The 72089-nt window shown below is 41.6% G+C and overlaps 5 protein-coding genes across 11 annotated transcripts; 1 reads left to right on the plus strand and 4 right to left on the minus strand.

The window, feature by feature from the left end:
- Positions 1 to 6857: 6857 nt before the first annotated feature.
- On the minus strand, positions 6858 to 20593 carry LOC124137192 (monocarboxylate transporter 14-like). The gene is made up of 6 exons (XM_046503392.2): positions 20518 to 20593; positions 17902 to 18038; positions 14658 to 14801; positions 9670 to 9816; positions 8107 to 9270; positions 6858 to 7411 (listed from the first exon to the last, which is right to left on the minus strand). Exons 2-6 carry the CDS (start codon positions 17957 to 17959, stop codon positions 7296 to 7298), a joined length of 1629 nt encoding a protein of 542 aa, XP_046359348.2. The 5' UTR covers positions 17960 to 18038; positions 20518 to 20593; the 3' UTR covers positions 6858 to 7295.
- Positions 20594 to 25877: 5284 nt separating this feature from the next.
- Positions 25878 to 35126, minus strand: LOC124137154. 5 transcript variants are annotated; one of them, XM_048384381.1, is made up of 7 exons: positions 33517 to 35126; positions 31517 to 32363; positions 30842 to 30886; positions 29338 to 29673; positions 28370 to 28420; positions 27690 to 27780; positions 25878 to 26533 (listed from the first exon to the last, which is right to left on the minus strand). In XM_048384381.1, the coding sequence occupies exons 2-7, from the start codon at positions 31656 to 31658 to the stop codon at positions 26125 to 26127; spliced, it is 1074 nt and encodes a 357-aa protein (XP_048240338.1). In that variant the 5' UTR covers positions 31659 to 32363; positions 33517 to 35126; the 3' UTR covers positions 25878 to 26124. The 5 variants fall into 5 exon arrangements, with proteins under 5 accessions (XP_048240338.1, XP_048240337.1, XP_046359305.2 ...); XM_048384380.1 differs by lacking the exons at positions 31517 to 32363; positions 33517 to 35126 and adding an exon at positions 33036 to 33120; XM_046503349.2 differs by lacking the exon at positions 33517 to 35126 and having other exon boundaries at positions 29470 to 29673; positions 31517 to 32653.
- Positions 35127 to 42010: 6884 nt separating this feature from the next.
- On the minus strand, positions 42011 to 48912 carry LOC124137153. Its single transcript, XM_046503345.2, has 6 exons — positions 48780 to 48912; positions 47763 to 47807; positions 46632 to 46985; positions 45406 to 45480; positions 44701 to 44782; positions 42011 to 43312 (listed from the first exon to the last, which is right to left on the minus strand). The coding sequence occupies exons 1-6, from the start codon at positions 48814 to 48816 to the stop codon at positions 43072 to 43074; spliced, it is 834 nt and encodes a 277-aa protein (XP_046359301.2). The 5' UTR covers positions 48817 to 48912; the 3' UTR covers positions 42011 to 43071.
- Positions 48913 to 50981: 2069 nt separating this feature from the next.
- LOC124137152 lies at positions 50982 to 57519 on the plus strand. 2 transcript variants are annotated; one of them, XM_046503344.2, is made up of 6 exons: positions 50982 to 51188; positions 51932 to 51979; positions 52953 to 53306; positions 55092 to 55157; positions 55451 to 55535; positions 55769 to 57519. In XM_046503344.2, exons 1-6 carry the CDS (start codon positions 51071 to 51073, stop codon positions 56025 to 56027), a joined length of 930 nt encoding a protein of 309 aa, XP_046359300.2. In that variant the 5' UTR covers positions 50982 to 51070; the 3' UTR covers positions 56028 to 57519. The 2 variants fall into 2 exon arrangements, with proteins under 2 accessions (XP_046359300.2, XP_046359299.2); XM_046503343.2 differs by having other exon boundaries at positions 50983 to 51188; positions 55766 to 57519.
- Positions 57520 to 65010: 7491 nt separating this feature from the next.
- Positions 65011 to 70915, minus strand: LOC124137151. 2 transcript variants are annotated; one of them, XM_046503340.2, is made up of 2 exons: positions 70729 to 70915; positions 65011 to 67642 (listed from the first exon to the last, which is right to left on the minus strand). In XM_046503340.2, the coding sequence occupies exon 2, from the start codon at positions 67424 to 67426 to the stop codon at positions 65141 to 65143; it is 2286 nt and encodes a 761-aa protein (XP_046359296.2). In that variant the 5' UTR covers positions 67427 to 67642; positions 70729 to 70915; the 3' UTR covers positions 65011 to 65140. The 2 variants fall into 2 exon arrangements, with proteins under 2 accessions (XP_046359296.2, XP_046359297.2); XM_046503341.2 differs by having other exon boundaries at positions 70599 to 70729.
- Positions 70916 to 72089: the final 1174 nt, after the last annotated feature.

The following is a 72089-nucleotide window of genomic DNA, read 5'->3' on the forward strand; positions in this document are numbered from 1 at the left end:
CAACAAATACGGTTTCATTGCAATGGAAAAGTATTCATAAAAGTGACATTAATTTGATCACGCTTTGTAAACTCGGGACGCAAGTTGAATACAATAACAACATATATGCAGCACATGTTGTATGAAGTAGTTACGGCAACTCTCCATGCCCTGGCTCGGCCCAACTAGCTTGTACATGCAATATATCCGATCAACATGGTTTCCCAAACAAACCCTATGGTAGAATCGGTCTCAAGTTCCCCAGCCTTGTCGTAAGGGGAGACTGAAATTCATTGGTTGGGCAGGTTATGGACTTGTTTGATCATATTAATTACTGGTTTGTGTGATCAGTACTATATTAGTAGAGCTAACGTCCTCTGGTCATTCAAATGGAGTCGTTCGTTCGTTCGTTCGTTCGTTACGCCGCTTTTAGCAATATTCCAATATTACGTCGGGGAACACCAGGAATGGGCTTCACACATTGTACCCATGTCGGGAATCGAACCCGGGTCTTCGGCGTGACGAGCGAACGCTTTAACTACTAGACTACCCGACCGCCCCGGATACGTCAGTATTCGATAGCACAATGCACTATATATACCTTGTCGCTACACCCACACATCGGCACAGACACATCTACACAATATGTGTGAATCTCAAAGTTTGACACAATTTACTTGATTTTCTCTTGTCTTGAGCAGCGTCTGCTCGGTGATCGGTGGGTCTGTGGTTCGATACCCTGGTCGCGTCGTACCAACATACGGTAAAAGATGGTACTTGTTGTTACCCTGCCTGGTGACTGGAATTAAGGGGATGGTGTTAATATAGTTCGAAGTGCCCATGCGGCTACATCCCCAATATGTGTCGGAATCCTATGACCTGGGTTCCTAAAGTCAGATCGCTATATGGCTGAAATACTGCCGACGCGATGTAAAATTTAACTCACTCACTCTAAAGTCAGATTCACCCTGATCACGTTTTTTGGTTTATCAGCACCATAACCATCAAAAAGAAAACGTCCTACATCACTTTAGGGTTTCCGTAATATCAAGCTGACATGATGTGATATAATTGGCATACTGTTACTAGCCATGTTAACCCAAATCGGCCAACTCACTCACGGTGACCCAGTCGTCTAAGAAGCCGCATGGCGCTGTGCAGAGTTGCGTCCCTTGTGCACACCAGAAAGCCAGGATCGTCGGTTAGAATCCATGTTCGACCCGATTATGTTTCTAGGTTTGTCAGCACAATACCCGTGCTCGTGGGTTTCACCAAAGCGGTGAATGTCTGAGACCTGCTTCGGGCTTTCTCTCACATGAGGCTGACACACCGTGGCATCCGGTGGTCAGATTTGGTGCAGGTAATCGTCTCCCAATTGCGTAGATCGATGCTCATATGGTCAATCACAGGATTATCTGGGTCAGACTCGGTAATTTACAGACAGCCGTCCTTTAGCTAGAATATTGCTGAGTGCGACGTTAAACAACAAAAAACAACACGAGTGTTCGCAGATATCATTACAACTTACAACGACTTGTTTGAAAACGTATCTTTTGAACAACGAGTTGTAAGACAGGTGGTATATAACGGGCTGACCCCCCCCCCCCCAAAAAAAATAATTTTTTTTTTAAAAATCGTATCATTTTTGCATCGAATTGAAGCACATTTTGTCTATCCTCATGATCGCAGCGGCGCATTAATACATAACACAAAGGTCACGGGTCGTCATTCGGCTTACTGCTCACTACTTTGATCCTAATGTACACAAAAATGATTAGGTCATATCTCTGGCGATGACAATAACGATAAGGATCAAGGCGATGACGATAATGCAATCTAGATAAGATCACAGAACCTTTATCAAACACTCTAAAACGATTAAATCTCGACATACATGTTGCTCAGGGGAATCTAGTTCTTGTCAGTGAAACATTTAACGCTGGATTGAAGAAGGGGGAACGTGTTTATGAATTACAATCAGCACAGTAGTCCGTTAAAAGTTTCCCTAAGGTCTACGTCATGGACCGTGGACCTGGTATTCGATCATACCAGTTATCTCAAGGTGTTTCACGGGTGTGTAGGAAACATCAAAGCTTCTCCAGGAGAGTCTTGCACTTCTCCCAACAAGGTATAGCATGATGGGAACGTAACAGACCTTGACATCAACAAAGCTTCACGTTGGGGAGTTTATACAACTACACCATACTCTTTGTGACATTGCAATAGTATCTGTTAATATTTCAGTGGTCAATATACCTGCAACACCCGCTAAATTGAATTTGGAACCGAACGTGTGATGTGCGGTTTCAAATGATAAATTTAGCGCAGTTGAACTACAGGTAACCTTGCCCTACATTGAAAACACAGTATGCTTATCTCAATGCGAACTTTTTGGCGTTAGCACATACATTGAGTGAAGGGGCATGGCGCTGCATATGATCAAGCAGTCTTTACACACCGTAATACGTAACTCGAACAAAGGCGATCAAAGCATGTTGCGCATAGTCAGCAACTTCGCAAGCTTGCAAGGTTTCGTTCTGTAACGCACGTCACTATTATCACGTAACGTCGCTCACTGTAACGCAAAAGACCGAAAACTTGAAATATATTCTCTTTGTAGATGTCAAGATGCTTTCTGCACAAAATGTATTACCACACACCCTTTAAATATTGTAGTAACCGCAACTTTGCATTTTGTAAGATATAATTGTACATATATTTATTCTTCCTCGCCCTGAAGGCGGGGAAGTATACGGGAAAGGTTAATTTTATAGCATGTATGTCGACATGGTGCATCTGGCCGTTTCTGGTCATTAGCTGACATTATTAAACCATTCATTTGTAATCCAATGTCCTTTTTTTCCTCAAGTACTAATTTTCTGATTTGCACGGTATATACAAAAGAAGAACTGTACTCCGGACATCGTAAATAACAGCATAATATAAAGTATGTTCTGAATATGCTTATTCATGAACAACGACGACATCTCAAATTATGTGTAATACAGCTGAATTCCACATTCTACACTAAACACGTTTGATTGTTTGGATGCTCAAGTTCACTGGAAATGTTTGGAATTGTTATATTCCGTATTTTGAATTAACCCAGTCCCCGTGTCTTTTAATCAGTGCATGGCACATAGCCACATGTGAAACGTGTGGTAGCAAAGTCAAAGCGAAATGGTCAGTAGTGTGTCGGCGAACTTGCATGAAGGCTGTAGTATTTTTCAACCGTTTAATGGAATTTATTGTACAGCCGTTGCTCTGGTCGCTATCATATATTTTGTGTCCCAGGGCTCAAATCTAGTTGCGTCTGTACCTCGATAATCTGTTGCATGAAGGCACAACTCTCTACAGTCACATAGTTAACACCGAAGGTTATGAGAAGTATTTAGGTCATAATCAGCTCCCAAGCGATATTGATATCCCAGTCAATTTTGGTAACTTTTAATGATGTCTTAATTGAATTTTACGGATTATGATTCGTATGCATTATTTGACTCGCATCAGCAGAATGGTTTGGGTCAGACTGATCCGAATGGACAAGCAGTTTAACTTCTGTTTAGTAGTATGGATGAATTGTTATGTTACATCTTAACAGTATATCAATCATCATCATATGAACTTACACCAGTCGCTGTTAAAAGGAAACCACATTCCGCAACAGTTACTGACACTGGACAAAAAGCAGTACATAGAAAAAGACCAAGTAACTCAACTCATCATGATCATAATTACTATTCTTTGAAGGAAAGACATACAATAATGAAACCGACCAAAACACGTAAAACAAGAGACGAGGAATCTCCGTTATGGATTAGTTCTGGTATTGAAATGTTCTCCACTTCAAATGGCATACTTTCACGAGGAACAAGTTATGTCATAAGTTTGTCAGAAAATATATTGGAACCTGATGATATTCCTATTGCGAGTGTTTGTGAGGTGAATACTGAAGAAAACATGTCATCAAGAGATTTTTTGTATATTATCTTCACATTGTGCAGATTATGAACGGTCTTTTCGACAAAACCTTCTTCATGTGAATCTTGTGAGCGCTTCTTATATTGGGATCAGACAACACATTTAACAAAGGAAAATACACAATCTCAAAACCTTGGATTGATTGAAGGATCTAGCTTGTGTCGTACTTGTTAACATTATCTTGCAAAAAATGAGATGCCAAATATTGCACATCAAGCCAATAACCTGGCAGTTCCAGAAACACCTCCCACACTAAAAGTGTTAACACAAATTGAAAAGAAACTAATTTGTATGATGTTAAACGTTATACAACATACCAACCAACCAACCATCACCAATTCAAAGAATATCAAAACAGATACCACATCCTTTGGAAGATTCCAATTTGGTTGCCGCCCATTTTCTACACAAAAGTCCACAAATTTCAGAGTCTCTTCAAGTTCCATCAAACAGATTATATGAGGCCATTCACTAGCTGAAGTACAATAACCATTTGTACAAAGACACTGACATTGGCAAATCTGAAGAAATAATAGATCATTTACGTGATGCTAATGTTGGCAATACTGTCAGTATTAAAGAGGTTGAGTCATTGGACAGTGCAAGAGTAACCACGTTATATTCCGCTGTAAACCAGCATCTGCTGCTAAAATCAACCTTTCAGCAAATGTAAAGTGAACATTCACAAGTAAATGAGAGGAACCGTCCTGAATCAGAATCTGCCAACAGAATCATTAATGTACCATCCATCACTGAAAGACCTGTTGATATTTATGTAATTCAATATGGCGAAGAAATGGCATTTCCTTGGCTATTCCCGAATGGAAACAATGCTTTCAAACAACAACGGTTAAAATAAATCCAGCCGTCAATGTATTTCAAATGTCGTTTATATGACAAAAACCCAAAGTTTTGACATATTTACAACATACGGCCGTCACATATGATAAAATGATGCTTGGTAAGCAAATAAGCATCCATCTGAAAATGAAACATCAACATGGTCTTCATTCTGCAGGCACCTCCTCCATGGTTACAGCTGGTGATGTTCGCACGGTATCACAACATCCTCAGATTTTGGAAAATTCATATTCATATATGTTCATGAAAAAGATAAAAGGAACTGTCGCATACTTCAAAAAATGTTTTGTATGACTTATTAACTCGGTTCCGAAATTAAGGCCCACCAACAATTTTTATGACTTTGTCATGCCTTTCAGTAACATCATAATTATGCTTTTGTGAAGCATCACATATTGCGGGGAACTTTGACGCTCTGCATCAATGTTCTCTTGTTTTAAATAGCTTACCGACAATGACTGAAAAAGAAGTACTTTTCTTTAAATATTAGCTTCCGCGGTGATACGACGGTCAAATCGGCTGTTTCAATCAGGGGGGTTTATTGTGGATTGATAACCTCTGATTAACGAATCGGAATCGCGTAATGTTCAAATTCATGGTAGAATATATGGATTCATCACAACTCCCCCTCAACATGATCTTGACAGGGTGTTGTTTAGTTTGTTTATGAATTCTGGTGTTGTCCCCACCTTACGGCATGCTGCATACTTTACCCAAATATCTCGGCAGAATTCTCGTGATTCTTGCTATGTTCGGTATAGCAGGAATTAGATACTGAAACGATGTATTTAATCTACCGAATACTCTCTGAACTTTCAGTAGATTCGTCACCACTTTTACCACTGTCTTTACCATCTCATAACACAGTCAATTTACACACTGTTCTATGGGTCATTGTTATATTCTACTTGACATACTTCTTGAAGGGCCATAAAGTCGACCCAGTGTTGTTCATCTAGCAAGATGTGATAATATATATCAGTAATGCGACTTCGATCTCTTACTGGCTTGTAATCATACCAACTTAACCATTGAACTCCCATCAACATTCTTTGGTTTTTGAGGGAAGTTTCACTTTCGTGAAATATAGATGTTCATCACCTTTCACCACAACGTTTTGTCCAAAGATGGCTTTTGGAAAACTGCCTCGCTTTTTCTTTTTAACTGATTGTGCTCTTCTGTGAGATATAAAATGCATTTCCTGGAAACACGTAAGGACAGTACCATACTTCAGTGTAGAATTCTGGGGTTGCTGAGGTATTTCTTCACTTCCAACCAATGCCTTGTTATTATTGTTACATGTTGCACTATCATTTGGCGACTTATTGAGACTTACAACCCCAAGAGATTCTTCGCAATGATTGACATCTTTTGAAGGATGATGTATGTCTGTCAATAGACTCGACGTGTGATGATTCTGGGTTCAGATAGAGTGTACATCCTTCCACACATCATCATGCACTTCAATTAAATATTCTTGTTGTTGCAGAGTTTTCACATCCCTTATCAACTGGTCTTATTAAAACTGTTGTCAGACTATGTTTGGGAAAGACCTCTATAAAAGAATAAAAAAACAGATTCCATAGAGAAACGTAAATGGGCTATATGTGCATGTACAATTATTGTTAAGATTGATTAACCAAGCTTCATGTCTAACATAGTACTATTGCATTAGGAAACTCAAAAACTAAGACGCCAGCTGTGAGCCGTCGTAGTGTCACTATGTTAAAGGACTCTGATGACATCTTTCAAGTCAATTCAACATCTTTTGTTCCTCGGAAAGAAGAATAAAGCATCTCCCAGTTTTGTAGTATTGTTCACATTTTCAATGATGACAATATGTTAGGACACTGCAATTCCTGTTTGGCAAAGCCTCTTAAGACTTTCATTACCTTGGGAAGAATGAACCTGTCTTAAGGTGCAGGTGATGAATTCCATTATCCACTCAGAGGAACACCACGCCATCCATTTCATGAGTTAGAGTTAACAAACAAAGCAAAACAAAACAGAACATATTTTATTGGTTTTGTGGGTGAAGTGCACGTGGCCAATGTACGCAATTCAGTTTCATGAAGAGGTTTGTGGTAATTTACATAGGACAAAATACACTGCCATTTAGCTTCAATAGTAAATCCGCTTTGCACAGGGTATACGTACTATTTTGTACCAACACATTCATATGTAGTATATAGACAAACTATTTAACACAGTCATAGTATCCATATGTCAGATGAGCAACTGAGGTTTGGACTTTTAATTCAATAATACTCACAAGCATTAGATGTTATTCTAGCTCAAATAGAATAAACGTTTAGAACAAAACGAATGTAACCTTCCATTCATGCAATTATGCCTGACAATTTACATGTTACTCCACACCACCATCCACAGAATAACGAATGGTCGGTCCCTTTGCGTGGGATTACACATTTCAACGTGGTCTTATACATTCTGGTAGATCCCCTTGTTTGGGCTCAACCTGCCCTTCGTGAGAGTGGTTCCACCAGTAGGAACACGGCTCCAATGAACTGAGTCGCCCCAAGGACATAGAACGCCGTGGTATATGTTCCCGTGACGTCACGTAGAAAACCTGCAAAAATGATAAAAGATAAATATGATAAATACTGAAAGCAAAATGATAAAAACATTAGCATTCATAATATTTACACAGAAGTGTATTATACTAACAAAGGTGATACAATCATAAAAACAAACAACTGTAATAACTAAAGTATCCATAGATAAAACAGCGTCATGTTGGGAACCCTAGAGCTCTTTGTATGCTAATTGAGGATTAAGTACAAAGATCTGCTATTGTCAAGGTGAAGCTATGAATTTCAACTCTAAAGTTCCATGTGACTAACCAGCTTATAAACAAGTTTAATACTTCCAGTTTCAGAAGCATTTGGTTTCTGAAGTCGAAAGGGATACTTCGTTTGATACATGCATATTTCATCAATCATTGGATTATCTGATCATAAGTCAAACATGTTTTGTCACTCAGTTATTCGTTATGCTAATATGTACATATACTTACCAATGTTCATCTTAGGATAAACGTGTATTATGATGATAAGACACCTTTATATAAACTGCCGGGCAATAGAAAGTATCACGTATAAATTGGATTTGACAAAAAAATACCCATATCCAATACATCACCATCGAATTAGCATTTCTTCTTTGATTAACGCTAAGTCACTATTAAACATGGGTGTGTACTTTCTGTTGATCGGTAGTTTATCAGTTGCGGAGGATACATCTTTGTGACCATGTTGAACTCACCAAGCAGTGGAAATGAAGTAGACATAGCAGCCCCGTGGAACACTTGAACAAATCCAAACACTTTTGAGAAATAGTCGTATCCGAGGAAATCTATGATGAGCGGCGGATGTAGAGTAGCATATACTCCATTGATAAGTCCAAACAACACAACAAACAAAAGCATGAGTCTGAAGTTGGAATAGAAAGAAGTAAATTGATAGATGATCCCAAGAACGATGAACATAGAGATCAGCATATAACGCCTATTGACCCAGGGCAGTTCTGCCACAATGCCTGAACACACGCGGCTAATGAAGTCTAATCCAGCAAATAAACTTACAAATAAAGCAACTTCCATTTCACTCAGGCCTTTTTCGGTGGCTAACGGCGGCAGAAGTACTGGGAACATGTTGGTTCCTATGATTCCAAAGAAGGTAAATCCAAATATTATCCAAAACTTTGGATTTGAAAACAGAGCCGTATCGCAATTCCTGTGATAGCATTTTGATTCCCTGTTCAATGAACTTTCGCTTAGTGCTGTAGCCTTGCCGTGCAAACTAAATGTAGACAAACATATTGAGTCTGAATGACTGGAAAACTTGACGGTGCTACAACGGCATGGTATATTTGAAGCTAAATATCGATTAAAATTGGCATCAACGCCGTTACCAATAGATTCAAAATTATCATCGATCTTCCTATCTCCGCCGACGGATTTATAAGTGCGAGTATGGGTATTTTGTCTCTGACAATCGCAGGGTGCATCATCTTCTGAAATATCACCGGATTCTAGTTCGTGCAGGAGGCAATCATTTAATCCTTGACTCTGATGTTTAAGTACATATTCACTGTTTGTCGTGTCTTCCGAATTTCCAGTATGCTGTTCTTCATCGTTTATGCGTCTTTCATCGAGACGACACGTGGTACCATCATGGCTTTCCCTTTCGACAGGAGCTGTTCTGTAGAAGGTCGCAAATACAACCATTTCCAGCATTAATCCTCCAAGTATAAGAAGAGCACCTCTTAGGTTATAATTGTCGAGGAGGTACCTCAGTAGCAGTGGCATAAGCATGGCACCAACACTAATCCCAGACGTGGCTGTAGCTGTGGCTATGGTTCGCCTCTGGTCAAAGTGTTCTCCTATCAACACGATACCAGGACCATACAACAACCCTTGCGAAGAACCTACAAAAGCGAAATGTTGCTCAAGAATTAAACCATAAATTCATGACAGTAGGAAGGTTATGTTGCCCCTTTCTTAATGATCAATGATCTTAGAATTATAGGTCTTCTTTTTGGCCGTAAAAGGTGACTATGCTTGTCGTAAGAGGCGACTAACGGAGTCTGTTATCAGGCTCGCTGACTTGGTTGATGCATGTCATCGTATTCTGGTTGGGTTGATCGATGCTCATGAGGTCTGATCGTCTGATCCAGACTCAATTATTTACAGACTGCCGTCATATAACTGGAACATTATTGCTGAGTACGGCGTTTAACAACAATCAATCAATCATAATGATCTTTGACGCATTTCCACGTGTTACATACATGCATATATGATACAAGGCATGCAATGACCCTTACCTACGAGTACACTTTGGGAAAACAGGAGGAATTCGATGCTAGCAGATACAGAAGTGAGGACGACTCCAAGGGAGGCAAGGATGGCCCCAGCCAGTGCCAGTTTTCTGATGCTCAGTCGGCCCATGAGGATGTTTAGAACCACAAGAGCTTGTAATGAAACAGAACAGGAATACCATCAAATTGCAAAGAGGATTTCCACATCATATATACCATTGTGATCGTAATACAATTTTTCTTTGCTGAAATTATGAAATTTTAGAGTTATTGAATTTATTTGAACAAGTTGTACCAAGATCACTAAAACGCCCGTGATGCGCCCATCTGAATTAGAAATATAAGCGACCAGCGACACCGACTCATCTGTTTTATATTTAGATATACAGTAAACTACGGTTATAACGAACTCAAAGGGACTACTATTTTTAGTTCGTTATAACCGTAGTTCGTTATAAGCATATACACAGCATAACCACAGCAAATAGTCGGGACTAAAAAGTAAGTTCGTTATATCCGTCAGTTCGTTATAAGCGTGTTCGTTATAACCGTAGTTTACTGTATGTATAAAGATTCAAAGGGATAAATGAATGACAAGAGGGGTGACAACAATTATCCAACAGTTTCCAACAATATTCCAACAACTCATTTGATGTCTACATTCTTCCAATTTTGAGGTACAATGGAGCAAACACTTCCTTCGGAGAATACAAAAGCGCCATACGTACCTTGCTCATAAGTTGATGACACTCGATGACGTAAGAAACAATAACGTTTTGAAATAGACATGTGGAGGACATTGCCATGTTTCACGAATCAGTGACCAAAATGATATCCAATGCAATTCCCTCTCATATATAAGTTTAACACAATATCACAATTACATAACCAAATGACATGACTGAGTGAGTGATTGGGGTTTAACGCCGCTTTTAACAGTATTCCAGTTATATCACGGCATGTCAGCTTGGGGTGGGAGGATAACCCGAAGTAATGCACAAAAACAACAACAACAACAATAAAGAACAACATAATTAACAACAACAAAACAAAAACAAAAATAAATAGATAAATAGATAAAATAGAATAAAATAGAATAAAATGTTATGGCAGGGCAGGGCAGGGCAACTCTATTGTGACTTGATTATCCGATGGTGATATGTTTGCTATGTCGTTACCTTAAGTTTTCGGCGACTGTTTTCATGATTGTAACGTTTTGATAAGATGTTTTGGTCAAATCCAGTGTTCCAGTATATACTTTCTCTTGTCCGGCAGTTTATATCTGTTATATATACTGAACCGCAAAAGAAACGTCACCCTAAGTAACATTGCATGAAACGTTGTCATTGAAATTTCTGGGTAATTTTTTGTCAAAGTTTCTAAAATTTAACATTACCTTGTCCGGAACAAGGAAGTTGTTGATAAAACACAAAGCAGATGACAATAGAACCGATCGCCCAAACCCATCACCGCAACGGCCACGGTAACCCGATGCACGCGAGTTCCGTGCAAATTGAAATGCACATGCGTTCCCCCATTTCTTGCCCAACAAAAATCCACCCAGATCGGAAAACATTCATTCGTTATTGAATTGCTACCACATGCCAAGATTGACAAGAAATCAGCGACACCAAGCCCTTGGACGATTGCAAGCTGGACAAACCGCCCGGCAAGTAGGAAATGCATTTTTGTTCCACGTAAGGACCATATACAGGCTCCAGCAACGGTACAAGACCACCAACATTACAGATGACCTCTTCTCAGACGAGAGCCGTTACTGTGTCTCAACAGCAAATGGCAGAGAGAGAGAGTCTGGCGACGCCGTGGGGAACGTTATTCGAATATTTGTGTTGTTGAGAGACACTCGTGGGATGGTCCGAGCACCATGGTGTGAGATGGAATTGGTCTTGCACAGAGGGTCGGCCCTGTGGTCTTCCAGAACATCGGTCCAGGGAGATGCAATTGTGTCACAGCAGCTCGGTACATTGATCAAGTCTTGAGACCACACGCCATACCTCATTTGGCACCTTGCCGCAACCACGAGTTTCAGCATGATAACGCCCGTGCCCACACTGCGAGAACATCAAGAGACTTCCTACAGCAGAATGGCATCGGAACCATACAGTGGCCTGCCCTCAGTCCCGATTTAAATCCAATTGAGCACCTGTGGGACGAGATTCAGTGACGGCTGAATGACGCCCAACCAAGGCCGACAACTACAGCTGAACTGACTCAGGCGTTCCTCAGAGTGTGGGCTGAAGTGCCTATGGCCTTCATCAACCGCCTTATCCATTCCATGTATCGACGTTACACGGCAGTCACCAATGAACATGGCGGAGACACAAGATAATGACTTGTGATGCCATTTTCTCAGAGACTAGTGTTGTGTTTCACTTTAAGAACATTTGACACTTTAATTTCAACCTTGATGATCAGTTTTGCCAAGTTTCATCTTCTTAATATGTCTCAAAGTATGTTTACAGTGTTTGGACAAATAAGGTTTCTCATATATCTATCCATTGTGACGTTTCGTTTGCGGTTCAGTATATATTTAGTGTAACTGTTTACTCAAGAGAAAGAGATGACTTCATTAGACCGGATTTTCTAATAACATCTGACTCAGCGGGCTAGATCTACGAGAACGTTTTGACTTGCAGTTTGGCTATACTCAGCATGTTTTTTCAGGAAACACATGTGCTTATTACTGTGTTTGAGACCGCCTCCGTGGTCTAGTGGTTGAGTGTTTGCCCGAGGAACGGGTTCAATCTCCGGCCGCGTCATTCCAAAAGACATTGAAAGATGGTATTTGTTGTTACCCTGTCTGGCGCTCGTCATTAAGGGGCTAAAACAAGGACTGGTCCGCTTAGTAGTCAGGATACTGTGTCTGTGTGGGGTATTCATGTTACACTGCGGCGTGGTATCTCAGTGGGCCAGCACTATAAATCGGCATCAGTCCACAAACAGCCACACACACAGCCACACACACAGCCACACAGCCACACAGCCACACACACACACACACACACACGCGTGCATGTACGACGCTATGTAATTGTAATAACCTTGGACGCGACGTTAAACCTCATTTCATGATGTCAGTCACTGGATTGTCTGGTCCATACTCGGAAAGCCGTGTATAGCTGGAATATTGCTGAGTTCGGCGTTAAACAACAAACATTTTGAGTGATTGAGTGGGTGAGATTGGTGTAACGATGCTTTAAACAGTATTCCATTTATTTCACGGCATGTAAGCTTGATGTGGGAAGAAAGCCCGAAGTGAGTGAGTGAGTGAGTGAGTGAGTGAGTGAGTGAGTGAGTGAGTGAGTGAGTGAGTGAGTGAGTGAGTGAGTGAGTCACATCGGCAATGTTTCACACATCACATGTGACTTGGAATAGTTATCCATTAATAACAATACATTAAGTCTATATAAAACCTGTCGACAGTGGACAGTAAAATAATTAGAGTATCACGTATTAATATAATAATAATTTATAACCAGTATATAACGATAAAACGACTACACATAACCATACATTATAGAAACGAGCTATATACACTGTGTATATCACCGGTAACCAGCGTCACCGTGGTTGTACACTTGTTAAGGTCATATTAAACAAGGACATGACAACTTGCCAACTGCTGTGTACATCGTGATCAACTTGACCTTCTATGAGAATAGATAGAGGTCAAACTATTACACGTGGTTAAAACGTTTATTGCCCGTCTACACAAAGAGAGTAAAGACAATAAAACTTGAGGTAGTTTTGGTTGGTTTGGTTTGTTGTTTAACGCCGCACTCAGCAATATTCCAGCTATATGACGGCAGTCTGTAAATAATCGAGTCTGGACCAGACAATCCAGTGATTAATATCATAAGCATCGATCCACGCAATTGGGATCGATGACATGCATGCATCAACCAAGTCAGCGAGCCTACCACCCGATCCCGTTAGTCGCCTTTTACGACAAGCATAGTCGCCCTTTACGGCAAGCATGGGTTGCTGAAGATCTATTCTACCCCGGAATCTTCACGGGTTCACAAAGGTAGTATTGATATCACGTGTCCTGCAGTATATCACAGGAAAAGATACCTTCCTTGGTCATATTCGCAACAAATTATCCAAGCATTTAGATAGACCGTATTTATTAAGGGGATAGTATATTCGCGTATATGTCACACTGGTTTTACTAAAGTTCGCAGGGAAAAACAAGGCTTGAAGTAAGTTCAATCAAGACCAGTATGATCCGGTATGGTCCAGTAAAACCAGTACGATCCAGTCAGACCAGCATGATCACGTATACCGCGTCGTGGTCTCGTCGCAAAAGCATCTACCTCGTGAAAGGAATGTCGATCGTAACCTGCCTGGTGTTTTGCACGGACAGAGTCAGTATATTGTGTCTGGGCGGGTATCATTGTTAAGACCGCGTCTTGGGCTATAGAATATCGGTATTAACCCGGACTAGTAGAAGCAGACACGCACGCACACACGCACATGTGTGCGCTATACAAATGCAATGATCTTGAACACGACGTTAAGCCTTATTTCACCTCACCTGAGGCTATATACACATACCGACGATGTAGTTGTTACATTGTTACATTTGACCACTTTCTAAATGGCATTGTGTATTCATAGCTTTCGGCCATGGGAGCCGTGCCAATTTACACTTGTCAGAGGGGTACTAAAAGTCCGTGATCTAGACTACCGTTTGTCGGACTTTCATTTTTGTGGAAGCCTCGGTGGCTGAGTGGATTAGATCGCTGACTTTGTGTGCTGGCGATTAGGTGCATCACTCTGGCAAGTGTGGGTTCGAATCCCGGACGGGACTCAACCGAAAAAAATACGAGAATCTGTACTTTACTAAGAAGAGGTAATCCCAAATATAACATTTGTTACATTTGACCACTTTCTAAATGGCATTGTGTATCCATCGTTACTGCATTAGCCGGCTGCACGAGCAGCTCCTCGCCAGTGTTACCCATACTTACACATTATACTGGTTGATGCTGAAGTCAGGCCCATGACCAGTGATGTCATGGATGCAGATGCATTATACTCGTGTATAAATTCCACGAAGAGGATTCCAAAGCATTTGATGTATCCCATCATTAACGTGTTCACTCCGAAACAAGCTGAAAGAAAACGAATGTCTACTTGATAGCTTACATTTTATGTGAACCCAACCACATATGCATCAGTGGCTTTCGAAAGCTTCGCTTGAGAAAATACCTCACATCCCCAATAAGGTATTATTAACATCTAAATCTATATCAACTCCACCTACGACAATCTACCATCTCCATTTACAAATCTGTTTTCCCACATCAACATCTTCCCATCTCCTTTTCTCCATCTCCACTCTCCCACCCATCTCCACTCCATCTCCGCCCATCCCAACTCCTCCTCGGCCCATCTCCGCTCCTCCTCCGCCCATCTCCACTCCTCCTCCTCCCATCTCCTCTCCTCCTCCTCCCATCTCAACTCCTCCTCCGCCTATATCCACTCCGTCTCCATTCCTCCTCCGCCCATCTCCTCTCCTCCTCCTCCCATCTCAACTCCTCCGCCTATATCCACTCCGTCTCCACTCCACCTCCGCCCATCTCCATCCCTCCTCCGCCCATCTCCACCCATCCTCCGCCCATCTCCACCCATCCTCCGCCCATCTCCACTCCGTCGCAAATCCTCCTCTGCCCATGCCCTCTCTAAACCTATCACCCACCCTCCTCTCTTCTTACTGTCCCCACCTCCACCTACCTCCTTCCCAACTCCTCTTAATTTACCCATCTCAACCTATCACCCACCCACCTCTCTTTTTACTATCCCCACCTCCACCTACCTCCTTCCCAACTCCTCTTAATTTCCCCATCTCAACCTATCACCCACCAACCTCTCCTCTTAATTTCCCCATCTCAACCTATCACCCACCTCTCCTCTTAATTTACCCATCTCAACGTACCTCCTTCCCCACTCCTCTTAATTTACCCATCTCAACCTATCACCCACCAACCTCTCCTCTTAATTTCCCCATCTCAACCTATCACCCACCTCTCCTCTTAATTTACCCATCTCAACGTACCTCCTTCCCCACTCCTCTTAATTTCCCCATCTCAACCTATCACCCACCCACCTCTCTTTTTACTATCCCCACCTCCACCTACCTCCTTCCCAACTCCTCTTAATTTCCCCATCTCAACCTATCACCCACCAACCTCTCCTCTTAATTTCCCCATCTCAACCTATCACCCACCTCTCCTCTTAATTTACCCATCTCAACGTACCTCCTTCCCCACTCCTCTTAATTTACCCATCTCAACCTATCACCCACCCACCTCTCCTCTTAATTTCCCCATCTCAACCTATCACCCACCCACCTCTCCTCTTAATTTACCCATCTCAACCTATCACCCACCAACCTCTCTTCTTAATTTCCCCAATCTCAACCTATCACCACCCGCCTCTCCTCTTAATTTCCCCATCTCAACCTATCACCAACCCACCTTTCTTCCCACTGTCTCCATCTCCACCTAAATCACTTCTCTCTTACTCTCCCCACCTCAACATATTTCCTTCCCAAATCCTCCCTTCCTTTTCCCACCTCAACCGATCTCCTTCCCATCTCCTCTGTTACATTCCCAGCCTCAACCTATATTCATACCACTTCCTCACTTACTTTCCCACTTCAGACGATCTACTCCCCACCGCCTCCCTTACTTTCCTCAACTCAACCTAGGTCCATATCAGCTCCTCCCCTACTCTCCCCACCTTAACCTTGTCACCGGGTCGTACAACCAGTCTAATCACGGTCTTGCTAAGCCCTTTGGCAAAACCATGTGTCTTTACTGTCAGAGATCGCCAGGCCGCTTACGGGTGGTATGGCTGCTGGGTTTCGTTCATAACTAATTACGCTGCGGTATTAATCTGGTACTGACCTACTCTGGTTGTATTGAGCTTAACGTAATGAGCTCAGGTTTTCACATTCTCCTTTTCGAGTAATCCATGCATAACTAACTTTCCCGTGATTGATAGTTTAGGTCAAAGACCTATTTACGATCAGGAGTCAAGTTACCTTTTTGCTCAATTTCATTTTTGATGATTGTGAGTCCAGATACTCCTTAGGTCAAGCACCTTGTATTTTTTCGAAGTTTGGAATTTTCTTTCTCAGTCTAAGGGACCTTGGGCTAGTTTGCCATAAGGCTAGTTTGCCAGTAATATAGACTTGCCAAATATTATAGACTTGCATGGGCTGTATTGGATCTATTTGTTTCAGGGTCTGTATGAAAGACTAGAATCACACTAAATGCAGCCCTTTAGCTGGTATCCACAAACTGGCCCTCAAAATAGCTAGATTTCTGGACATTCGACACTTACAGCCCTCTAAACTGTCACCCCTGGCAGTGGGTTGGTGTGTGGGTGTGTGTGGGCAGAGGTATTAGAAGCAGTAATATTCCTGTCACACACATTTCCAGTAGCATGTCTATGATGGGTGATAACATTTATAGCTCTGCGGATTTGTTTAGCCCCTGAAATGAAGAAAGTCTCTTGGCTCCTTTTTATTATATTTTATAGCTAGAATTTAACAACTGTTTTTTTTCTTTCAATAATAATTTTTCATTTCAGAGACTATATGTTAGTTTATCCATATACCTCTGTTACTTTCCACACCTCAACCGATAATCATATCACTTCATCGCTTTCTTTTCCCGCTATAAACGATCTCCTTCCAACCTCCTCCTTCCCTTTTCTCAGCCGATCTCCTCGAACTCTTACCTTTTTCCTCCCAACTATAACCCCTCTCAATTTCTCTTCGCCTCCCCTCCTGAAACCTAAGACAACAGGCAGCCACGTGACATGCAGGCTGCTGACTTACAACTGGAATAGTGCTGATGGCAGAATTAATGACTTGAATGTGTGTGTGCGCAGTTAGGTTTCAAAATCGTAACATAAAAGAATAGCCCCCCCCCCCCCCCCCTCCCCTTCTCCCAGTGGATTTTTTGTCCCCCAGGGTTTTGTTTGGAGATATATTTGCAGCTAAAGATATATTTTTAATTCAACCTGTGCGCCTAAATATTGTTTTGAAGAAATTAACCTTGCATCAATGTCATTTTTGTAGCAGACAATTTCCTTTTCTTTCAACAGTCTAACTATCGAATAGCAAACGGTTCACCAAACGTTCATCAGGATTACATGTTAGCCGTGTTCTTCACGTATGTTGATAAAGAACCTATGACTCACCCAACACAACCAGCCACCCTCCCTCGCACCGTCGTCGGCCTCCCTCACAGCAAGACATGTTATTCCGTTCTGACAGGCGGACGCAGAGGCACCAATGCTGCTTCACGGAGATTCGTCCGTCAATCAGTTCTCTTCCCCTGCCACACATATGAATGCTCTAAATTTTTGACCCGCTTTCACCTGAATGTAGGACACAGGTCATGCATGATATTGCTCCAGCACATTGTTTGCTTATGGTATACCGTTCACAAATCCCCACAAGTTGCATGTGAACGCTGACTATACGGTACGAAAATAGGCCTAAGAGCGTTTACTGTTGTATGAGGAATATATGCGCCAACAAGGCTAGCGAAACAGTTTTATAGTTAAACAATAGCATCAGTGCATCTAATTTTCATCCAGCCTGGAGTGAAATGTGCAGTGACTGTGGAGTGCATCCAAATTAGAAAATATCTACGTCAGATCGACACCGAAGCATGTGACTTGGTTTTGTCAACGACTTATGATTATATGTGCTGAACGCATTACTTCATCTGATGTTGGGGTTGTCAGTTACATTATCAAGGTCATCGCGAGATCAAAGCAGTAATTCATGTAAAAATAGTATACTTGAATATGTTTTTGTATTGCGGTCATGTAACACGTTGTCCCACAAACGTGTCTGCATCTGTCTGCCTGTATATAACCTTCCTAATTATGAATACATTTCTAGCGCGAATAGTCTAACGCTAAACGATTTGTATGTGTGTACATGATAAATATAATAATATGTGTTGATTGAGACCCATTGTATTATTTTCAATTAATCTCGAATTAATCTTGTCAGACGCCATTCTCCGGACATTTACGATATTTTCCGAATGAAATAGATTTCAGTTTGTTTTACGTCGTGATTGGGAGTAAGTGTGGTGGGTTGAACGCCGCTTTTAACAGTATTCGAGTAAGATCACAGGCTGATCATGACAGCTTAATGTGGGAGGAAATCCGAAGTGATCCAGGTCTCAGACGTTTACCACTTTGTGCTGACAAACCTAGAAACATAATTGTGGCGAACCATGACAGGGATTCGAACCCACAATAACAGTTTTCTGTTTTTTTCCCAAAGGGATGCAGCTCTACACAGCGAATTGCGGGCCCTTAGACGGCTAGAGTGAGTGAGTGAGGGAGTTGGGTTTAACGCCGCTTTTAACAGTATTCCAGTTATATCTCGGCGTGTCAGCTTAATGTGGGAGGAAAGCCCGAAGTGATGCAGGTCTCAGACGTTTACCACGTCGGTGAAACCCACGAGCACGGGTATGGTGCTGCCAAACCTAGAAACATAATCAGGGCGAACCGGGATTCGAACCCACAATTACAGTTTTCTGTTTTTTCCCCAAAGGGATGCAGCTCTACACAGCGAATTGCGGGCCCTTAGACGGCTAGAGTGAGTGAGTGAGGGAGTTGGGTTTAACGCCGCTTTTAACAGTATTCCAGTTATTTCTCGGCGTGTCAGCTTAATGTGGGAGGAAAGCCCGAAGTGATGCAGGTCTCAGACGTTTACCACGTCGGTGAAACCCACGAGCACGGGTATGGTGCTGCCAAACCTAGAAACATAATCAGGGCGAACCGGGATTCGAACCCACAATAACAGTTTTCTGTTTTTTCCCCAAAGGGATGCAGCTCTACACAGCGAATTGCGGGCCCTTAGACGGCTAGAAAGTGTGAGTGTAGCCTATAATATAGCTATCAGGCTAATGTGTTTGGGGTTGGTAAACGGTGTGTATACCGACCCTTGGCGACCTAACTAAGTGCTTATGACTAATACACGATATTTACCATCCAAAAAAGCACAGTCGTGATAACGTCGCAATGATATAATGTTCATTGTTAAATTCTATCATCGAAAAGGGTATCCTCGTCTCTTCCAAATGATACCTAAACATTGCAAACGTTTCCTGGAGTGTGCGCATAAATATATTACGTCACAAGGTCAGTGATTAGTCAGTCGATCAACAAATATAGTTCCAACTGTACCTTGTTGTTAAGACAGTGACGTAACTACATACAGGCTTAACGACAATTGCCCTTTGCCACAGGGAAGTGACGCTAGCCTGTAAAACGACCCGTATGTTTCGTGGCTGCCTGGCCTGTGATAACGTTACGAAATAACGTCAGGTGTCTCTCACAGCGACCAAATGAAACATGCTAGGTAACCCATTTCGTCCAAATGCAACTGTTTTAAATTCAAGAAAAGTCGCCAAGCAGTCGCGGCCTACAACACATGTATGGAAAACGGCTACGGATCCCGCAAACGTTTTACCTAAACTCGCAATTTCCGTTTCCAAAGCTGTCTACACTTGCAAAAAGCACAAGTGACGTTCTTGTTAGACGCTGACCTTTTTAGACTGTAAATTTGATTCCCGTAATTTCTTTAGAGCCGCGACAGGTCAATTGTCACCCGACTATGGACAAGGGTGACGCCATGTTTGTTTGTAGACTCTGAAAGTATCTCATCTTATATATTTGCAAATTAACACCCAAATGTCCCCAACGGCCACTTTCCGTTTTTAACCGTTAGCCCTATCCTACAGAGAGGCCTTCACATTACATGAAAAATATATGTATTATTATACATACCTAGAGCGTTGACAACATGCAGTGAGTGTTCATAGCAGAGAAATAAAATCATGTTAGGCTCTATATATACTCTGGCATGTTACCACGGTGGCTTGAATAATGACATAGAATTAATACTAGTGACTACTATATAGATAGCTGATTGTCATTCGCCGCTCCAGGAAATCCTCGTTTCTATTGTTCCCCGTGAATATGATCTACTTTATCGTGCAGGTTTCGTGGCCCGCTTTATTGCTGAACAACAATCAATACAGCACCACATCAAGGCCGTATCAGGCTTCAGTGAATATGCGCTATAAAACGATATTCCCACATGCGTTACTATGGTCAGTAGTAAGAGTAAATTGATAATGATAGTAAATTGTTCAGGTGCACATAAACAGTACAATACCATTCCGGCATTAGATAAGACTTTTATTTGTTGTATTATATTATATTATATTATATTATATTATATTATATTATACACCGCGATTATCCAGGTTCTAGTGTCTGCTCAGATGCTGTTTATAGCACGCGGCTATGCACAGCTAACGTTCATTACCAGCACGCCAAAGTTCACTGCTAAATATTACCACTTGCAGTCACCTGAAGTTGATAGAGTGACCTCCCCTGATTGTTACACGCAACAACGAGCTCATCAATAATTCTTCTGTAAAGACATAAAAGGAGGCAAGTTAACTCACTAAAAGCAGTATGGGAGTGGACATTGTCACATGGAGAGTGAAAATTGGACCTATTTCGCCTAGAAAACTGTAGGTGAAGTTTAGAATCCCGACTTTGAGTGTGTCACTTTGTGCGGCTGCAGTTTTCGTAATAATGATGTTGACAATAACTGTGACTCTATACCCGCCCGACAGCCGCGTGTTGGAACATGCAGCGTGAGACAGCCAAGCGTGAGAAGTATCGGGCCTTAGACAAATTTAGATTGACTGACGCTTCACTTGATTTGTAAATTTATAAACAAAAGAGCAAATTTATAAACAAAAGAAGCGAATATTTAAATTAGTGTGTCATGATAGTAAATCGTCTTTTCGGCAAGGAATCAGAGACCAACTTTATAGTATTCGTCACAACCCTGATGAACAGTGGAAATCTATTAAATTATTAAAAAAGACCAAATCGTCTTCCGCAGGTAGCAAAGTCAGTGGCACTGAATGGCATACCTACTTTAAACAGTTACTGATTACAGCTCAAACTATGTTGAAAAATATAGAAAAAGTTAATCAACATTTATTCGAGCATGATCACATTGTAACAATTGCAATGAAGGACTACCTGATCAACTTGATAGAGACATAACCCTGCAGGAAGTTACAGAGACAATCCGTTATCTTAAATGTCATAAAGCTGCAGGTTGTGATGGAATTTCATCGGAATTACTTAAACATTCTAGAATTTAAATATATCCGATACTAAAGAATTTGTTCAATGAAATAATGAAAACTGGGAATTTCCCGATTGATTGGTGCAAGGATATCATATGCCCTCTTCATAAAAAGGCACTTTATCTGATCCAAACAACTACAGATGAATCTCTCTATTACCAGTGATTGGAAAGGTTTTCACCAAAATATTGAACCAGAGACTCCAGCATTGGTCTCATGAAAATAATGTTGTTTATGAAAATGAAGCTGGATTCAGGAAAGGTTATTCGACGGCGGATAGCATGTTTTCTCTTTATGGGATGATTAGAAAATACCCCTCTAAATCAACAGGTGGCAGATTGTAGGTTTTCTTTATAGACTTCTCAAAAGCCTTTAATTGCGTAAATCACACTTTACTTTGGCATCGACTTATTAGCTATGGAATACATGGAAATATTGTAACTGTTTTAAGAAATATGTATTCAGAACTACAAACTTGTGTACGGACAGTGGGTACAATGTGTGAAGCCCATTTCTGGTGTCCCCCGCCGTGATATTGCTGGAATATTGCTAAAAGCGGCGTAAAACCATACTCGCTCACTCACTCGTGTACAGACATATCATGCAGGTCTCACAGACTTTTCTCAGTGCTGGGTTGGTACTCGCCAAGGATGTATGGCCATTCCTCTGTTACTTTCATTTCACATCAACGAATTGGTTACTAAGATGACTTCTTCAAACTGTAAAGGCATGTTTATATCCGAAGATTATCCTAATATATGTTCCCTTCTCTATGCTGATGATGCCGCTAACTCTGCAGATTCCGCAGGCAAACTCCAAGAACAAATAAACTGCGTCAGCAACTTCTGTGAAAAATGGAATATGAACATACATACACAAAAGTCGAAGATTGTTGTATTCCGAAATGGTGGATATCTACGGCAGTATGAAAAATGGTATTACATGGGCTCTCAGGTCGAAACCGTCTCCTTTTATAAATATATTGGTCTTTATTTGTCACCTAAACTGGTTTGGACGAGATCGAAACAAGTGTTTGGCAAAGCAGGCGGAGAAAATATGCTTACTCATATACAGATTGCACTCTACGTGTGGTGGTTTACAAATTACGAATGCACTAAAGATTTTCAAAAGCATGGTACTGTCCATCCTTACATACGGCTCCGAACTTTGGGGATACGAAATTGTGGATCAAATTGAGAGAGTTCAGACTAAGGGATACGAAGTCGTGGATCAAATTGAGAGAGTTCAGACTAAGGGATATGAAATCGTGGATCAAATTGAGAGAGTTCAGACTAAGGGATACGAAATCGTGGATCAAATTGAGAGAGTTCAGACTAAGGGATACGAAGTCGTGGATCAAATTGAGAGAGTTCAGACTAAGGGATACGAAGTCATGGATCAAATTGAGAGAGTTCAGACTAAGGGATACGAAATCGTTGATCAAATTGAGAGAGTTCAGACTAAGGGATACGAAATCGTGGATCAAATTGAGAGAGTTCAGACTAAGGGATACGAAGTCGTGGATCAAATTGAGAGAGTTCAGACTAAGGGATACGAAGTCGTGGATCAAATTGAGAGAGTTCAAACTAAGGGATACGAAATCGTGGATCAAATTGAGAGAGTTCAGACTAAGGGATACGAAGTCGTGGATCAAATTGAGAGAGTTCAGACTAAGGGATACGAAGTCGTGGATCAAATTGAGAGAGTTCAGACTAAGGGATACGAAGTCGTGGATCAAATTGAGAGAGTTCAGACTAAGGGCTACGAAGTCATGGATCAAATTGAGAGAGTTCAGACTAAGGGATTCGAAATCGTGGATCAAATTGAGAGAGTTCAGACTAAGGGATACGAAGTCGTGGATCAAATTGAGAGAGTTCAGACTAAGGGATACGAAATCGTGGATCAAATTGAGAGAGTTCAGACTAAGGGATACGAAGTCGTGGATCAAATTGAGAGAGTTCAGACTAAGGGATACGAAATCGTGGATCAAATTGAGAGAGTTCAGACTAAGGGATACGAAGTCGTGGATCAAATTGAGAGAGTTCAGACTGAGTATATAAAGGGATTTCTATATCTTCCTCTGAGTGCTTTTAGTGATGCTGTTCTTGGAGAAAGTGGTCGACCTCTATCATTTCTCCCCTATGTAACAAAATGAGTAAAATATTGGGCTAAACTAGTCACTATGAATTATGGCCGACTACCCAAGCAAACGTATCTGATGCTGTATAGATTGGATTGCGTAAACAGAACTTCCTGGGCAACTAAAATAAAACATATCTTATTCCAGTTTGGCCTTGGCTGCGCCTGGATTATGCAATATGTTGGAAATGTTTATCTTTTTATGTCTCAGTTTAAGTAACGTGTATCCGATTACAACACCCAACGATGACATTCATCAATATCATCAAATCCAAAGCTAATGGTATATTCAACCTTCAAATCAGTTTTACAGACCGAAGTGTATCTTACACACGTCGAATCTACACTAGATACAAGCACTGTCAAGATGTAGATGTGGCTGTCATCAGTTGATGATCGAAATGGGCAGACGCAATGGCATCGATCCAGAATGACGCTTGTGTAGATATTGTCTTCGATTGAATATTAGTCTAGTGGGACATGAATATAATTTTGCACTTGTATGCCCTGTTTTTAATGATTTAAGATATCGATACATTGATCCTATATACTTTGTAAATCCGTAACTGGAATCCTTTGTTTGTCTGATGTCATTTAATCACAAACCTACTATTGTACAGCTATCAAAACTCATATTGATTGCAATACAAGTGTATAAGTCACTTTATCAGTAATTGTATTCCTGTTATGAAAACAGAGAGAAGGCTTCTGAGTCCCTTGAAGTCTTTATTCGTGGCAGAGTGAAATTTCATATAGAGAGATATTTAAACAATGTTACATTACAAGATACATGCAGCCTATGACTTATGACATTAAATGATCTAGAAATACGTTATCAACGATACGATGGTTGCCAACTTGTAACGTCGTTTGGTATGACGCGGCCCGAGATCAACGCCCAGCCTATCCCTCGAATCGGAGTGTCACATCATGCAGTGAAAAACGATTGTCAACCTAGAAATCAAAACTGACTCTGCAGTCCGTGGCTCGCGTATCCACCGTGGCGATCGGGTAGCCTACTGGTTAAAGCGTTCGCTCGTCACGCCGAAGATCCGGGTTCGATTCCCGACATGAGTACAATGTGTGAAGCCCATTTTCTGGTGTCCCCCGCCGTGAGTGAGTGAGTACGCCGCTTTAAGCAATATTCCAGCAATATCACGGCGGGGGACACCCCGCCGTGATATTGCTGGAATATTGCTAAAAGCGGCGTTCTAAAAAAACTCACTCACTCACTCACTCACTCACTCACTCACTCACTCACTCACTCACTCACTCACTCACTCACTCACTCACTCACTCACTCACTCACTCACTCACTCACTCACTCACTGCTGATCAGACGTCTGATGTTCAACATTAGGATGGTCTGCCATTCTTGGTGCAGTGCCTGGGTCAGTTCATGCAGGTTTAAAACTGGAGGGTCTCTTGCTCTCATTGGAACTCAAGGTAATGCCAAAGGTGTTTAGTTGGGTTCAGGTCAGGGATTGGTCTTATTTTTCGGCATTGGATTTTATGTCTGGTGGTGCTGAAATAATGTCCATGCGTATATTTCTGAAGCATTCTATGTTGGACTAACCTCCCACAGTTAACACTCGTCCCAATACTTGTCAAACACGCACTTACGAGACACACGAGTTTTGATTCTAATCGGGATCGATAAATCCACTCGATGAGAATATATTCAAAAAAAACAGCCGTGATATTGTTTGCGCATATATATATGCAATTTAAAAGAAGAAATGACAAACGTGTGTGTGTGCGATATCGATAGTGTGACCCCAAGCGCACATACAATATGCATCACTAATTGATTCCTGAACGACAGACAACTGCTTTCATTTAAGAAATAACAATTCTATTTTATTGAAAAATAAACAAATAATGTCCGTTCAAGTTACAAAACCACTTTTTATGCATGTAGGAAAACCACAACACATTTGAGAGCCACAAGGCAAGTTATATCTTCAGGCAATTATTGACATATTTGACATTTTTTTATAATTTGTACGTTTTACCCTGGACACTATTAAATCGGTATGGGTACTTCCCTCTGTGCATGTTCGTAGTGCTTAGCAAAATCCTATTTTCCACCAATACAGCTTGTTTCATAGAGAATATTATCGACCATTTCGATTTCATCTCTGTCGTCATCCGATTTTCCTACTCCATCACCTTCAGCAGATGGACCAGTCTGTGCATCACCATCAGGTCCCCCGGAATCCCCAAGGGTCCCCGGTTCACTTGTCGGCCCAGCGTAAGAATATCCACCATCTGAGCTCTTGTTGGCCGTCCCTCCGTCATGGATGACCTCACTCGCTCCTTGACCCGTGTGGTCTGGGAGTGCAGGGTCGCATCCACTGGACATCCTCTCCAGCCCCTCCTCCGCCGCTACAAGCCCCTTGTCCTCTCGCCAACTGGATGCCTTTTGTAGGGCTGTGAGAATCTCATCCTGGGTACGGGTGCTGAATCTGCCTCCACTTCTCATCCGCCTGTGAAGTTTATGTATATATCATGTAAAACTCTCCTAGTATATAAAAACATGTTGAAAGTATGAGTGAACTAATGAAAGTAGATTAAAGCTCTGTTCACCAGTAGCAATATCACAGTTTCAGGTTAACAGAGTATACGCAACCGTTACCAAGTTGAATGGGAGTCAGACACATCTATAGCTGGTATTGAGTTGTCCATATAAAGTGAGTGAGTGAGATTGGTATTGCGCGGCTTTTAGCAATATTCAAGCAATATCACGGCGGGGGACACCAGAAATTGGCTTCGCACATTTTACCCATGTCGGGAATCGAACCCGGGCCTTCGGCGTGACGAGCAAACGCTTTAACCACTAGGCTACCCGACCGCCCCTGTCCAAATAAAGACTCGTGTCAGATCGAAAAACCAGTTGGGAGTCAATGATGAAGCTACATAACGACTGGAGGTTAGACAAGCCATTAGTCAGCAACGACATAGCTTTAAAATGAGTGAGTGAGTGAGTATGGCTTATCGCCGCTTTTAGCAATATTCCAGCAATATCACGGCGGGGGACACCAGAAATGGGCTTCACACATTGTACTCATGTCGGGAATCGAACCCGGATCTTCGGTGTGACGAGCGAACGCTTTAACCACTAGGCTACCCGGCCGCCCCGCTTTAAAATGACCCGAGTTAGGCAAACAAGTAGTTGACAATAGTGACGCTTTATAAGGCATAAACCAGTGGTCAAGAATGATAAAGATTAAGTGTCACACCAGTTAGCTTTGTCTTCAAGTGAGGGTGGCTGTCACCATCGTATACCGTTAACAGTATAAAATGTCAATAGAGACAGCATTGATATGTTAATTTTAGAGACTGGGGACTTAATTATGAGCGAAATATTACAGAGACAAATGTGCGTTTTGAGGAAATATAAAGCTTGTTCCAACAATTTCAAAATTGTAAATATTGAACGATTGCAACACAACTGCAGCAATGGCCTTATGAAAATCAGATTTGAACATCTTGACCGAATTGGGATGTCTTCAGTGATGGTAACAAATATATAAGGTTTCGGCGTTATTGGTCCTTTGACTTATGAGAAGGTGCTTAACGACGGACAAAATTGTCACGACATCAGCCAATTTGACATTCAGGTGAGCTACCAGGTTTGTTTACCTCTGTCGTCTGTTAAAGAACACCACAGTGACTATCGTGACAGCGAGGGCACCAGTCAGAACACACAGGAAAACAATGATCAGTGTTGTGCCTGGAAACAACGTCAATACCCGTGTAAGTCATCGAAGCGAATGACACAATGTGACGAACATGGTACTTAATGTGCGGATGACATTTAGAATGAACACATGAAATTCACTTATTAATAATTGACTTGAAGATGTGTTACTTCAAATACTGAACTGTATGCTTAAACTGTTAAGACCTCAACCATTAGGTTAAACGCCGCCTTAAATAGTATTGCAGTTATATTGTGACGTGCATGCGCGCGCGTGTGTGTGTTTGGTGTGGCTGCTTTTGAGAGTCCGGACTAATTCGATTTTATAGTGAGATATATACCATGCCGCAGTTTACCATTGATTCTCCACTCTCACACAGTACACAGACTCCGAGCCAACCCGTCCTTCTTTTAGCCCCTTTAATAATGCCGAGCGCCAGGCAGGGCAGCAACAAGTACCATATTTTAATGCATTTGGTTTGACGCGGCCGGGGATAGAACCACCGACTTTCCACTCTCCGGGCAGACGATCCATCCACGAGACCACGGAGGCGTTCAAACTATTACGATTTAGAGATGCGATTTATGTTGGGCATAGCCAAAACGATTGTGTTTTACATACTCGTGTCAAGTTCCATGTTAGAGGTCTGGCATATAATGGAGATCGTTGTACCTGGTGGTAATATAAAACGAGAAAACTGAAAACGACACAGATTATTGTAACATAAAGCAAAAAATATTGCGAATCTGAGATTGTTTTCTGGCAGGCACAAATTACGATACATGTAATCGAGTCAGGGAGTCATAGCGACTTACTTAGCAATATTGTAGCTTGGAATAGAAGAATGGCAACATAGTAGCTGGGAATATCATCATTACAACTTAGGAGCTAGGAATAAGGGCATTGCAACATAGTAGGGAATAGGTGAATTGAAACATATATAGTAGCTAGGAATAGGGGCATTGCAACATAGTAGGGAATAGGTGAATTGAAACATAAATAGTCGCTAGGAATAGGGGCATTGCAACATAGTAGGGAATAGGTGAATTGAAACATATATAGTAGCTAGGAATAGGGGCATTGCAACATAGTAAGGAATAGGTGAATTTCCAACATATAAAGTAGCTAGGAATAGGGGCATTGCAACATAGTAGGGAATAGAGGAATTGAAACATATATAGTAGATAGGAATAGGGGCATTACAACATTCTAGCTAAGAATACGAGCATTACAAGAAAACTTGGAACAGGGGCATTCTGACATACTCACCTAGGAATAAAAGCAAAATAGCCAGGAATAAGGCCATTACAATATAGTAGCTAGGAAAAGGTCAATTGCAACATTGTTGCTTGGAGCAGAGCCATTGAAATATACTTGTTTTACAATGAGTAACTCAACATTTGTATGGAATGTAACTGGCCCGCTACATATTAGATTCGCCATTTCGACATGTGTAACATAACGTAAATGCACGAGAATAACCAGTCTTGATTATCCGCCGAAACACATTAGACAGTGTTTAACAAAATACAGGCCAGCGTCAATGTATGCATGGATTCTCATATACCTCTATATATTTATATACCTACTTCCATTGCGAACTTCATAGGAAAAACATAATCCTTGAATTGTAGGGAGTTCTACTTTCAGATTTGCCTTCGACAGGTACAAGGTCCAGGGTATCCGTTTAGATATTCTATCCTCCCAGTGCCCCTCCTTGCCTCTTATACTGCCACCGTCACCCCTTGCCAAGTCGAAGACGAAGTCATATGTTGCGTTGTGTACCGTCTCTGCATACTGCACATTCAGCGTAACCTCTTGGCCTGTTGCTAGGCTACAGTTGCACAGCACAGGGGAGGCGGACATGTTGTATGTGAGATAACCGGAGTCCCGATTATCAGAGCTGCTTTCGCACAGTGATATTGCTGTAAACAAAAACACCATACCCTGTGACTACATGAACATGCATACTACTCAAAAGAAGTTAAAGATCACAAGATTTCTTTATCATATCCCCAAGGTTAATCTGCCTTGTCATTGAGTAGAACATGTATATTACGAATCTGAGAAATTCAATCCACTGCCTCCCGTTAATCCCGACTGTGTGACCATTTTCATGTCTAGAATAGTAAGATAGTTAAAATTTATCGTTCATTGAGAAAAACCTCATTGTTACACAATTGAAAAGGGGACGTCATCAATCTTTGATCTGAGTTTAGATTAAAGCCATTTTATCAGTATTCCAGTTATATCGCGGTGTGTCAGCTTAATGTGGGAGGGAAGCCCGAAGTGATTCACGACTCAGAAACCAACGAGCACGGGTATGGTGCTGACACATGTAGAAATATGATCATAAAGGCGAATGTTTGATCTGAACATATTGTTTTCCAGTACGCATAAGGTAGGCAACTCTCCATAGCTACGCGCTTGATAATAAATAACAAAGCACACTGTCATAAAACAGCTAAGTTAAGTTAAAGTTAAAGGAACTTAATATAACAGATAATGTACAACAAACTAAAGAAGCTCATGAATATTTCCAAGAACAACGGAAATATTAATAAGCTTTCATGTCATACTTGTTGCAATAAACTCATTGTCTTTAAAACTTCATGGAAAGGATTAAGTACAAAACTAAGGTCAGAGGGGATAACATTGTCATATATATCATATATATTATTAATAATTACATGACGGCATTCATCTTTAGTAAAAATAATATTATCAACCGTTTTCATAAGACAGTTACAGCCAATAGAACCGATGAAGATCAGGGTAGAGAATGGGTCTTCAGCAACCGATGATTGCCGTAAGAGGCGACTAACTGGATCGGGTGGTCAGGCTCGCTGACTTTGTTGATTGATGATGCATGTCATCGTATACCAATTGGGTGAATCGATGCTCATGGTGTCAATCTCCGGATCGCCTGGTCCAGACTCGATTATTTACAGACCGCCGTCGTATAGCTGGAGTACTGCTGAGTGTGGTGTTAAACAACAAATAAACAAACAAATACAGCAAATTAGAAGCTTCATTCACTCGCTAAATATGCACGTTTTGACAGATATGTGTGACGCAGTACTAAACACGTACCTCTTTTGTTTCTCTCACACGGCTGGGTGACGCTTTGTGTTGAGTCTGGAAGGAAACTTAACGTGGATTCGCATATCTTACGATGTCCTCTTATAACTTTCACAAATAAATTTTAATTGAATATTAAAATAATATGACCCTAACCATGCACCGGTCCAATATAAAGAAAATAGGTTTACATATCACATTTACAAGTCAATCCCACACTTCCACTCTGGAATTTTCGAAAACAATATCCCATTTAAACAAACCATATACTCGAAGAAGGGAGGCCAGTTCATAAAAGATTGCCCCTTATTCCGAATTTAATCTGCAAACACCGAGACTTACCAACAGCACTGCAGATATAGCACAGTGTTTTATGATTGAGTGAGTGAGTATGGTTTGAAGCAATATTCCAATATTCCAGCAACAGCACGGCAGAGGATACCAGAAATGGGCATCACATTAATTTTTTACTCATGTGTGGAATCGAACCCGGGCCTTCAGCGTGACGAGCGAACGTTTTAACCACTAGGCTAACCACCGCCCCCACAATATATAATGACGCCGTTTGTGAGCACCTGCGAATTTGGAAAAAAACCTCCACATTTCTAACACCTTTTTAATCAAGAGTTAAAACGTCATATTGTGAACCACATCTTATATAGAGTTCAGTTGTAGGAAGTATGTTACCTTTGATTTCACTGAATATGATGCTTGTCAACAACACGAAAACAACAGGATGTGACGTGCTCCGTTCCATTTGTGCCAGCAAGATATCTGAGGAAGAGTTGCTTCTTAAGTGAGAAACGTCATATTTTTTCAGGACAAACATTGATTTACAAATATATGACAGAAGTCAAGAGTTAAACAGTAAAATTCGGTTATAACGAACCCCAAGGGACCACTAATTTTAATTCGTTATATACGCTGTTCGTTATAAGCATACAAACAGCATATATACAGCAAATGGGCTGGACCAAGAAATAGTTCGTTATATCCGTCAGTTCGTTATAAGCGTATTCGTTATAAGCGTAGTTTACTGTAAGTTAAATATACGACGTGAATGATAATCCACATAAACCTATTCTTGTCTTTCGATGCGACTGAATGTAGGAGATGGTCAGGTTGGATGATTACAATGTCTGTCCTGTCCGTTACTGTGTCCTCGTACCCTGATGGCGATGGTCATACCCTGACGGCGATGGTCATACCCTGACGGGGATGGTCATACCCTGATGGCGATGGTCATACCATGATGGCGATGGCGATGGTCATACCCTGATGGCGATGGTCATACCCTGATGGCGATGGTCATACCCTGACGGCGATGGTCATACCCTGACGGCGATGGTCATACCCTGATGACGATGGTCATACCCTGACGGCGATGGTCATACCATGATGGCGATGGTCATACCCTGACGGCGATGGTCATACCCCGACGGCGATGGCCATACCCTGATGGCGATGGTCATACCCTGATGGCGATGGTCATACCCTGACGGCGATGGTCATACCCTGACGGCGATGGTCATACCTGATGGCAAGGGTCACTGCTCAGCTTTAGTTTGCTGGTCCTGATTCGATTAGACTGTCGTGATGCATATTGCATGTTTGCGGCGGTTGGCAACATGCCTATCATTTAAGCGTGTCACTGGAATTTCTGTTCCATCCCTTGGTTGTCTGGTTTGTGTACAGGCGGTCGCCGTATGAAAGGGGTATTAATTTGTTGCAATATATAAGCAATATTTTTTAATGAAAATTGTGTGAGCGGCGAAGCTACCGGTAGGGCAGGACATGCTGACCCCTTTCCCATATTTGCAGTGATCCATTCTTATAAGTCTCTGCAAACACCGAGACTTACCAACAGCACTGCAGATATAGCACAGTGTTTTATGATTGAGTGAGTGAGTATGGTTTGAAGCAATATTCCAATATTCCAGCAACAGCACGGCAGAGGATACCAGAAATGGGCATCACATTAATTTTTTACTCATGTGTGGAATCGAACCCGGGCCTTCAGCGTGACGAGCGAACGTTTTAACCACTAGGCTAACCACCGCCCCCACAATATATAATGACGCCGTTTGTGAGCACCTGCGAATTTGGAAAAAAACCTCCACATTTCTAACACCTTTTTAATCAAGAGTTAAAACGTCATATTGTGAACCACATCTTATATAGAGTTCAGTTGTAGGAAGTATGTTACCTTTGATTTCACTGAATATGATGCTTGTCAACAACACGAAAACAACAGGATGTGACGTGCTCCGTTCCATTTGTGCCAGCAAGATATCTGAGGAAGAGTTGCTTCTTAAGTGAGAAACGTCATATTTTTTCAGGACAAACATTGATTTACAAATATATGACAGAAGTCAAGAGTTAAACAGTAAAATTCGGTTATAACGAACCCCAAGGGACCACTAATTTTAATTCGTTATATACGCTGTTCGTTATAAGCATACAAACAGCATATATACAGCAAATGGGCTGGACCAAGAAATAGTTCGTTATATCCGTCAGTTCGTTATAAGCGTATTCGTTATAAGCGTAGTTTACTGTAAGTTAAATATACGACGTGAATGATAATCCACATAAACCTATTCTTGTCTTTCGATGCGACTGAATGTAGGAGATGGTCAGGTTGGATGATTACAATGTCTGTCCTGTCCGTTACTGTGTCCTCGTACCCTGATGGCGATGGTCATACCCTGACGGCGATGGTCATACCCTGACGGGGATGGTCATACCCTGATGGCGATGGTCATACCATGATGGCGATGGCGATGGTCATACCCTGATGGCGATGGTCATACCCTGATGGCGATGGTCATACCCTGACGGCGATGGTCATACCCTGACGGCGATGGTCATACCCTGATGACGATGGTCATACCCTGACGGCGATGGTCATACCATGATGGCGATGGTCATACCCTGACGGCGATGGTCATACCCCGACGGCGATGGCCATACCCTGATGGCGATGGTCATACCCTGATGGCGATGGTCATACCCTGACGGCGATGGTCATACCCTGACGGCGATGGTCATACCTGATGGCAAGGGTCACTGCTCAGCTTTAGTTTGCTGGTCCTGATTCGATTAGACTGTCGTGATGCATATTGCATGTTTGCGGCGGTTGGCAACATGCCTATCATTTAAGCGTGTCACTGGAATTTCTGTTCCATCCCTTGGTTGTCTGGTTTGTGTACAGGCGGTCGCCGTATGAAAGGGGTATTAATTTGTTGCAATATATAAGCAATATTTTTTAATGAAAATTGTGTGAGCGGCGAAGCTACCGGTAGGGCAGGACATGCTGACCCCTTTCCCATATTTGCAGTGATCCATTCTTATAATTGTCACCGATATTTTGCATTTTACGTCCAATGGAATCTGTTTCGGCGGATAATCGAGACTGGTTGCTCTATGGCTTTGAATATCGAGCCAGGTTGTTGCATCCAAATGTGTCAAATTAGTTGTGAGATTGAGCCTTGGTGTCAATTCCACGTGTAAGCACAATAGTTGACAATTGATTTATTTTTGTCACCACTGCCAACAAACTGCTCATTTTGAACTGTTAACTCTTAATGTAATATTGTTTTTACATTGACAGCAACAACCCGTAGCCCTTAATGTAAATCTTATTTTGTTTTTACATTAAGTGTTCATATCGTACATATTTATTGGAAATATAGGGTACCTTTTTGCTATTTTAACATTTTTCATTGCTTTGTCTAGGTGTTTCATAGTAATTCGTAATATTTTCTTCCTTCAACTTTGCGTGTTTTCTCTGAAACTACATATAGTAGAGCCAGGGAACTTATGTTTGTGCACTGCACCTTCGTATTCCAACAACCTCTCAACGACAACAGCCTGATCGTTAATTACAGGTTTTCTTTAAGTGGTCATTACTAACATGTCATTCAGCTGATTTTGTTCAATTGTGTTGCAAAGGTGTATCTAGGGACACTCTACAATATTTACGTTACTACCTTGCTTCCACGGCAACGGAAAACGGCATCTGCAGAGCTCATTGGTCGATATTTAGAGATTCCGTTCAAAATTGGTATTTAGCCACAATGTATTTCAAGACTCAAACGAATAGATGTTATTACCATGGCAATGTTACCGAGGCATCTGACTGGTCGATATGTATATGTTCGATTTCGTTCAAAGATATTTAGATATATTTTTTGCGCAAAAAGGACAATTTATTACAATAGAAACGGAACTAAGTCCTCTGATTGGCCGATATTTAGATAATTAAAGGGGCACTGATCTAAAGCAATTCCCCGGGACTGGTGGTTGCCTTTGTTATTGTTTTTTCCCTGTGAGTACCCGGATGATACGCAACTGAGCGTGACAAGAGACTGGGCTACCGTCTGCAAGGATAGCTAAATCAACTTGGAGGCAATAATTGTTTTACTCATTTTTGAACACGGGTTAACCGTGATCTATAAAGATTTCGACAAAGGGCGCATGTTAATTAATATTTCTTCAGCCTAAACAAACAGACAAAAAGAAGCTCATCGGATGTCGTCATTTGGAAATAGTTATATGATTGTTATAGTTTAATAATAAAAGAGTATCCATGCAGTGAAAGCATTTTCGGATTTCGGATTGCGTCGATAATACGATTAATACTCCCTTGTTTTCATTCACTTTTTCTGTTATAACCCTACACTTGTGTGTATTTGTCGTCATTCAATTGATGCTCAGTTAATGAATTTATTACAGGTATAATTAGTGGTAGCACCGCTCAGAATACCTGACAAAGGTTCCCATTTGGCATTTATTGAGTCTGGGGTAATTATTCAATCTAAATCCAGGTTTCAAGTGAGGTGAAATGTGTGTTATGTAATATGCACGTGGCAGCCCAGCAAGAGATAAATGATCAGTTGATTTACTTTTTTGCAAATCAAATCAAATTCTTGTATTCATTATACAAAATAACATATAGCTGCAATTTTTTTTACATACATCCCTATACTTTTTAAATGGTGAATCTGCGAAGCAAATACGATTTGATTTTATTCGGACTGACGAGGTATTCAAAACGTAGGCTTTGAAGGATACAATGTAAATTTGCTTATGGAACAAAAATAATGTTCTTTTATAGTGTCATATTCTGTATACTATTCCATAACTAATACTGAAACACAGAGGTTTTCAAAAGTTCATGCGTGGCCCCAGAATGGTTCACTGAGTGTAAAACTTCCGAGCAACGTCGGGGAGCATCTGGTGGGAGCGTCCGGGAGGTTTCATCAGCCGTCCGGGAGATTAAAAATAAAGTGCAGTCAATAAAACATGTCTTTCTCAGTTTGGTAAGATCGTGAGAATATCAACTGGCGTACGTGTTTGCCACATGCAGCTGCCAGACAATGGAAGTACCAGTACCCGGAAGTGTCTGGCAGCTGCACGTGGCAAACACGTACGCCAGTTGATATTCTCACGATCCTACCAAACTGAGAAAGACATGTTTTATTGACTGCACTGTATTTTCAAACTACTGCACGTCTGATGAAACCTCCCGGACGTTTCCGGACGTCTGATGAAACCTCCCGGACGCTCCCGGACGTTCCCAGACGTTCCCGGGCGCCTTTGGGCGTTAAATAGTAGGACCCACGCCAGTTGATATTCTCACGATCTTACCAAACTGAGAAAGACATGTTCTATTGACTGCACTGTATTTTTAAACTCCCGGACGTCTGATGAATCCTCCCGGACGTTTCCGGACGCCCCCGGACGTTACCGGGCGTCTTTGGATGTTAAATAGTAGGACCCACGAACACGGGTTATAATATCCCGAAACGATATATATTTGTTTAAATATTTGATTGTTACAGAGACACGTGACATCGAATAAGTTTCTTTGTACAGCTGCAGACGTGGGATATTGTTCCTTTGTGTGGATATTCAAAGGGTACAAGGAAGCTGCCTAAAATTATACACATAATTTTGATAGGTTGTAATTATGATATTTGCATTTTGTTTTCCTTCATTTGCTGTAGCATTGGACAGATTCATTCCTGTTCCTCTACGTCTTGGTTGGGAAATTCTTCGATGTGCTATAGACGTTGTTTTTACAAGTCTTTTCCTTTGTAAGCGTGTATAAATTACACTCAGTCAGTCAATTTGTAAAATGTGATTCTCTCAGGCAATTTATAAAATGTGTAAATATTTCAGTCATTTTGACTGAAAAATCTGTCCATTTCTTTAACAGATTGAGTAAAAACTGATTAAGACGTTCAAAAGGGCCTATAAACATCACAATAGATTATTATGTAGGATTAGAAGCCAAACAATATAGAAAAATGTACTTTTCATCGTAACATTTTCAGTCTCTTGGTGATGATATTAAACATTAAAATGTTTGGAATGCGTTATCATAATAATACAGATGGACATATTTTTCAGTCAAAATAACTCAGTCTGAATATTCAAGCTTTTAATAAATTCCCTAAGTGAAAATGTTGCACATTTTGACTTAAAAAAATATAAACACGATAAAATAAGCAATGCTCAGGAGAAATATTTACTTTGTGTTGCAAGTCAAAATAGTGTAAACGAAAATCGCACAATTACCAAGCAAGTGACTTATCAAAAGTTCGTCACCATTACCGATGCTACCCACAAAGATACCTACATTTCCTTATTATTTTCCAAAACTGTATTAAATTTTCATTTTGTTGATAGATGTGACCATACGCCCTTATACTATCAATAAAAGTGACAAATGCGCTTACGAATTGCGCAGCACAGGTCGCGAACTAGTCTAGGTTTCTGCTATATCATCCGGGTACTCACGGGAAAAAACAATAACAAAGGCAACAACCAGTCCCGGGGAATTGCTTTAGATCAGTTCCCCTTTAAAACTATTTTCTAATTCTTATAAGTGCTCTTTATGAAACTAGGTGTGAATGATCAGCACAAGGTCCAATAAAATAACCTCATTCAGAAATTCAAGATGGTCTCACAGTCGCCATTTTAAAGTTACATGTGTCAATGTAATATAGGCCTCTGATTGCTCCTTTAAATATAATGTTCAGATGAATAACAGAGGTTGCGATCATATCTTAAATGCGATTGCAGAGGTACGTTTGTATACCCATGTGAACATTATCATACGTCTGCGGGAGGGATTTAATTCCCCATAGGACAGTTCTAGTTAGCTCCATTTTTTTCCATACGTGCAAGATGTCCGAAAGGTTTATGTGACGTATTGCCAATCTTCCACAAGGAGTGAGAAATAAAAAAGCTGCAAATGAGGTGTCTGGGTGGGCCTAATAGCGTCCGATGACCACATTATATATTACAAAAAACATTTCCTCTGATATATGCTTTCTATTGTAATAAATAATACTCTTCATGGCCAATTTCGACTCGACACGGTAATTGTGAAACCGACGGAGTGTATTTTCTAACAAAATCATAATTGTATTCGATTCCTTGTCGTTTGTAATATCATATGGATCTGGTGTATGCTTAACTGTTACATGTATATGCCCAATACTGCTTCAAAATGCCCATTCTTCTTAGCCTAAAACTCTGTTAATGGACTGTTCTAACAACCCCCCACCATCAACGACTTGGTCTGGTCTGGTCCAAAATGACTCCGCCGAAGCAGTTATAGGTTCACAGGTGAGCATGGAGGAAGGGTTTCCATAGCAGATATACACATTGAACGAAGACGGACAATAACAGCTTACTACATTTTAATCAACCTCCTCAGTCCTCCTTTCCGTCGCTATGGTATTGGGATAGTAACGGAAATGAGGATGAATTGTAGAGTATCTTAAGATAACCTTTATACTACAGTAACTTTGATAGCAATAGGTTAAAAGGGTCAGGGGTCATATTCCCTTTTATAAAACCTGCATATAGCAACCAGGTGGTCGTTGTAGAGAGGGAATCTAACTGATTATAAATTAGTCATTTGCACATTAGGCAAAGTGACGAGTATTATTTCACAATGATAACCATAAATATTTAAAAAAAATATTATCTGTCACTTTAACCCTTAATGTAAAATCTTTTACATTAAGAGTAATGTTTACAGTAAGGGTTGTAAGAAGGGTTAACCCGCAACCTTTAATGTATTTTCTTTTACATTAAGCGTAGTGTTTACATTAAGGGTTGTCACAGCGCTTCCTGTGGATGATGATTGCGCACTCTTGGACAATCTACACTCCAGCCTTAAACAAACGGCTGTGAGTCAATGTGCGATGCGTGAGGCAGCTGACATCGGTGACACACATGGGACATTAATGGTGGTGTTAACTTTATTTCACTATTACACTTTTATGTACGAGTTCCCACAGAGTCATATACATGTACATATTAGTCATACAAATAGTGATCTTGCGGTTTTAGTGGCATTGCAATTGGTTTCTGGTTAAAGATATCACTTCATACATTCATAGGTTGACGTGCATGTAAACGGTACATTGATTTATATAAATAACAAAATTAACCTTTACCTTAACCTTAACCTATTACCATCGTTCGTGATTGTTTTCGAAATTCATTTATCATGCATACGCTTACAGTGAGTGAGTATGGTTTTACGCCGATTTTAGCAATATTCCAGCAATATCACGGCGGGGGAACCAGAAATGGGATTCACACATTGTACTCATGTCGGGGAATCGAACCCGGGTCTTCGGCGTGACGAGCGAACGCTTTAACCACAAGGCTACCCGACCGCCCAATACGCTTATAGAAATTCTAATATACTATAATGTCTACACAAAATACATACTGTCGCTTGTTTATCCTTTAAATGCACTAATTAATAAAATATAACATTTGGACACCAGCAATTCCTGTTGACAGTTTACTGCAACACCCCCTTGACCCTATAATGTCCTACAACCAGTCACCACAATTTACATTACGCCTAGTCAAACCCAGTTTCACATAAAGTAATTCACCGCTTCGGTATAATCCTCCATAATAAGTGAAATTCATGCACTCACAGTACACGTGCGGCTATTAATATTAAAAAGAATCATGCATCACCATCACGAGTTGATGTGAAAGTGAGTGACCAAATGGCTTTACGCCCTCGTCATTAACCACAAGGCTAGGGGGGTCTCATTATGTAAAGGCTGTGGTACCGCGGACCCTTTAAGAGATTCGTATTGGAAAACATGCATTAAAGCAAAGGAGATTCTCGGGAGTAAAATGTAGATGGTAATTTTCCGGTGTTGAACAAGTTTAACAAAGAAGATGGAACTTATATTAAGAATATTTCTATTTGTCATATTGGTAACACTTAAGGTCTACTTACAATGACAGCTCGGCAGTCCAGCCTGTCAGTTACTGGCTGGAGACAAGGAAGTTTAGCGTTTCACGTTCAGTGTTATGTCCTGGTTGAGTTTATATATAAACTGGGCTTAGTTGAAACAATGCAGTCCATATGTCAAACGTTCACTCATCAAAAAGTATTACTAACTAATTATTTGACCTGTTGAATGCAGACGTTCTTAGTTGACTTTTATGCGATGATCCAAATGTTATAATTATTCCGATCTTTATTGTTGGAAAATAGAGATGAATGGGACACATGAAGAGACGGGTTAGAATTGATTCTGCAACCCCTGGTTGTCGTAAAAGGCGGCTAACGGGATCAGGTGGTCAGACTCGCTGACTTGGTTGATGCATGTCATCTTATATCAGTTGTGTGCATCGATGTTCGTGCTATCAAACACCTGTCCATCCCGCATTCCTGAATGCTAAACAACATACAAACAAACTTAAATGAATGGTCATTCCAAACTTACCTACTACTACTGAAGAGGCCCGATCAAATTATTAGTTACATCATAGGATGTCCAAAAACATAGTTTAAGATATTTCAACTGTATACATCACTAACCCACGCTATAAACTGAAGGAAACTTCGAATTCACTCCTTGATCCATGAGGTATTGGTCACAAAACGTGGTGACAATAGATATAGTTACATCACTATCTTCAAAGGTTCAAGGCAATTTGTTAATGAAAGCAAATGTCCTCTGCAGTGTACTGGGAAACAATATGTGACCTTCTGGACTTCCCTACAGATATATGTTTTTGTGAATTTTGTAACATGCAATGTAAGCAAGAAGCATGCATCCTTATGGCCATGGCACCACTTGTGCCCCCCTTGCTGATATGTTTCGTTATGCTTATGGATTGAATTGGCAAAATAACAACAAGGGGACGTCGCCTAAAGGTGGATCTTCAGCTTCAAGTTTATCGATCATCTAATGTCGTTCAGTAAAGGTCAAATAGCCAATTCCCTTCCACTGATTTACCCACATGAGCTAGAAATAAAAGACACCAGAGCTAAAAATAAAAGACACCAGGGAACCGCCTCATGTCCTTCATATCAAGGTCAATGTGCAGGGTTGGCAAACCGATAGTCACAAAACTGTATGGAAAGGGATAACTGGGGCAGAATACACTTACTTTTTAGCGAAAACCTGGTATGATCACTAACTGATGGTGATTCATAAACCGATCATTTTGTTATTGTCAGATTTTGTTTGAAATGCGGTTGAATTGAGTCAGACTGTATACGATTGATTGGTTTGTTTTGGACTGCTTTTTGTGCATTAGTAAAATATGGGATAATAGATTGTTTATGTTCCCCTGTCAATAAAGGATGGCCGGGCTCTAGCATTCGCAGTCCCAGCAAATTTGACGTTCAAGCACCGCTTTTGTGCAATGTTTATTTCGTAAGAATGTAGGCCATGGGCCCAAATACACATATGATTGGGCAACCAGTGAACAACAACAACGTTCACTACAGAAAAAAAATAAGAAATACTGTCCAAAGAAAATAGTTTTGTTATAGTTTGTATTTTGTTTATTAATGACATGAGGGGGCACGGGTGGCCCAGTCGTCTAAGGCGCCGCGATTCGCTGTGCAGAGTTGCGTCCCTTGGGCACGCCAGAAACCTATGATTGTGGGTTCGAATCCCGGTTCGCCCCGATTATGTTTCTAGGTTTGTCGGCACCATACCCGTTCTCGTGGGTTTCACCGAAGTGGTAAACGTCTGAGACCTGCATCACTTCGGGCTTTCCTCCCACATTAAGCTGTCACGCCGCGATATAACTGGAATACTGTTAAAAGCGGCGTCAAACCCAACTCACTCACTCACTCACTATTAATGACATGACAAATGTATTTGGCAAACATTTGTATTACTTTTTCATGATGAAGACGTTAATGAATTAAAATAAAACAGTGTTGGATGAATAACACTTTCCTTTGTTAACGTAACAAATCGATACATAATGACTCCTCATCATACCAATGAGGAACTGGCAAATCATTTCATGTCTTGGAATATTATAGTACCACCTCGTTCCTATGAGGAGATTCAAGGGAAATGCAACGCTACTTTGACAATGATATTCTAAATTTTGTAATGGTAATTTCTTCCAGATATAATTCAACATTGAGAAATGGCTAAAAGGAAGAAAACATTTGACAATGAGGAATGCCAGTCCTGTATAAAAACACAATTAAGTCTTTCAGTGACCACTTCTTTGTCTGTTACACTTCCTATAAAATACCCGCCGTGATATTGCTGAAATATTGCTAAAAGCGCCGTAAAACCATGCTCACTCACTCACATATAAAATACCAATGCTGCTGGGAAAAAAACCCTAATCCTTTAATATAGACCAATGTTTGGAAAGAATGCATTTTTGCTGAGGTTTTTGGACGGTCTTAAAAAGGAAAGTTCAATGTCCAGTGTGAATTCTATTAATTCCAGCCACGTGATCACGCAAGGTGTTAACTGCGTGTTCAGTTACCATGCTTACCATATTTCAAGAATGTCGTTCATTTACCATAGCAGTGAATTTACTTTGGATTCCTAATTGTATTTCAAGAAGCAAGAATCACATTTTAATAGAGACAAAGGCCATTTGCTATTCATATTTTCTTTTCTCATTTCACATCGCAGAGTCAGAGTTAAATAAAAAAACTGTTGAATAAATGATAATGTTTTGGAAACTTACGAGTAAATCTGTTTCAAATCAAAGTTCAGTATCCACTTATCACTGTCTATACCAAATTGTACAGTCGGGAATGTGGGAATTTTCAGACTGTCAAGATACTTTCTTTTCAAATGACAAGTAACGATCGGCGTGCACAAGTTATACACTGAAGTTAACGACTTAATGTAATATATACACGTCACCACATCACTGATTATAATATGTCCTTCGTCTCTGACAGATGGTTATGTTGGTACATTTCTGTCGTTCTCTGGTGACCATTGTTCCGCTTCTGTGTACGCCTCTGGTGGGGGCATGGGGAACTCCCATTCCCCGTCCCTCGAGTCAGAGTCTGTCACGTGACCCGCACACACATCCGGGTTAGTTTTGAAGGTTCTTGTCAAAGATGGAGTATTTTTTGATGATGTTGTTTGTGTTTCGAAGGGAATGCTCTTGAGTTCATATTCCGCTCGGGATTTGCTTCTACTGTGAGAGAGATAATGTATACATAATAAATGTTTATCTATATTCCTGACATTCACTCCTGCAACTCGGGCACAATCAGTCCACGTGCGATTTGCGTGCAAAATGATATGCTGCGTTATCACGTTGCAAATCGTTCATGTAATACGATACGTTGTTAGCCAAATATACACGCATCCATGGAATAGGATATGTTTTCTGATCTAGATACGTGCATACAGATGACAAGATTTGGTAAGACTGTACACGTGAATCCACACAATGGGACATGATATCTTAACATTGTGCACATTAACCCACGCAATGAAATAATATATAATTATGTTAACAATGTACATGTGATTTCACTCAATGGGATATGATATGTTAACAATGTGCACGTTCATCCACTCAATGCTATATGTGTTAGCAGTGTACACGTGTATAGCAAGTCAGTTGGATAGGATATCTCAACAAGGTACACGTGCTTCCACTCAATGGGTGTGTTTACAATGTACACGTGCATTTGCGCAATGGTAAATAATGTGTTAACAATATCCACCTGAGTCCACTCAATGGGATAAGGTGTGTTAACAATGTACACGTGCATTCACGCAATGGTAAAAAATGTGTTAACAATATCCAAGTGAATACACTCAATGGGATATGGTGTGTTAACAATGTACACGTGCATTCACGCAATGGTATATAATGTGTTAACTATATTCACGTGAATCCACTTAATGGGATATGATGTGTTATAAATGCACACCGGCATGCATGCAATGGTAAGTAATGTGTTAACAATATCCACGTGAATCAACTCAATGGGATATGATATGTTAACATATGCACGTTCATCTACGTAATTCTATATGTGTTAACAGTGTACACGTGCATAGCAAGTCTGTAGGAAATGATATCTTAACAATATCCACGTGAATCCACTCAATGGGATATGATGTGTTAACAATGTACACGCGCATGCACGCAATGGTAAATAATGTGTTAACAATATCCACGTGAATCCACTCATTGGGATATGCTATGTTAACAATGTACACGTGCATTCACGCAATGGTATATGATGTATTAACAATGTTCACGTGCATTCGCGTTATGGCATATGATGCGTTATCAACGTACACGTGCATCCACACAATGAAATATGATATGTTAACAATGTGCACGTTCACTTATGTAAAAAGATAGGATGTGTTAACAATATGTGTAGGGACATCACGTTATGGTATAATATGTGCCATTAATGTACATGTGCATCCACGGATGGGTTATGATGTGTGCCACGCAGAGATATATGTGTTATGCACACGCGTTCGATGATGAATATGATAGATAGGTGCGGGGCATATACGTATAATCGTCATGTAACAGAAGTATGAGACACTAACCTGTAGACTCCGTAAGCGATTATGATGACAGTAAGCAGGAGAACCAGGAGAACAGGCACCAAGATGGCCAACCCCAGCGTCACTGACAACAGACAACGCATAGACTGCCATGCCTTACCGGCAGTAGAAACACATACACGGGCAACAAAACACACTAGACTAAAGGTTTCCATATTTGAAACACGAATTTCATTTATTTAGGACCGTCACGGGTGTCAATATCGTCTAAGACGAGTTCCGTCCTTGAGACGTGCAAAAACCCTATAATCGGTATTCATATCCCATATTTTCACTGATTATGAGTCATCAGCAAAATACCTACATCGCCAAAGTGGTAAATATAACAGACCTGCATATCATCAACATCAACATCATTTAAAGATCAACTGAACTACTGTTCAAAGCGTCATTAAACCCAACTTACTCGCCCCCTTACTTTCACAGTATTATCATAACGCTTGTGTAAAGGTAAAAAGCTCCTCAAAAGCATTATCGATGTGTGGAGAGAAACATTTTGAATCCAAATTTACGAAGGTCATATACGCTGACATGCTGACATACATGTATATGACGCTGACGGACCAAGGATCATAATCGGAGCGAATCTGAAATTCGGACCCCAAATCAGCAGATCCTGGCGATTAAAGGACAAAACTTTGAATATCAAAATACGGCGTCAACCGTATTAAAGCCCTGATAATATACCTTTCTTCAAGAAAGGCGAAGCAGTTCTTCCATGTTTGTAAAATGAAGCGTTGCACTTGACTGATACGTCCACGCCTGGAAATTAAAGTGTTCCATGATCAGTAACTGAAAAGAGTTATGGAATGAATGCTCACAGTAAACGGGTGAATCCTTTCTTAATCATGCACTCTCTCCATCTATATCTCATTATGAATGTTGCGTCTTTATCTTAATATTTCCACATTTAACCCTGACTGACTGTCCTCTGTAGCGTCGTTGTCAGACATTACGATGACCCCGACGCAAGTTAGCAGTGCATAAAGTAAAAAACCCTTCAATTTGTAAATTATAATCCATCTAGTGTGTATACAGATCTTCGTCCATATCTTCAATTAACAGCGTTCGTGATTCTACTGATCATGGCGTTAGTTTGAGGGTGTATCTACAGAGAACCACATTCGTTTTAAACGTTTGTCTTCTGAGTGTGACTCTCGTTTTAAACGGCGGGACAGGTTCATTCTAACGGTTTCGGAACACCTCGTATCATCAACATGTGATAGAGATTCAGAAACACATACTTATGACATTATTATAATCATACAAACAAATAGCGCTTATGATTATGGAAATGTATTTTTTCGGTACTACATATGCTCACCGACAAAAGAAACGCGAACCATAGAAACATATACAGAAGTATGTATGTGAAGAAGAGATGTTTCCAATGTGTACGACTTAACGACACAAGACAAATAGTGCATCTCGAGTCATGGATCTATGACGTCATATGTGATGCGTTCATGAGCGTCGGCTCACACAATATAACAGTATCTATTGAAGATTGGTAGTTCTTCGTTAATTAACATACATTACAATTTCGCGTTTCTTTTGTTGGTAAGTATATCCACAGCAACGTTCATTTAAAACGGGGGGCACGGGTGGCCAAGTCGTCTAAAACGCCGCGATTCGCTGTGCAGAGTTGCGTCCCTTGGACACGCCAGAAACCTATGATTGTGGGTTCGAATCCCGGTTCGCCCCGATTATGTTTCTAGGTTTGTCAGCACTATACCCGTGCTCGTGGGTTTCACCGAAGTGGGAAAGGCCTGAGGCCTGCATCACTTCGGGCTTTCCTCCCACATTAAGCTGACACGCCGTGATATAACTGGAATATTGTTCAAAGCGGCGTTAAACCCAACTCACTTACTCACTCACTCATTTTAAACGTGTATCTACAGAGATATACTTACCACTGACGCTATATCCCAGACAAAGACTCTCATTCTGGCTGGTCTGACTGCCCTGCTTGATATGCCAGTTCCTGCTGAGGTTCAGTTGCCAGGGCTGGGTGCTGCTGACCGCCCCACTCCCCACCCCCTTCCCCACTATACCCGCGTTGACGGCTATCTTGTTGACCGGCCCCGCGAACAGGTTGAAGCTGTGGGGGAAGTAGCCATTTGTGTATAGTCCCACGTGGAGGTGGTCAGGGCGTGGCGTGGACAGTGTACAGTTGCAGTCCAGCAGTGATGACCCGACACGAAGACGGAGGTACCCGGATGTTGAAACATTCGCTACCTCTGTGTGAGTTTGGCAGATGTCAAAAACTGCAACAAAAGATCAAACAGTGAACCACGTTAATCAAGACTGCATCGCTACCAATGCGAAATCGATTAGATCAACGCTAACATGCATTAATGTCTGTTTGACGTCTAGGTTCCTAACTAACGGTATGACTGTTTAAACTGGTACTTAAAGCATTATTATTAAACACAAATCAATTATTGATTAAGTAAATAATCTTCTGGTAGCTTTAGCCAGCATCAATGAGCGAGTGCCAAAAATAGAGAAATGGTTTTTTTTGTTTTTTTTTAAACGTTAGGTACCACTGGCAGGAGTGTCGACAAGTGTGTGGGGGGCTATCAAGGAGCAGGTACGGTGTATATGCAGGTGGGTGGATGTCATTCAACAGTTTGTTTCAAAATTACAGAGACACGTTATCAAGTGATAACGTTTGGAAGTGATTAATGCATGCAGCATATCGTAGGTATTTTCAACAGATGTTGTCATGTGGACAAACGCATTGCTACAAGACTTCTAGGTTTCTTGACGTGGAAAGAAGGGGAACAATAATACAGCATGCGTTAAGAGCAACAACACTTGCGTAATGAATCTCAGGACAGCACTACGTTAATATGCACATATTAACATAACATCGCTCATTAGGAACTATTATATCTTTCTGTCGTCGCGGTTGCCATTAACATGTTTAGCATTCTGAGACTGACAAATTAATTATTTCATCATTTGACAGACACCGCATGTTCGCTCATCTTTATATGAGTTGACCAGATATACAAAATACAAAAGTCGTTTATAATTACTTAAGTTATCTTCGTGTTCTTGTGGACAGGTATGCGAGATTGCCACTGAAATACAAATATTGAAACATTGTAGAATACTTTATACAACTGGCGATTAAGTGAGTTGAATTTAGCAGTTTTTAATACTCGTTCCGTTATATCACGTCGTGCCAGCCTAATATGGGAGAAAAGCCCGAAGTAATGCAACTCTCAAACGTTTATCACTTTGGCGAAACCCATGAGCACGTTTGGAGCTGACAAGCCGTAAGACATTATGAGGACGAGGCACTTGATTCAAACCCATAACGCAACTTGAAATAATGTCTATTGAACAATACTACTGGTATAGTTGGTTGGTTTATTGTTTAACGCCGCACTCGGCAATATTCCAGCTATATGACGGCGGTCTGTAAATAATCGAGTCTGGACCAGACAATCCAGTGATAAATATCATGAGCATCGATCCACGCATTGGGATCGATGACATGCATCAACCAATTCCGCGAGCCTGACCACCCGATCCCGTTAGTCGCCTTTTACGACAAGCATAGTCGCCTTTTACGGCAAGCATGGGTTGCTGAAGACCTATTCTACCCCGGAATCTTCACGGGTCTCTACTACTACTGGTATAGGGTTAGGATTCGAACACTATATCAGTGGATCATGTACACGTCGATTATGGAGCCTACGAGCACAGGGCCATACGTGGCTCAAGAAATCGAACAAGATTTCTGAATATTGGCCACAATCCAATTGTGAATTCTCGAAAATAGCATCCTTTGGAATGTACGGACGTCAGGCATATAGAGATGGTATCCCGTGTAGAGTACACTCTTGAAGGCAGCATGCCCGAGTGATTTGTCAACCGGATGAGCGCAATTCCACATTTGACTCAGATAAGATCCCGAACCCGCACCTAGCGCGGGCCACATCCCTATAGAAGCACAGTCATATATGTTCATATATTGCTATATACCATGAAACTGGTTCCCAGTTACCTGTAACATGCATTTTGAAATGAACAAAGGCAATACTTACAATGCATGACAGATATATAGAGAATAGCTATGTCCATTTCGCTATGTGTTACATTCTGAAACTGCCCGTGCTCTATACATCAAGTGCGTTATGAGCAATTGACGGTGATTAGTATCACTGACAATCATCTGGCTGTCTCCACGGGTTATTATGAGAAGATGACAGTGGAACGAGCCTTAATCAGGGACCAGTCAGTGCTGGATCAGCTCTTACTGTCAACATGACTTTTTGTTATGACGCCACATAAAAAACAGTGTTGGTCTCTTTAATATCACATCCCGGTGTTAGTGAACAGATGAACGGAACATACTTGTAGCTATAGGACATTTGGAAAGGAATTATATTAGTGATTGTATCACATCAAAAACAGCAATGCAATTTGCTGGTATTTGTTTGTAATGTGTCAGTGTTTGTTGTTACGTGTGATGGTATGGACGTGACATGTGCTGTGTTGGTATGGACGTGACATGTGCTGGTGTTGGTATGGACGTGACATGTGCTGGTGTTGGTGTGGACGTCACATGCGCTGGTGTTGGTATGGACGTGACATGTGCTGGTGTTGGTATGGACGTGACATGCGCTGGTGTTAGTAAGGACGTGACATGTGCTGGTGTTGGTATGGACGTGACATGCGCTGGTGTTGGTATGGACGTGACATGTGCTGGTGTTGGTCTGGACGTGACATGCGCTGGTGTTGGTATGGAGGTGCGGGTGCTGGTGTTGGTCTGGACGTGACATGTGCTGGTGTTGGTATGGACGTGACATGTGCTGGGATTGGTATGGACGTGACATGTGCTGGTGTTGGTATGGAGGTGCGGGTGCTGTGTTGGTGTGGACGTGACATGTGCTGTGTTGGTCTGGACGTGACATGTGCTGGTGTTGGTATGGAGGTGCGGGTGCTGTGTTGGTGTGGACGTGACATGTGCTGTGTTGGTCTGGATGTGACATGTGCTGATGTTGGTGTGGATGTGCAGGTGCTGTGTTGGTGTGAACGTGACATGTACTGGTGTTGGTGTGGACGTGCCGATGCTGTGTTGGTGTGAACGTGAAATGTACTGGTGTTGGTGTGGACGTGCAGATGCTGTGTTGGTATGGATGTGACATGTGTTGATGTTGGTGTGGACGTGACATGTGCTGTGTTGGTATGGATGTGACATGTGCTGATGTTGGTGTGGACGTGCGGGTGCTGTGTTGGTGTGAACGTGACATGTACTGGTGTTGGTGTGAACGTGACATGTGCTATTGCTAGTATGGACGTGCGGGTGCTGTGTTGGTGTGGACGTGTCATGTGCTTTTGCTGGTATGTAAGGGTCAAATGCTATTGCTGGTATGTAAGTGTCAAGTGTTATCGATGATACGTAAGTGCCATATGCTGTTGCTGGTATGAAAGTGTCATGTGGTATTGCTGGTATGTAAGTGTCATGTGGTATTGCTGGTATGTACATGTAAGTGCCACGTGCTATCGTGGTATGTTAATGTCATGTGCTACTGATGGTATATAAATGTCATTTGCTATTGGTGGTATGTAAGTGTCATGTGCTATTGCTGGTATGTAAGTGTCATGTGCTATTGCTGGTATGTAAGTGTCAAGTGTTATCGATGATACGTAAGTGCCATATGCTATTGCTGGCATGTAAATGTCATGTGCTATTGCTGGTATGTAAGTGTCATGTGGTATTGCTGGTATGTACATGTAAGTGCCACGTGCTATTGCTGGTATGTTAATGTCATGTGCTATTGATGGTATATAAATGTCATTTGCTATTGGTGGTATGTAAGTGTCATGTGCTATTGCTGGTATGTAAGTGTCATGTGCTATTGCTGGTATGTAAGTGTCATGTGCTATTGCTGGTATGTAAGTGTCATGTACTATTTCTGGCATGTAAATGTCATGTGCTATTGCTGGTATGTAAGTGTCATGTGCTATTCATGGTATGTAAGTATCATATGAAAGTGGTACATGATTCAGAGTAGTAGAGTACGACATGATCTGTTGCCTGACTAGAGGTTGACCGGTGAATTGACTATCTCGTTGCCTGGTGTCGATCTCTTGTAGTATTTCTATATCATCCTAATTTGAACAATAGGCGCAGTGATTACACACTCTGGCGCTTGAAATATCAAACTGATGATATCACCTTCCGAACCCCATAATAACCTTTAGAATCTGTTCCCATCATTACAGTGGTGTGTTCAACTGATAATCCTTATTTGGAATGTGAACAGTGGACATATTCTTCTGGATATGATGCGTATGGTACGCAAGTTAAACTGTGTGGTGAGACTTCCGCATGGTGACCACGTGTTACGGAGACAGATGTGGAGATATTACACCGGTTAACCTCTCAGCACTGAGCATGGACACGTCGTATGCAATGGTGGCTGGCTACTTTATGATCATAATCCAACGTAAGTAGAAAATATTGTACATAGACATCTTGAGATGAAGTCTAACCGCTGTTCACCACTACTGTATCATGTTCATATAACTCATATGCAGTGTGTGCAGGCACCATTTATTGGAAGGTCATGTTCGTTTGTGTTTGAAGGAATGAAGGGTGAAGTCTTAAACATACATCGCGTATGGAGCTTTTCAAGCATAGTGGTAGTAGTATCATCATCATCATCATCATTATTACTATTATTATTATTACAATCAGGTTGGTTAGGTTCATCATCAGTTCAGGGCCCTTGCCCCCTCTACACGCATCCCAGACAGCGAATGGGACTTCTCCCAGGAAGCGCTGCCAAGACAAACCCACCCAGAACCTTTCGGAGAATGTGACGACTCCCCAACACTGCAGCCTTCTGCATTACCCAGATTGTCAGAAGGGCTGTATTCCTGGTAGCAAACCCTGGTACTCTCCCAATGTCAGTCAACACATTGGGAGGTTCCAAACCTTAGGCACCGAGAACAATGGGAAGTCGAACAACTTGGTACTTGGGATGCAAGCGTGACATTTCGAAAACGAGGTCTGCATATTTGCCATGTATTTCCTGAATATTGTCAATCACATTAGTGTCAAAAGGGACAGAAAGTTGTTGTTGTTGTTGTTATTATTATTATTATTGTTGTTGTTGTTATTGTTGTTGTTGTTGAAACTCCAAAACATCGATATATAAACTGTTTATCTGGTCTCTTCTATATCTAGTGTGTATTCGACCTGCTCGTGGAAACTGCCCCGATCAAGGATTCCAATGTAAGTATACATGATGTATATGTTGTATGTGTTTTTTATAGTTTTAGGTGTGCAGAGGTTTTACAAGACTCATCAGGGGTTCTGTGAAACATGTGATTCCGATGGAATTAATATAATGCTAAGGACCCGAAACCCCCACCCCCTCCCCGCCCTGATTTACTGCCTGCTGCTGGCTGTACTTAGAAATAATGTTTTGTGGGGCGGATAACCTGTTTAACTCTTGGAGCGCTTACTACAAAAATATTTTACCGAATGGTTGGTCGCCATAATCATAGTTTTCCTCTTTAATTTTTGTTACAAATTATATATTACACATATGTAAAGTGAAATGGACGTGACATATACCGGGATGGGGTAGTGATAGATCTCTGTAATATTGTCACTCTTTGTGTTCATAGTGTAGTGATAGATATATGTAATATATTGTCACTCTTTGCGTTCGTTGTGTTGTAGTGGATCTTTGTAATAGTGACACTCTCTGTGTTCACTGTGTGGTGATGGATGTCTGTAATATATTGTCACTCTCTGTGTTCATTGTGTAGTGAGTGAGTGAGTGAGTGAGTATGGTTTTACGCCGCTTTTAGCAATATTCCAGCAATATCACGGCGGGGGACACCAGAAATGGGCTTCACACATTGTACCCATGTCGGGAATCGAACCCGGGTCTTCGGCGTGACGAGCGAACGCTTTAACCACTGGGCTACCCGACCGCCCCTCATTGTGTAGTGATAAATCTCTGTAGTATATCGTCACTCTCTGTCTTCATGGTTGTCTGTAATATTGTCATACGCTATGGTAATGTGATTCATCTTTCTAAAATCGGTGTTCTGTATGATCTGTATTTAATGATGGAGTTCTGTAAAGTCCCTTGCCTTAACGTTACGCATTTAACAAGCCATCGAGTATAAAATCCAACACTGTGTGAATCCATCATTGTATAATTATAACTGTAACACATTCTCTTGTCAAACAGTGATTAACATCTGTCGGCGTCCTCAAGATGAGTTCAGCTTCACCATGGGCAGCATCCGCCTCCATCCGCAAGACCTGCAACCGCACCTGTCTATGTGTGTATGTCAGCTAACGGTGAACAGATACACCCGGGATTTACTTGTTGCCAGGCGACACTACCCTGCTATGCACCAACTGTTTGATATATACATACTTACCCCTGATGTGACAGTAAATGCGAGTAATGTGTCATTTGAAAACATTATAAAGCCAATTGATGAAGAAAGCCCCTGGAACTTTGTCGTGAGGAAAAGAAATGCATCACGTAACGCTGACGATGACTCATCCACGTATTGTTTCTCCGTACGGTCATCAGGTCAGTGTATTTGAAGCTGTTATTCTGTCATCCTTGTATATTTGTATATTCTTAACATTGTCTCTCTCCATAATCGAGACCGCCTCCGTGGTCTTGTGGTAGAGCGTCCGCCCGGAGAGCGGAAGGTCCAGGGTTCGATCCCGGGCCGCGTCATACAAAAAGACGTTAAAAGATTGTACTTGTTGTTACCCTGTCTGGCGCTCGGCATTAAGGTGCTAAAACAAGGACTGGTCGGCTCGGAGTCAGTATACTGTGTCTGAGTGGGGTATTCATGTTAAACTGCGTCATGGTATCTCAGTGAGCTAGCACTATAAATCGGCATCAGTCCGGACTAGTACAAGCAGCCACACACACACATACACGTGCATGCACGTCGCTATATAAGTGCAATAATCTTGGACGCGACGTTAAACCCAATTTCAGCTCACCTCTCCATAATCATTATGAAGCAACGGATCTCTGTTATAGTGTCGGGGGCACGGGTGGCCCCGTCGTCTAAGGCGCCGCGATTCGCTGTGCAGAGTTGCGTCCCTTGGACACGCCAGAAACCTATGATTTTGGGTTCGAATCCCGGTTCGCCCCGATTATGTTTCTAGGTTTGTCAGCACCATACCCGTGCTCGTGGGTTTCACCGAAGTGGTAAACGTCTGAGACCTGCATCACTTCGGGATTTCCTCCCACATTAAACTGACACGCCGTGATATAACTGGACTACTGTTAAAAGCGGCGTTAAACCAAACTCACTCACTCAATCACTGTTATAGTGTCTGTCTACGGTCATTGTGTTGTGACGGATCTCTATAATATTATCGCACTGGTATCATTATGTCGTGACTGATCTCGGTTATAGTGTCTCTGTGTAGTGACGGGTCTCTGAAATAGTGTCTCTATAATCAGTGTGTAGTTACAGATCTCTATTAAAGTGTCTTTCAATAATCATTGTGTAGTCACGGATCTCTGTAATATTGTCTCTCTATGATCATTGTGTGGTCACGGATCTCTTTACTAGTGTCTCTCTATGATCATTGTGTAGTCACGGATCTCTGTACTAGTGTCTCTCTATGATCATTGTGTAGTCACGGATCTCTGTACTAGTGTCTCTCTATGATCATTGTGTAGTCACGGATCTCTTTACTAGTGTCTCTCTATGATCATTGTGTAGTCACGGATCTCTGTACTAGTGTCTCTCTATGATCATTGTGTAGTCACGGATCTCTGTACTAGTGTCTCTCTATGATCATTGTGTAGTCACGGATCTCTGTAATAGTGTCTCTCTATGATCATTGTGTAGTCACGGATCTCTGTAATAGTGTCACGGATCTCTGTACTAGTGTCTCTCTATGATCATTGTGTAGTCACGGATCTCTGTAATAGTGTCTCTCTATAATCATTGTGTAGTCACGGATCTCTGTACTAGTGTCTCTCTATGATCATTGTGTAGTCACGGATCTCTGTACTAGTGTCTCTCTATGATCATTGTGTAGTCACGGATCTCTGTAGTAGTGTCTCTCTATGATCAATGTGTAGTGATGGATCTCTGTAATAGTGTCTCTCTATAATCATTGCATAGTGGCGGATCTTTGAATAGTGTCTCTCTATAATCATTGTGTAATTACAAATCTCTGTTAAAGTGTCTTTCAACAATCATTGTGTAGTGATGGATCTCTGCATCAGTGTCTCTCTATGATCATTGTGTAGTGATGGATCTCTGCATCAGTGTCTCTATATACATATGGTCATATAAGCCGCATTAAAACCATTTCACTCACTTACTATGTTCTACAGACAAAACAACTTTATCCCTCAACTGCGAAACGTTTCCACGTCGACCTTCAGAGACACTCACACAAGGTATTCACTTGCTGGTCAAACTGACTTCCTCACTACGCACTGGTCGCCTGCGCTTTACTTTCAATGTATCTACATTTCTTTTTCAATTGAATATATTGTACAAAACCATAAAGAGCTTTTGTAAACACATAATATGAAATAATCACGGATACCACTGTGATTCAAAGCTACATGTAATGGTATATGGATACAATGATATGCCTCTTGTAGGATCTTGAGGATCAGTGTTTAGTGTACGTGGTCATTCAATAATTGTTCAATTAAAGGGAACGGCAATGATGTTTTTTCTTCAGTGTCAGTGACAGTGTTGGCCAGCTGCCTCATGGGTGTTGCTGTCGCGTGTTTTGTTGCAGGTGCTTGTATCGCATATTGCTGCAGGTGTGTGTATGCATCATATTTCTATCTACATGTTCATGCAAGAATATGTTCCGTAACTGATCGGCAGTAAATATAACACGTACTCTCGTCAGCATCCACAGGAGGTCAACTACTTATAGCTATGTCTTACGATATCGAACACGTTACTTGTATCTCGAACAAAATACACAATTATCCTAATATTGTGAATATATTACAAAATATTTGTAATTACTTAATTTTTTTTTCAGCAGCAATAGGTTTCGCGTGAGGCAGCTGACGGGCGAGACGGCGGTGTGTCAGTTCAGAGATAGCGGCATAGACACCAGCAATCAGGATAACCACCACTTGGCTGAGGAAGTGGACACTTCTAACGAGTATGCTACGGTCGACTGCCGGAAGTTTGTCCATGGGATTCAGGAGGATGGCGGGTTGAGAATGACTACAGTGAAGGCATCCGCAGACACCGACAAAAGCAGCCTTGTGACCATGGAGAATGACCTGTATGAATGACACGACACTGACAATTAAACTGACAGCAGACATCTATTGTTCCACTCGGGTCAAATCGACATATTGTCCTAAAGTTTATCATACACAGGGCTTCACTCGGCTTATTAGGAATGATATTTTATGATTTCACAAGCTCCTTCCCCGAGCGTTATACCTTTGGTGCCCTCCTGTATCATGTCTGGCATCTCTGATGCGACCATTTTAGGATGCTTTTTAAAATTACTCTCCAACCACACATCTTGGGAAATTTAAGTATTTGTATGTTAATCGTCGTTAATGACATAGTTACTGCTTCATGGATAAATATATGTTTGTGACTCCGTGATAGCGGAAAGAATCCATATTCTCCATAACATTCTCATCGTCCCATTGTCTGATGTTAGATAAAGACGCTATCCAATATGACAAACCAGCAAAATAATAAATGTGGAAGCAGTAGACAACGTCTAGTGAGCTTGTAAACACAACGGTCTGTCTCCACACATGCTGGAAGAAAGGCCGTCTGATAATGGAATCTGGATCAGACAGTCCAGTGAAGGATGTTATGAGCAGCGTCTCACGCCGTCGGGGTACGTTGACATTGAATCAACCAGGTCACCGAGTCTGACCATCACCCGATACCATCAGGTCGCCTATCACGATGGGCATAAGTTCCTTTGGTTCAGTTCTAAACCGGATTTCATTCGGGTGTGGCGAGTTACTGGCTAGCAGTGATTGTACAAGAGAACCAGAAACGATGATGATGATGATGATGATGATGATGATGATGAGGAGGAGGAGGAGGAGGAGGATATACTTTCAATAGACTTACAAACCAAAAACCATCCTGCTGTGGCATGCGATAGTCCATGAATGAAACTCGTTACTGCCTGAGTAAATCCAACAGTTAAAACTACAGTCACAATATGTCATGTAATGAACATTCTGCTGATACGCTGCTTGAGATTAGTCTACGGGGATTAGTTTCAGTAAACAGAAAGTGACAAATTGAACACAGATAAATATGTTCTTTCTTTACAATTGCAATATTTCAACACACGATGCTGATAAGTCCTATTCTTGGCGGATTTATGTGGCCATTTAAAACATGTATGGCGCTGGAGGACAGGCAACGTCTTATTTGTTCAACAACGTCAACAACGTCAACAACGTCTCACCGATCATTTGACTAAATGTGAGGTGGGAAACAAGCGGTTGATAGCATGAACACCTATCTTGCCTTCGGGAAACGACGGCAGTCACTCTATGAGTGATTCTCTTCAAATTACTAATCAGATTATACTGAAATCAAATTATTGACAACGTTATTTAAACACTAGGTTTGCCAAAGCTTAAAGAACGAACACATTAAAATATCGCCATATCATTACTAATGAGACCAAAAATGTAATAATATTAATTCCGACAGTTCCAATTTTTTGTTGAAGTTCACGATTTCATAACCTCGCCCATTGCATGAACGTTGTTATATTAAGGGCAATAAACAAATTAAAATGATTTTTGGAATTTTCTTTTCGGAAATAACAAGATGTGGTCTTAACGTCGCATACATGCTTACTGCACTTATACAGCGAAGTGCATGTGTGCGTGCGTGTGTGCGTGCGTTCGTGTGTTCGTGTGTGCGTGTGGCGGCTTGTACTAGTCCGGATTAATGTCGATTTTATAGTGCTAGCCACCTGACATGAGATATCATGCCGCAGTTTAACATGAATACCCCACTCAGACACAGTTTACTGACTCCGAGTCGACCAGTTCCCTTATACCGAGTGCCAGGCAGGGTAACAACAAGTACCATATTTTAACGACTTTTGGTATGACGTGGCCGGGGATGGAACCCCTGATCTACCACAAGACCACGGAGACGGTCCGGACATTATAATTAGACATGATGAGGAGAACATAGATTTAATCAATGAACAATTGTATTTTCCTCAGAAAGTTTTAGAACAGGGCTCACATATACTTTATTACACTGGGTACAAAATTTAAGCGGCAATTAATTAAAATAATTGGGTAGTTTTGCTGATCATGTATGCATTTGCTTCTTGCTATTCCCAGAGCACGGATTGAAGTCAGCGATCGGACATAACTGGATCAATATTGTTGCAGGTTAAAAATAGCTATATTTTCCCGTCATTATTCCCACTGCATTGATTGAAATGCTGAAATGGCAATGCCACGGAACAGTAAACACAAAAACCGTCACCGTTCCATCCAGTAGTTGATGCACAGTAGGCCTTCGACCAAATACCACTGATAATAAACGTCATCGTTCAACTAAGTACCTAACGTACGAGAGCGGAAGGCCACACTAAATGTACTACACTAAATGCCACATTTCAGTCTACTGTACGGATGTACGGTAGGCAATGAAACATATACCACAATAGTGAGTGAGTATGGTTTTACGCCGCTTTTAGCAATATTCCAGCAATATCATGGCGGGGACACCAGAAATTGGTTTCACACATTGTACCCATGTTCGGAATCGAACCCGGGTCTTCGGCGTGACGAGCGAACGCTTTAACCACTAGGCTACCCGACCGCCCCTATACCACAATAACCACCACATCTCCATCCAGTACAGAAGATGCACGGTAGGCCATGAAATAAATACCACAACAATCGCTATATCTCCATCTTGTACATGAGATATTTGGTAGACGATGAAACAAATACCACAACAACCGCTACATCTGCATCTACTGCAGAAAATGCACGGTAGGCCATGAAATAAATACCAAAAATAACCGCTACATCTGCATCTACTACAGAAAATGCACGGTAGGCCATGAAACAAATACCATTATGTTAATAACCGCTACATCTGCATCTACTACAGAAAATGCACGGTAGGCCATGAAACAAATACCACAACAACCGCCACGTCTCCATCTTGTACATGAGATATTTGGTAGACGATGAAACAAATACCACAATAACCGCCACATCTGCATCTAGTACAGAAAAGGCACGGTAGGCCATGAAATAAATACCACAACAACCGCCACATCTCCATCCAGTACATAAAAGGCACGGTAGGCCATGAAACAAATACCACAACAACCGCCACGTCTCCATCTTGTATATGAGATATTTGGTAGACGATGAAACAAATACCACAATAACCGCTACATCTGCATCTACTACAGAAAATGCACGGTAGGCCATGAAATAAATACCACAACAACCGCCACATCTCCATCCAGTACAGAAAAGGCACGGTAGGCCATGAAACAAATACCATTATGTTAATAACCGCTTCATCTCCATTTAGTATAGAAGATGCACGGTAGGCCATCATACAAATACCACAATAAATCACCTTTTCAAACTACTCTAGTACCTACATGCGCGGTAAGCCAGTGACAAAATTCTACAATTATCACATTTCCATCAAGTACCGAATGCAGAGGCTCAGATCAAATGTCACAATAACTGTCACGTTTCCATCGAGGGTTGATTTCTGAAGTTCTGAGCCTCATATGGATAGACTTGACCTGAGATATAAATACATTAACATTATTTATTTCCTAACATAATCCACTTCCACATTGATAGATTTTTGCTAAAGATGCTTGAGAGATTTTATCAGAGTTTTATAGAAGTCTTCTGGGCTCTCAAAAAGGGTCTCTACAGCTGCCATGACGACGTTGTTCGATTCGGAATGGGTTGGGGTAAGAGCTGTAGTCATGTTTGGAAGTAGCTGATAGAGGTCGGAGCAGGAGAAGAAGGTGGGTGCTGGAGGAGTTCAAAGCCATGTTCGTGGATTACAGCCGCGGTGATGACCGAATCGTTATTGTGCACTCGCGCATTGATCTGATGGAAGAGCAAACCCTTTCTCAGTTTTTCACTTCTTAATTTCATCCCGTAGTTTCCTCAAACGCGCAGCATAATATGTTCCTAATTTAGTTTTAAAGATAGTCAACCATTGCTATACCCTTGGGACCCCCCAAAATATGGAGGCTATATATAATTGTTCCAGCTGATGGAACAGTCTTTGCCTGCTGTGGTGGTGGTCAAATTTGTCCACTGTTTTCACTGTTGTTTGAAAGAGGTGATGTCGGGTCACAATTCAGTGCAAAAATGTGTTCGCCTGGTACGTTTTTAACGTCGCATGCCTACCAGGACAGGGGTACCCTTCAAGGCTCTCCTCGCTACGCTTAGACTTAGATGCTGCTGGTGCTGCTGGTGGGATGGAGATGGGCATCATTCCCTGGTGTTGTGCGCATATCTGCATGGATGGAATGTGGTATAATGTCCAGCCTTCTGCAAGTCCTTGATCACTGCACGTTCGTCACGTTTGTCCATTTTCCAAAGGTTAGAGACCCTGTTTGTTTTACCGACTTGTCACGGCGAAGCAATTTGCTTCAATGACTAAGATTCTTATTTTTATATTAAATGACAGCATTTATTATCTCACCTTACATTAAAATACGAGCCTCTGATTGGTTAAGGGGCGGGCAGTTATTTTCAAATTTTCAATGTAGCCGCTCATTTACCCCGCTGAGAAATCAATCGGAACACATCGTAGGTAACTTGCTTATCTCGTATAAGCATCGTTAGCTGAAATAAACCCATGTCTCTTCGAATGCATTGGGTAAAGGGAAGTAACTCGGTTCGTTTGCGTCGCCTGCTAGCTGTCAAAATGGCGGAATCAAGGCGTTTTACTGGTGAAACTTCTGACATGTAATCCGGGTCTGGAGAATTAATGTCGGTGATCAATTTGTTGTTAACCAATCTCAAGGGGAATATAATATGATGCAGCCTGCGTGTGCGCCAATGGGCCTATGATGGCTAGGGGTACATTGCCTCACCCACATGATACATCACACCATATACTCCTTGAGATCGGTTGACAAGTTGAACTTATAATGTCCACAACGAACTATTTCACTATTACGCAATTCCCCCCATGTGAGTCAGAGAGCCCTCGTAGTACTGTGCGTACAGGGTCATAGAGTGAGTGAGTGAGTATGGTTTTACGCCGACGCCGCTTTTAGCAATATTCCAGCATTATCACGGCGGGGGGCACCAGAAATGGGCTTCACACATTGTACCCATGTCGGGAATCGAACGCGGGTCTTCGGCGTGACGAGCGAACGCTTTAACCACTAGGCTACCCGACCGCCCCACAGGGTCATAGAAGTGACCGTGATTGGAACTCATGATCAGCTACAGGATGCTACTCTGGTATACGTGGAACATTTATGAATATGACCTAGTGTTAATGCCTATTTAAATGTTTTTGTTTGGCACCGGTGGTCAGATAAACGAAATTGGTATGGTTAAAACATGTGTTCCTTGACATGATTTAGGGAATAGAAGTTTGACAAAACATAGTATCACTTTAATATGATAAATACAGGATTCATCACGAGTGTTTTTTAATATGGGAAATATCAACCGAGCCTTTGTTATAAGGCTCAGAAACTACCGATCAACGGGACGAGGTTGATATCTCCCTTTTTAAAAAAAAAACACGAGTGATGAATTCTATTTATCATTTTCACATTATTGTATCTCTTTTAAGAAAGAAATGCATACTAATCACAAAATCATAGAAATCTTACGTATATATCGTGCGTAGTAATACATATTCTTCATTGCCGTGTAACGTTACTGTGAACCAAAATAAATAACCTGTTTACTCTTTTGGGGCATATTCATCCGTTTGGAAAAAAGTTCCTAGCATTATCTAAGAAAATATATAATTGAACAGAAATTTGCAGAATAATTTGATACTTTAATAACGGTACCAACAACGATTCTGTGTCATTTGATTATACCTCGGGTATAGTTTCACTGATATTTTGCCTTCGAATCAAACCGCGATCTCACTTGAACAATGTCTCGTGGGAGGGGAGGTCAGAGTATGCTTTAGTCGGTGTCGACCGCCTCCGTGGTCTAGTGGTAGAGCGTCCTCCCGGAGAGCGGAAGGTTCGGAGTTCGATCCCCGGCCGCGTCATACCAAAAGACGTTAAAAGATGGTACTTGTTGATACTCTGTCTGGCGCTCGGCATTAAGGGGCTAAAACAAGGACTGGTCGGCTCGTAGTCAATTTACTGTGTCTGAGGGGTATTCATGTTAAACTTCGGCATGGTATCTCAGTGTGCTAGCACTATAAATCGGCATCAGTCCGAACTGGTACAAGCAGCCACACACACACGTGCATGCACGTCGCTATATAAGTGCAATAATCTTGGACGCGACGTTAAACCCAATTTCATCTCACCTTAAGTCGGTGTCGCTGTCACTTTAAGTGACAATGTTCCGGCGTCTTTTGATTGGAACGGGGCTTTTAGATTTATGTTTACACCAGTAATGTTGCCAGCAAACATAGTGATCACACCAGCAGTGACATTTATAATTTGAGACTGCTAACTGTTTTGTCTACTGACGATTTAGACATTACCCGAGGGGCCGCTCTGCATGACGGGAGTTTCATCAACACGCTGGGATGTCACTGTGTGGAATGGAGTGTTTCCTGAAATTCTGTTGGATATTTGTTTGTGCTGGTAAAGATTAATATGGCAGTAATTGTTCATAGAATGAATGTTTTTTTTTAATCAGTTATCTGGATTAATTTTTGATCTGGCGGAACATTATTGTCATTCAACTTTGCACAAGGTGTTTATTCGCAGAGTGATGAGTGATGAGTTTCGATATTTGGAGACTGGCGGCATTGCACATGTTTTTCATGAGTGATGAAAGTTTGTTTTTCCCCAATACGAGCCAGGTTTAGGCATGCCTAAAGTACGTGTGCCGATTTCAAAGGGATCGTCATCGCGACAGATGTCGAGCGGACGCGTGGAAGCAAACAACTTATACACCTGCACAGGGATCGAGAGGGATCGGAAACATTAGACCACGTTTTGGAGGCGAGGACAATCACGAGGATTCTCACCGGACCTATTCTTTTCTTGTTTCATGAACAGTTCAAGATAATCTTGATCGTCTCCGTCACCATGCAAGGTGATGTCCCCACAACACATGTTGTGATCAGTGACGCCCCTTAACCCGAAATGTGGGGCGGTCGGGTAGCCTGGTGGTTAAAGCGTTCGCTCGTCACGCCGACGACCCGGGTTCGATTCCCGACATGGGTACGATGTGTGAAGCCCATTTCTGGTGTTCCCCGCCGTGATATTGCTGGAATGTTGCTAAAAGCGGCGTAAAACCATACTCACTCACTAACCCGAAATGGATTGTGTTGTAGAGCTCATAGACAGTTTATCATTCTCACTGGATTATTAATTCCAATGGATTCAGACTGCTACAGGGACTCTGATCTATTCATCACTGCTCGGATCGGCTATCCTTGGTAAGTTGCGACTACCTTATGTTTTTAGTTCAATTTTCCTCCCTTTTAATAGTGAGTGAGTGAGTTTGGTTTAACGCCGCTTTATTAACAGTATTCCAGTTATATCACGGCGTGTCAGCTTAATGTGGGAGGAAAGCCCAAAGTGATGCAGGTCTCAGACGTTTACCACTTCGGGGAAACCCACGAGCACGGTTATGGTGCTGACAAACCTAGAAACATAATCGGGGCGAACCGGGATTCGAACCCACAATCATAGGTTTCTGGCGTGCCCAAGGGACGCAACTCTGCACAGCGAATCGCGGCGCCTTAGGCGACTGGGCAACCCGTGCCCCCCCCCCCCCCCCCCCCCCCCCCCATTTTAATACCTCCCGTGATCTTGAAGGTTCTAAGGATGACGTGAGGAAATAGCCATACCCACTGTGTATTAGTGATCTCTCGATACTGCCCTGAAACCCCGTGAGACTGGTTGGTTCATAATTTCCCCTTATGTTTATCAAACATCATAAAACTCGCATAGAAGTGTGTCTAGTTCGTGTGGAGGTACATTTATGTCGTGCATTTGGCGAGTTTCAATTTGGACTTTTAGAAAGCTATAAAATAGTTCCAAGTCATACACAAATTTCCTTTCTCCAAAGAATTTGACCCTTATGTTCATACTACAAAATCCCAACAAGATAGGCACTCTTCATGTAAACTGTGGGGCGGTCGGGTAGCCTAGTGGTTCAAGCGTTCGCTTGTCACGCCGAAGACCCGGGTTCGATTCCCGACATGGGTACATTGTGTGAAGCCCATTTCTGGTGTCCCCCGCCGTGATATTGCTGGAATATTGCTAAAAGCGGCGTAAAACCTCACTCACTCACTCACTCACTCACTCACTCACTCACTCACTCATGTAAACTGTCCTCAGTGAGATACACATTGGCATAGTATATATTGTCACAGGCTTGTGATGGTAAGTTAAATCAGTTAGGATTATACATGTAAAGCGATATTATGTCAAGAAAATATGAAAGAGCCGAAAATTGGAACATATGATTTATTAAGTCACGTTAAGCGTCAGTCTATTCTAGAATACCTGTTTCAGTCGAAACATTATGTGTATCACCACCCAAAGTGTGTGTCATATATCCATGCAGGTGTATCAAACCCGATATCTCGATATCGCATTTTATCGAAGCCCTACTTCGGATAATGGATTTATAAGTGTCGAAAGTTGGATATATTTCTCTCGAAATGTACGTTAATATGTCTCGATACCAAGGTTGTATGTAAACATGTGTGTTTAGTGTATGTGTATATAAAACATGAGAGGCGGTCGGTTAGCCTAGTGGTTAAAGCGTTCGCTCGTCACGCCGAAGACCAGGGTTCGATTCCCGACATGTGTGATGCCCATTTGGGGTGTCCCCCGCCGTGATATTGCTGGAATATTGCTAAAAGCGACGTAAAACCATACTCACTCACTCACTCTAAAATATGTTTATCTAGTGTGTGTTGACGTTTTCTCTCGGATAGTGTGTGGCGAATGTAGTGATTGATTTAAATAGATGTTGATTGCAATATCATAACATTACGTCTGTCAAGCCAGTTAATGACGCATTGCATATAAACGTCACGTCATGACGTGTTTGATAGTTATGTCATTTTTGACACATAAAACAGCAATGTCCTTCAGAGTTTAATAGTAATTGCACACGTACCATAACGTGTTTCAAAGTCATGTCATTGAATGACGCGTTTCACAGCAATGTTACACATCGACATGTTTCATGGGCACGTCATATGGTGTCAAGTTTCAGAGTAACGTCATATGGTGACGTGTTTCATAGCGGAAGGACAATTCATGGACAAAGTAGGACGTCTTAACAAACGTTGTCACAAAGTACATCTGGCCAGGTTTAACCGTTAATTTCACTGGTAACTTGACGAAGGAAAACACGTTGATCAGTCGGCCGCTGAAAATGAAGTCGTACTGCCTATCATAGCAAACGTTCATGACGTAGTACCCAGCGCTGTCAGTAAAACCACGCACCAGCAAAAACAGGCATTCTCCATGAACCCGTATCATTCGTGGTTTAGCCCCAAAGCTTAAGGCGCTTCGAAGAAGTAACGGGATTTTAGACTTCGAGATTAGTGAAAAGTTCACATCCAGGTCACCTGAACACACTAATGGAAGGATTTGTCCCTCAAGCAATGTCTTCATACCCCCTTCCTTTGCGTTGATCTCCAAAGTATGGTTGTTATTAGATTCAGGTTTCAATGTTACAGTAATATCATTTAAGAGTAGAACCTTCTTTGTGGAGACGGCTTTTATTTCTAAATCCATAAAGGTCACACTCCTGCCGTGTTGGTGAGACTTTCGCACATTACGAAATCTTACACCTACCACTGGACGACACCTGTCTCTAATCCTTTTATCCGTCTTCATCCGTCCTTGTATATAGTTGTTAATGAAGCCCACGGCCGTCTCGGCAAATGCAGCTTGTATGGTATCATTAGGATAGTGTAGTGTTCTCGACTCACATATAGGGAAACTAGGGGCTCTTATTCCTAGTTGTTGGGTAGAACGGGAAGGGATTATAGATCTCAACAAAGATAGTCCTCGGTATCGACTGGGATCCCATACGTGTTTACTCGCATAGTCAGCAGTCGGAACTAGGGAAATTAAATCCGAAATCGTTAGATGAATGTCTTCTACAGAAATCAATTTATCTCTGTTCTGGACCAGAACTGCCAGTTTTCTTTCATTCTCAGAAGATGAAGGGTAGAAAATAAAGAGGAAGGGATTTGAGGACTGGGTTTGCATGAATAGTGAGTGGTCAAGTCGGGAGAAAGATGGGTTCCCGACGTCGCTCAACAGTATAACGATGGAGTCCATGTCGGCGTGGATGACGCTGTTAATAGTGTCAGTAATAGCATCATCAACAGCCTTTTCAGTGGAGGATTCCCAATGTGTGTTTTCCATAAATGTCATCGTCAGTACTCTCTTTGTCGTGGGAATGTCATTAATGTTGGATAAGCATTTTCGCAATTCCTCCAACTTTTGTTCAGGAGTATATTCAGCCCCTTGGTAAACGGAACACTCACACGATGGGATGTTATCAAACGGTTTGTCACGTTCTCCACCGAATAAGCACTCTGTGCTACTGTTTTCTAAGATATGTTTTAAGTCAAGAGACCGATGATAATCCTCTTCTGATAAATCAAATACTCTTACACTGAATCCATTTTGTCTGGCGATGTCAATGAGTGTGGGTTTGGAATCGTTTTGAACTACCTGTCCCTGAAGTAGAGCCCTGAGATTGTCAATGTCTTCCCACACAAGGCTCTGGTACTTCGAGAAATCTACCACTCTCATTCCGTGCTGGGGTTTGGATGTGACCAGGTCACTCAGCCTCTTCATCCTAGCAAACAACTCCCATCGTGATAGAAACCTCACGTTAATTATATGGATGTTTTGAGGATATTCCGTTTCGTTCTCATCACGTTCACAAAGCCTGCTACGCCGAATTTCTAAACTCTGCCAGGTATCGTGAACGGTTTTCGTCTTTCCCTTGTCACAGATCACATCGATTCCAGTTGTGTTGCTTCCTCGTAGCCTCACAATCTCGCCCAGTGCCTCAAGGGACACATCGTGTATGATATGGCTTAGGGGTCCCATTTTAACCGTGAAGTGGGAACAGATATTTGTCTTGCATAATACCGATTCCCGTCCCCCACAGTCATCCTGAACCAAGCATGTCACCAGCCTGGCCACATCACCCTGCTCATTTGTTCTCCTGTGAGGTTTCCCGTCCATTTCCTCATTAGAAACCCGCGAAAGAAGACGTAAAAGTCTCAAGTCGTCTTCCGATGGTGTCAGAACCTCACATGTCCCTTGAGTTAAAGCTGATTTTTTAACTCTTTCCTTAACACGGTTCGCAGAGGTGGCTCTCCTTGATGAGACTCTCCATTGCGTGTGTTCATTATCCCCAGGAAGGCTCCACATTAACGCCGAAAGAAGGAACGCTACAGTAACAACTAATACGACGACTCCTTTTAAAGACGACATCACTACAATACCATCCCCGAAGGTCGGCATGGTGTAGAGCTGGAGAGGATCAGTCTGCCGTTACAGCGACGAGCATGTCAGATCAATATGGCTTTCATTCATCACAGTTAAACCGCAGTTTTGACACAACGGATCAGTTAATGATGGATGTTCTGTTGAGGATGGCAACCAGTGTATCTCCTTGGTGTGCTGGCTGTCTTCAGACGCTCAGGGTTGTTGTGACTGATGGTGTAGGGCGCGTCAAGCCTGAAAACAAGGAAAAGAAATGTTGAAGTAGAAACATATATAATTATGTGGTTTCATAGCCGCACTTAGCGACATAGTTGATATTTGGAGGTAAATATTAACCCATAAGGGACAGGGCCTGAGATTTGCGGGAAAATAAATAATTTGTTCCAGAAAAAAAACGGTAAAGCTCAGGATGTACACAAATAAAATTGTTTGATCAGCTGGGTTTTCGCTCCCCTCCTTCACATCCCCCCTCATCCCCCTCAACACCCCTCCCACACACACCAGCCCAACAATATTAATTTATAATGGCATGCATTTTGCTTATGTTTTTAGCCTTGCACAACAATTTAAAAGAATTGATTCAGTTTATTAGCCAGATTTATGGTCTGGTATAGGCAAATTGCATTTTGAAGATGCATGATATATGGAGCGAGGTGAACATGGTACTTATGTCTGTCGTGGCACAGCGGAAGCCCAATGATATATCCACACAGTGGATATCCCCGAGACATGACGGTAGAAGGTCCTGTCGGATGCAGTGAGTTATACACTTTTATGTCATAATTGGTAATTTGAGTTCATCATCGACCTACGCTTTGGAAGAAAAGTCTAGCGCGAAGTGGGAATATAACAGATAGACATCATCTCATGTAAATATAACACTTCATGGCTAGAGGATAATCAGACTCGATTATCTGCCGAAACAGAAACCATAGAGCGTAATATGCACAGTAGCTGTTGCTTGGTTGGTTGGTTGGTTGGTTTGTTGTTTAACGCCGCACTCAGCAATATTCCAGCTTTATGACGGCGGTCTGTAAATAATCGAGTCTTGACCAGACAATCCAGTGATTTATATCATGAGCATCGATCCACGCAATTGGGAACGATGACATGTATCAACCAAGTCCGCGAGCCTGACCACCCGATCCCGTTAGTCGCCTTTTACGACAAGCATAATCGCCTTTTACGGCAAGTATGGGTTGCTGAAGACCTATTCTACCCCGGAATCTTCACGGGTCGCACAATAGCTGTAAAAAGTATATGAAGCATAACTGGAAATCAACAGTAACACTAGGTGTTCGCGAAAAGGGCAAGCATGGCCTGCTCTACCGTTAGCATCCGCCACTCACACAATATGCAAAAAGAGCAGGTGCTTGTTGTCTGGCGCCGCCGTACGACGGTAACCTGTAAACAATCGAGTCTTGACAATCAAGTGATCATGATGGTCCAGACAATCAAGTGATGGATCACACAATTGGATTTAAGGATAACAAAGTTGCAGCTATGATTATGATAAACCAAATACACAAAGTCTGTCATGGCCAGATTTACAATTTTCTGTTTCAAAATATCATACTATGCTCTGTTAAAATAGTCAGCTGCGACGATAATGTAAGATTTATAACTTTATTAATTCCATATCAGCCTTATATATATTTGGATACAGTACTCATAATTTGGAAAGACCCCATGAGCAAAGTAAATGCCTAGTTTGTCGCTCAGTGCCATTCAAAACGAGTTATGTTTAGTTAGCATGTTCAAAATATCATGATCAAAGAAAGATGCGTCTTTAAAAAAACTTCAATTTCATTTAGAATGCGTATGTGGCCTGTACATGCCGACATAAGAACTGAATTATTGTTAATACCTCGCTTTGATATGGACAACCCCCCCATCAACTGGCCCCAAAGTCACATGATCCGGGAGGTTGATGGTCCAAGAATCTCATGATGCCGGAGGTTGATAGTCCAAGAATCTCATGGTGCCGGAGGTTGATTGTCACAGAATCTCAGGATGCCGGAGGTTGATTGTCCCAGAATCTCAGGATGCCGGAGGTTGGTGGTCCCAGATCTCAAGATGCCGGAGGTTGATGGTCCCATAATGTCATAAAACCCGGAGATTGAGGCTCCCACGGTCTATCGACCCTACAGGTTGATAGTCACATAGTGTCATGATCCTGGAAATCAACTGGTCCCAGACCCTCATGGTCCCGGAGGTTGATGGTCCACCAGTCACATGACTCCACAGGTTGATGGCCTCAGCCTGACAACCACTACATTCAATGACCCACCGGTTTGAAGACCCCCGCTTTCTGATACCTTCCCAGTCAGACGGAAACCTCAGTCTGGTGACCCCCCCTGTCTCGTGACCCACAATCGGAACATCCGAGTGTCACATGTGTGCCGAGCCCTTTAGTCTCACCAATAGTTCGACAGCCCCAAAACCGAGCTAAGACCTTCGCATTGTGCGTGCGTGCGTGCGTGCGTGCGTGTGTGTGTGAGAGAGATGTTATGCGTGTGGGGTGGGTGGAGGGGTTGCTGGTACTTACAGTAGTTAGTAACGTTAATAGTTACTAACGTTAATAGTAACGTTCCCTACTCTTGAAAATACAAGAAACGTAGTTTTTTCCAAATTGGCTTGGGCTCTGCTACAACAAAGTGGTATTTCGGTTTAAGGATTTTTCACCATGTTTAGGACACTGACAATATCCCATAATCTAGTATAATATCATTGATAATAATTACGTTTTGTTTCTCCACAGAGTTTATATGGCACTTCACGTGATCGTCAAAATTGATATTCGTAAATGAATAATATTAGTATCAGACAAAATGCGAAATGACTCTTATTCTTACCTTGTCCTCCAGCGTTAGGCCTCATATGGCCATACAACAGTCCATTAGAGCTTCTTAATTCTTATTAATGTTTTCATATATGAATAAATTGTCAAATGTTTGGGGAACCTTTGAGAAAAAGGATGATGGCACGATAATGGATACACTGAACATTGGTGGCCACATTGAGCCTGAACACACACGAGAGATCACGTTAAAAACTTTAATTTCATATCAAACGTATAAACGATCGAGAAAAATCAACCGTATCTTATTTCATTCTAAATATGTTTCAGATGATCGGTTATGAAATATGAACCAGTAAACACAAATAACAGAATCAATGCAACACTTACCATTACGTCAACTGTTGCCTACATGACAGCAGGCACTCACCCTAGATACTGTGCATGAGACGGCAAGGTACGCTCCGTGATCGGTCTTCGACTAGAAAAATGTGACAAGCAGAGCGCGTTTCAAACTTACCTCAGAGATCACTTGTGCTGGGAATGGCGACAGAATTGATGTAATTAAGATCGATTCTTCTCCAAACCTTCTCCAAACCTTGCACAGTCCAATTTGGAAAGGAAAAGACGATATAAGATGCCAAATCCATGTAATCTATATGTGTCTGACAATTGCTGGAACGAGGCAGTGCGAATATTTGGCCTGTGCCAACAGCCAGGAGCGAGCGAATCAATACACCACAGACCGTGTGTGGTGGAGCGCAGGCAATTGTGCTGCTCACTAATAGACTGTACCGGGGGAACGAGGTGGAAGCCCATGAATACACACTTCGTTATCGAGCTTGAGGAGGAATTAGATGACCTCCTGCCCGGCTTGCTGGTTGTATGGAGTGGTGGATGCTACAGTGTGCATTCTGTAGGTTATCCTGTACACATACTTTGACATGTTTTTCATCGACCTGAAACATTAACGTGGGCTTTTCTTGAGTAAAGGGTTTTTCATTAGTATCGTTTAGTACCGTGATAATATTTATGTGTAAATTTTGGGTCTCCAATATAAAGATATTAACACAATCTGAGTCATTGGTAAATATATATTCAACAACAAAAGTTCCTGTGACACCAATATTGTATTTTTCAAACAAGTAAAGTTTGGTTTTCAATATTATAGTACATATATGGAATAAAGTCACAAAAACGCAATTGCTACAGAAAAGCATGCATTCCATGCAAAAGTTGGCTTTTATGCAAGCCCCATGCATTTCAATACCCAAGAATGGGTATAAAAACATGTGCGTTAACGGGATTCCATATGCATTGTTTAGCATCGAGCTGACAACAACCACTCAGAAACACAACGAAATTACGCAATTATTCAACATTATAAAATGCCACGCCTGTCTGAAAATGTGCGTCTGCGAAGCAGGATCGATTCAACGTGATGTTGCAAGACAATTTAACGACCACAGAAACACCATTTGGTGTTTATGGCAACGTTGGCAACAGACGAATGCAGTCAGAGACCATCCTCGGAGTGGCAGGCCATGCGTAACCAATAATCGACAAGACAACTGGATTCGAACAACACACCTAGAAAATCGATTCCAGCCAGCAACACTGACTGCAAGAAGCATCCCTGGCCTTCGACGAATATCCGTACCTCGTCGCCTCAGATGTGTAGGGATTGTCGCCAGAAGACCTGCCAGACGTCCCATTTTGACAGGAAACCACCATCAAGCACGTCAACAGTGGTACAGACAGCGTCTACGCTGGACGGCCATGCAGTGGGGACAAGTTCTATTCACTGACGGGTCTCGTTTTCACCTCAGCCACAGTGATGGACGGATTCGAGTGTACCGACATCGAGGTGAACGTTACGTC

Source organism: Haliotis rufescens, unplaced genomic scaffold, assembly GCF_023055435.1.
Source record: "Haliotis rufescens isolate VD_foot unplaced genomic scaffold, xgHalRufe1.0.p SCAF_5, whole genome shotgun sequence".
Lineage (NCBI taxonomy): Eukaryota > Metazoa > Mollusca > Gastropoda > Lepetellida > Haliotidae > Haliotis > Haliotis rufescens.

Coding starts and splice junctions, on each gene's coding strand:
- LOC124137192 (XM_046503392.2), bottom strand. CDS start 17,959: ATGTCTTGCTGTGAGGGAGGCCGACGACGGTGCGAGGGAGGGTGGCTG. Junction 14,802..17,901: donor AGGGTGGCTGGTTGTGTTGG/GTGAGTCATAGG, acceptor GTTTTCTTTCAG/CTTGTTTCGGAGTGAACACG. Junction 7,412..8,106: donor TACTTCATTTCCACTGCTTG/GTGAGTTCAACA, acceptor TCATTTTTGCAG/GTTTTCTACGTGACGTCACG.
- LOC124137154 (XM_048384381.1), bottom strand. CDS start 31,658: ATGTTTGTCCTGAAAAAATATGACGTTTCTCACTTAAGAAGCAACTCT. Junction 30,887..31,516: donor CATATTCAGTGAAATCAAAG/GTAACATACTTC, acceptor GTTTCCTTCCAG/ACTCAACACAAAGCGTCACC. Junction 26,534..27,689: donor TTCTTTAACAGACGACAGAG/GTAAACAAACCT, acceptor TAAACTTCACAG/GCGGATGAGAAGTGGAGGCA.
- LOC124137153 (XM_046503345.2), bottom strand. CDS start 48,816: ATGGACATAGCTATTCTCTATATATCTGTCATGCATT. Junction 44,783..45,405: donor TTCGCCTTTCTTGAAGAAAG/GTATATTATCAG, acceptor GTCTGTTGTCAG/TGACGCTGGGGTTGGCCATC. Junction 43,313..44,700: donor ATCGCTTACGGAGTCTACAG/GTTAGTGTCTCA, acceptor TCTCTCTCACAG/TAGAAGCAAATCCCGAGCGG.
- LOC124137152 (XM_046503343.2), top strand. CDS start 51,071: ATGGTGACCACGTGTTACGGAGACAGATGTGGAGATATTACACCGGTT. Junction 53,307..55,091: donor TTTCTCCGTACGGTCATCAG/GTCAGTGTATTT, acceptor TATGTTCTACAG/ACAAAACAACTTTATCCCTC. Junction 55,536..55,765: donor TGTATCGCATATTGCTGCAG/GTGTGTGTATGC, acceptor TTTTTTTTTCAG/CAGCAATAGGTTTCGCGTGA.
- LOC124137151 (XM_046503340.2), bottom strand. CDS start 67,426: ATGCCGACCTTCGGGGATGGTATTGTAGTGATGTCGTCTTTAAAAGGA.